Genomic DNA, 67,529 nt, shown 5'->3' with positions numbered 1-67,529 from the left:
CATGAAATTCCCCTGGTACCTTTTATAGGCTTTTTTTGAGTGTGGACAAGGACACAGGGGCCCCATGATCCCCTATTGTCCAGGGGCCCCATGAGTTGTCAGTCCGCCCCTGGTTCGTTCATTCTCCTATCCCCTGCAAACGGGTTACAGATCAGTCCAGTAGGGTTGCCTAGATCCGAAGGTGAGCCTCAAAGAGTATGTGTAGTATAGGAGCCAATGAGCTGATGATTACAGCATATGCTTTACCATTGTGGACATAAGTCGTGATAGATAGTAATTGTGTTAAAATGAGTCCAGCCAGGGCGGCTCTAGCCTAAAGGATTTAGGGGTGATGTGCAGGTGGTAGAAGCATAAGTGGGGGAGCTGAGGTGGCATGCATAGCCAGTAAAGTTTGTGCACATGGGCATGGGCAAAGGTGGGTGTGTCAAAACAAGTGTTTCATCACCTCTTGTACCTTCAGATTTCATATTAGCCCCAATTTCTGCACCTTCATACCACAGCTCAGCCCCATTTCTTGCACCTTCTCACTTCAGTTCCTGCACCTTCCGATCTCAAATGAGCCCCAATTTCTGCACCTTCAGATCCCAGATGAACCCCAATGCATACTGCTTCAGGTTCAATAAGGGCACAGAGTGAAATGGGCGGAAACTGAAGTGGGTGGGCAAGAACCACCCATGTTGCTTTCTACGTAGGTGGGTGGGGCTGAAGCAGACAGGCAGGATCCATCAGTGCTATGTTCTATGTAGGTGGGTGGAGCTGAAGCAGTTGGGCAGAGCTGAAGCATGTGGGATCCACCAGTGCTGCTTTCAATGGAGGTGAGTGGTTGCTGAAGCAGGCAGGCACAGCTGTGGCGAGTTGGCAGAATCCATCAGTACTGCTTTCCATGAAGGTGGGCGGAAGCTGAAGCAGGCAGTTAGAGCTGACATCCCCGCACCAGGGCTTCCTGAAGACACCAAGCGATGAAACATGTAAAGGCTGTCCACACGGTCACCATATCTGGTATAGTACTGACGTCACTTCCATTTCCAGGGGTTGAAACGCATGTCAAGCTCCAGGAGGTGAAGCGGAGGTGCACACATGCCTAGTGAATTGGTGCCAAGATATTGGACACCTTTATATGTAAGAGCATTACTTATAATTCATGCTTTTTCTTGGTTTGATTAAGATTTTTAATAAATATGACACCCTGAAAAATTATTTTTCATGATCAATGGTTTATATTGATGGAAAATGGTTAGGCTTTGTAAAGACACATAGATTGGAGAAAACTGAGTGTGAGCAGTAGTGAAACATCTGGGATACCAAGCGCTTTTTGACCTTTCTTTTAATTAAGTTGGTCATGGATTTGTGGTGAGTGGATTTTGGGGTGGCACAAGAGGGGAAGCACTATAAGAAGTTTTGGAACAGAAAGAAGTGAACTTACCACACTGTGTTGGACTTTGGCACATTATATTCTGCTATATTTTTTCTAATTTATTATCAGTAGCATGTGCTCTTGCAGTCATTTTTACAGGACGACCGCGCCTAGGAAGAGTAGCAACAGTGCTAAACTTTCTGCATTTGTAGACAGTCTGTCTTACCTTGGACACATGAACATCAAGGCTTTTGGAGATACTTTTGTAACCCTTTCCAGCTTCATGCAAGTCAACAATTCTTGATCGTAGGTCTTCTGAGAGCTCTTTTCTGTGAGACATGGTTCACATCAGACAGTGCTTCTTAAAACCAGTAAACCCAAAACAGGTGTGTTTTTTAAGGGCAGGACAGCTGTCAGCAACACATTCAATATCATCACACTGATTGGAGTCAAGGTTGGCTCACTCCTGGCTCCAATTAGCTCTGGGAGAAGTCATTAAGCTAGGGCCTCACATACTTTTTCCTCCCTGCACTGTGAATGTTTATATGTTATGTGCAATTAAACCATGGTAATATCTAATGTTTGTGTAGTATATGTTCAGCAGACTGTGTTCCTCTATTGTGACTTAGATGACGTTCAGAGCACATTTTATGTCCAATTCATGCAAAACTCCATGTAATCCCAAGGGGTTCACATACTTTTTCTTGCAACTGTATGTACTTGGACAGAAAACTGGTCAAAGGAGAATGTCCAAAAGGTGGTGATAGATAACATATCTTCTCAATGATCTGAAGTTGTGAGTGGGGTGCCCTAAGGCTCTGTCCTGGGACCAATTCTGTTGAATTTGTCCATAAACTATATGGAGGTTGGTATAAATAGTTCAATCACAGTCTGTGCTGGTGATGCAAAACTAAGTAGGGCAATAACTTCATAGCAGGAGTAACTTTATAAGAGGCCTCAATAAAATAGAGGGGTGGGCAACTACATGGTAAATGAGGTTAAATATAGGAAAATGTAAAGTGATGCACTTGGGGGCTAAAAATATGAATGCAAATTACACGCTAGGGGGAGAACCTCTGGTGGAATGCAGGATGACATGAAATGGATCTGGCTGTCCTAGTTAATGACAGACTAAGCAATAGCATGCAATGCCAAGCTGCAGCAAGCAAGGCCAGCAGACTATTTGCGTGCATTAAAAAAGGTAATTACTCAAGAGATGAAACTATAATTTTACTGCTTTACAAAACTCCTGTCCAGCCACATATTGAGTATGTTGTCCAGTTTTGGTCACTAGTCCTCAGGAAGAATGTGCTGGAACTGCAGAGAGTCCAAAGAGGGGCAACAAAGCTAATAAAGAGGTTATGAGGAAAGGCTACACACAATAAATGTATTCTCTTTGGAGAAGATATGTTAAAGAGGAGGGTAGATCACAATATACAAATATCTAAATGTTTATTCTAGCATGGGAAGAAAACTATTCGGTCTCAGGCCTCTCAAGAGGATACATGGCCATTCAATGAAGTTGGAAGAGAAGTGTTTTTTTTTTTTTTTTAAACAAAACTTTATTTGAGTTTTTCAATTTACAAACACTCAGCGGATGAAACACTCTAAGGATGCATCATGGCAACAAAGTAACTTATGTAACAGAACTGATAGATTGACCAATATGAGCAATACAATATTTTGCATAGAAAACTGATCAGAAAGATTCACGAAATGTCAGCAGTTAGAACCTCTGAACAGAAACTCTGAAGGCAGATGAGACAAAAGAGGGGGAGCATTGTGAGTCAGTAGAGTGTGTAGGGGATGTGTAATGGTGAGCTATGATATATATCCAAAGATAAGAAGGTCAGGACATATCACAGAACTTTGAATGGGAACTGGGGTGCTTAGAGTATGTCAGTTGTCATGCGTAAGACGTGGATGTTGAAGTAGAAGAGAAGCGTATGAAGAGGAGATAATCAAAAAAAAGAAGGAGTAGAGAAGATAGGTAGATCTATTCAGAAGGAGAAGAAAGTGGAGAAGGAAGCTAGTATGGAGAAAAGATGGAAAAAAAAAAAGAAAGAAGTGGAAAAATGATGTCGGAACGGGCCAGAGGATCCCCTCCCAAGAAGTCGTTTGAGAATATTTGGTAATGAGCCGAGCACTGTGTTTTGAGAGAATAATAGAGCTAGAGGCAACTCCCTGTATCAAAAATTGATATACGTGTTGTAAGTCCTCGCTGATTAAGGGTGGGGGGGAGAAGTTATAAAAGAATGTGCGATGAAGATGAAGTATAAAGAAAATGGTAGAAGAGGTAGATGAAAGGAAATATGGCATGGTTGCCTAGATTGGCTAGAAGTGACGTGAGAGCAGCAACAAACGAGTATTGTAAGTGTTTTAGATATAGTCATGCACACCTTAAATCCTCATAAATCAAAACAATATGTCCGGATTTACTGGATCATGTTTCCAGATTGGGGCATCCCAGAAGAGCCATGAAGGAAAAACTGATGCTCTGTGGTTGGAAAGGATTTTTGAACATAGAGTCTCCATTTTCGATTATATTGATCCTCTCTGTGCTGGAGGGATGAGGTGAGGAAGTGGAGCTGGTCCAGACGAAGAAGTGCATTAAGAGCTGACTTGACATCCGAGATATTTGGAGGACTGTTGGAGACCCATTTTTTCAATATGGCTCTCCTCGCGACCATCAGGCAAGAGGACAGCCATGGTTTCGTGGCTCGGAGAATGGCAAGCTGAAGCGGATGAGCCCCTGTGGAGACCGATTCCAAATTGCCGAAGAGAAGAGGTAAAGGGTCCCTTGGTAGTTGTAGAGAAGTGATGAAGGCGATATAGCTGAGTAGTTGGGACCAAAAAGAAGATATTAGTTGGCAATCCCAAAATCTGTGTTTTAGCGAAGGTTTATAGTGTCCACACAAAGGGCAGGTAGAGACCGAGGGATTCCCACGGACATACAGGCATGGCATATAGGCACGATGCATTAACTTTAATTGTTGCTCTCGCCAGAACTCATTGGAGTTGAAGGCACAGGTATTGTTGAAACCAGTGAGGATTTGATCCATTGAGAGTGTGTTGTCAAAGTCTCTGATCCAAGGAGAAGTAGGAGTGGAGGCCTCTAGAGGGTGCACATAGTGTAGGTTTAATGGTCCATAGATGTGGGATATCTTGTATTTTTGATTTCTAACTAAGATGTCTATGAACGAGGAACGGAAGCGACCAGATTTAACCAATGTTATCTTGTTCACATAATTACAAACTTGCAATATATACAGAAAATGGTGAGGAGGTAGATTGAAAGAAGTTGAAATCTGAGAAAAAGATAAAGGAAAGCCAGAGGTCGTGTCGTATAATTGGCTAACTAGTTTGAGGTCCCGTTCCAACCATAGATCATAAGCTGCGTGTTGTTGAGGGACAGAAAAAGCAGGATTACGATGTATGGGGAGGAAACGGGAAACCCATGGGGATACACCTAATTTACGTCTGATCTCCCTCCATGTGATAAGGGTATCACGGATGAGTGAATTATATTTTAAGTGTGGAGGGAGTGAGTTAGGGTTTGAATGTAAAAGGGCTGCAAGATCGAAAGGATGGGCCATGGCAGATTCCAGTTGCAGATTAGAATAGTTGGAGGATTTGGTCAGCCAATCTATACACACCCGTAAGATGCAGGAGAGATTATATACTCTGATATTTGGAAGACCAATTCCCCCCTCACATCTAGGCAGATATAGCTTATGCAGGGCAATGCGTGACTGACGTCCTTTCCAAATAAATGTAGAGAGCGCTTTGTTTAGTCTAAGTATGTCCGTATGCTTAAGTAGTAGAGGGATGGTCTGAAGAGGGTATAACAATTTCGGGAAGCTCACCATCTTGAAGAGGTGGGCTCTCCCTACAAGTGACAGTGGTAACTCTTTCCATACCTCTAGTTCGCCTATAATTTTTTGAATTGTTGGTGAAAAATTGAGCGAGTAGAGAGAAGAGGCAAGTTTTCCAATTTTGATTCCTAAGTATGTAATATGATAAGGGGCAATTTTGAAATGAGAATTATGAGCCCATGAGGGAGTGCGTGCATGGAATAAGGGAAGGACTTCGCTTTTCGTGAAGTTAATACGAAGACCCGAACAGTGCCTGAAGGCTGTGAAAATATCCTGTATATAGGGCAGGTCATGAGTTGGGTTGGCAGTGAAAATTAAAATGTCATCAGTAAACAAGGCTAAACGTAGATCTTGTTGAGCTATTTGGACTCCGTGCAGCTGTGAGTGGAACAGAAGGAAGCGGGCTAAGGGTTCTAGGGCCAAATTGAAGAGCAGGGGGGATAAGGGGCACCCTTGTCTTGTTCCTTTATGCAGTTTAATAGGGGTAGATGTGTGCCCTGCAGCAACCACCTGTGCTGTAGGAGCTGAGTACATAGCTTGGACTACATGAGTGAAAGGGCCTGAGAAGCCAAATCTATGTAAAACCATCTGCAGCCACTGAAAGTTAACATTATCGAAAGCCTTTTCAGCATCAAGAGAGATTATCGCTAGATCTTGGTGAGGATTAATTTTAGCATGATTTAACACTGCTAGTACTTTGCGGATGTTTGAAGCAGCAGAGCGTCCTTGTATGAAGCCCGCTTGAGAGGGATGAATGATGGAAGGCAAGATAATAGCTAAACGATTTGCGATAATTTTTGATAGAATTTTGGCATCTAAATTTAGAAGGGAGATCGGCCTATAGGAACCTGGGTCAGACGGGTCTTTGTCTTTCTTTGCTATTAATTTTATATGTGCCTGAAAGGCAGACGGAAGATAGGCACTCCCTTCTAGTATAGAGCAGTAAACTGATTGCAGGGTAGGAGAAAGGGTTGTGACCATGAGTTTATAGAACTCAGAAGTGTATCCGTCTGGGCCAGGGGCTTTACCATTAGCCAGAGTTTTTATAGCGGATTGAATATCGGATTGAGATATAGGAGCATTAAGAGATTGGAGTGCTACGGGATCGATTTGAGGAAGAGCAATGCCATCTAGAAAAGACAAAGCCTGTGATTGGTCAATAGGGTCGGGGCCATATAGTTTAGCGTAGAAACTTTCCAATATGGAAACAATTTCTTCAGGGGAGTGTTTCAATATACCCTGAGAGTCCTTGAGGGAGGTGAATTGTGTAGGAGTAAACGGTTTACGGCACAAGCGAGCCAGGAGTTTGCCCGGCTTGTTGCCAAATTTATGATACTGTAAATCAAGATGTGATTGGTGCATGGATTCTTGTGCTGTTGCCCATGTTTCGAATTGGTGTTTTGCCTCTAGCCAAGCTTTCCTCTGTTCATGTGTGTTGGAGTCAGCCAAATTTTTTTGAGTCTGTCGGAGTCGGTTGCTAGCTTCTGTGTATTTTAGAGCGACCTTTTTCTTATATGCAGATGTAAAGGCGATGATTTTACCACGTAAAACCACCTTTCCCGTTTCCCAAAATAGGTTAGGATTGGATAAGTGAGCTGCATTGGTGATCTGGAAGTCTGCCCAAGTATCTTGGAGTTGACGTAACACCTCCTGGTTATTTGCTAAGAAGGAAGGAAAGCGCCACGTTTTGTAAGATTGTGTGTTGTTAAGATAGTTGAGGGTTATGGATATGGGAGAATGGTCCGAAATAACTATGTCATGTATATCTGAGGAAGATGCGTATTGCAAAGCAATAGAATTGCAAAAAAAATAGTCTATTCTGGAAAGCGAATGGTGTACCGGAGAAAAGAAGGTGAATTCCTTCCCATCTGGGTGGGCTAAACGCCAAATGTCTGTTAATTGCATTGCTTCCGCAAATGTAGACAGTTGTGTGAGCATTGATTGGGACTCTGAAAGTGGGCGATGATTGTGTTCTAGTGATTTTGACTTATCTTCAAAGGCATTCATAAGTGAATTGAAGTCCCCTCCGACTACTAAAGGTAGGTGGATGTAGGCGGACAGCTTTGAGGACAGGTCCTGAAAAAACTGTTTTGACGGTGAGTTTGGAGCATAAATATTGGTGAGGACCAGTGATTGAGAGCCTACTTTGAGGTGTACCGCTAGGAATCTGCCTGCCTCATCAGTGTTAACCGAGATTATGTCAGGTGCGAGCTTTTTGTGTATCAGAATGAGCACACCCACTTTATTATTGAGTGAGGGAGAACCTATAACGTGCCCTACCCAAAGTTTTTTCATACGAACAAAGTCAGATTGGCCTAAGTGTGTTTCTTGGAGTAGTGCTATATCTGCTCTAAGTCGGCGGAGATGGCGGAGAATAGCCATGCGTTTATGAGGTGATCTTAAGCCCTTGACATTCCAAGAATAAATACGTATCATTAGGTCACGTGATAGGAGGTGAGTACAAAGGTAGTGGACTTACAGTTTTGTAGGGTGGAGCCAGCTATCCCCCCATTACCGCCCAATCTCTGATGAAGTATGGTCGACTCCCAAGGAAGGGGTGATTCTCCAGAAAAATGTAAGAAAAAAGAACAGAAGAAAGGAGAGAGAGAGTGGAACATGGTGGCCCAACTGGGGCCTATCAGAAGAGCAAAACAAGCAAAAAACCTTAACAGTGTATTGGACTTCACATAAATCTGCATGCTGTCCCTGTACTGCGACCAACGTAACCGGGAAATAACAGAGTAATGATCTGCAGCAGTGGCTCATTGGAGTTGTTGAGAGGGCAGGGGAGCATGGCCCCCATGCCTAAATGGCATCGCCAAAGGGAAAAGAGGCTCAACAAATCGAATGACCAGAGCGGAACCGTGGTCGAGGCAAGGCACAGAGAAGAGATGACACAGTAAGTACAAGTATATGCTATCAAGCAGAATGAGAGGAAAGTACCACAGGATCAACTAAGTTATTGCTTTCTAACAGCTGGTATAGCTATCTGTGGACTGAAGATGATAGCTAAAGGCACAAGAAACTTTTAGTCAGTTATATGAGGCAGGTGGTCCAATTCGTGGAGTAAACCGTATAGCGCCTGAGAGAGTGCACCAGCTCAGGATTGGCGAGATTTAGAGGGAGCAAAGTTAGTACGTGGGCGTTTCGGTGGATCCTTGCGAGGGCTTCGCTGATCTCTAGGGCCAGAGGTGCGAGGGTGAGGAGACGTCGCACCATCCGTAGCCATCAAAGAATCTTGTAAATATTGAGCGGCTTCTTCAGGGTGGACGAAAGACTTTGTATCGGCAGAAGGTGTAGTAAAGCGGAGAGTAGCCGGATAAGCCAGGGTGAATTTGTAGCCCCTTTGGTGGAGCGTGGCACATATTTCCTGAAAGGCCTTACGTTTGCGGGATACTTCTTGTGAGTAATCGGCAAATAGGAGTAATTTGTGACCGCCTACTTGTAGGGATCGAGAATTGCGGAAAGAATTAAGAATAGACACTCGATCAGCATAGTTGAGATACTTGACTATCACCGATCGCGGTGTACGGCGGTCATTCGAAGGCGGCCCCAGGCGATGAGCTCTCTCGATCTGACACAAAGTGGTTAGACCTAGAGCTGAGGGTATACGTGTGGAGCATAATTCTGGAAGCACCCCGGTTGTAAATGATTCTGGAAGGCCCACTATGCGCAGATTATTTCTGCGTGAGCGATTTTCTAAATCATCCAACTTGTCTAGGATGGATTGGTGCGTACGATTGGTTTGAAGCGCACCTGAGCGCAGCGAGTGAACATCGTCCTCCAAATCTGACAGACGCTGTTCCACTTCAGTTAAACGTTTACTATGATCACCTATGTCTTTTCTGATCTGTTCAATGCCTGTGGCTACTGCATGATCCACGGCTTGTGTGATTGTGGGCAGCAGAATGGCAGCGACTGCTTGTGCAATTTTGTCATACATTTCTGTGGAACTACAGGTGCCAGGAGTAGAGGTCAGGGCTGGTATAATTATATCAGTGTGTGCAGGGAGGGTGTGTACATCTGCACCAGCGTTTATAACAGCCTCTGTGCCTGTGTCCATTGAATTAACATGGGCGGCGGCCATCTTGGCTGCAGGAGGGGGAGAGCCGCATCCCTCTCCCCTCGTGGTGGGACCTGAGCTCTGAGGAGTCGGCAGGAGGAATCGCTCCATGCCGGAGGGACTGAGGATAATGCGGGGGGGCCAGTGGGGAGCTCCTGAAGCCGCTGACAGATGTCCCCTGTGCAGAATGCTGGCTTTGTATGCGGGGATCCCGGGAGCCGCGGGTCTCACCTCCTCACAGCATCAGCGCCGGAACCGGAAGCCCCGAGAAGTGGTTTAACCTTAAACTGCATAGGGCTTTTTTTACTGTTAGAGAGGTAAGGATGTGGAACTTCCTTCTATAATCAGTGGAGTCGGTGGGAAGTGTTGATAATTTAAAACAAATTTAGATGAGCATCCACCAGCCCAGGTGGATAATGGCACTGCATACCACATACCACAAAATACATCTAATGTATACAGTGTATATTTTTAATTAACTTATTATTTCATGAATTGGTGTTTGTAACTGCCTGGATTTCAGTTTTACGCTCCAGCTTGGAGATGTTAAATACAGATATTAGTGGAAGTGCTGACAGGAATTCTCCTCATGAAAACCTTTGAGTGAGTAGGAACTCATCCAGTGCTCAAGAGGTCCTGTCCTGTTTGGGTGATACCAGTCAGCAGGGATGACATGGAGATCAAATCAGTCTCATCAACCAATATTTAAAAATGTGATGGAATGTGTTATGTGCTGGTCTTAGTAACACACTACAAGAGTGCATCAGTTCACAAGCTCCTATAGGAGGATTCCCTGGTAGGTAATCTATATAAGTTGAGTTTTGGTCTATAAAACAGCAATATTCTAGCATTGTAAAGTGGTGGGTGGTTGGATTCCTCCTTTTTGGCCAAACTCTCCTCTACATTGAATCTGTTATATCTTTATTGTGTGCACTTTAGTCAGGTTGTGATGACCAATGAACACCAGATACAATGTAGCTAGGGTGTAAGACATATATGACCAGTGGATACGATCAAATGCTTTCTCAGCATTTATAGAGAACATTAATGAGGGCTTGCAAGTTGACTTAGCATGATAGATAGCGTTGATCATTCTTCTTGTAGCACCAGATTCCTGTCTGCCAATGGTAAAACACGATTGGTCTGTCTTGACCAATAGAGGGAATATATGTGTGAGGAGATGTAGAATTAGTTTGGCATACATTTTTACATTTACATTTAACAATGAAATGGGAATAAAAATGTGCGCTTAAAGCATTTCTTCAGGGAATGAGGAGGATGAAGCTGCCACATCAAAGAGATGCTTTAAATATTGTTTCAAGAGGTGTGGAAATGCTTTATATTATTATTATTATTATACAGGATTTATATAGCGCCAACAGTTTGCTCAGCGCATTACAATATAACGGAAGACAATACAGTAACAATACAGTTCAATACAAGAGGGAAAGGAGGGCCCTGCTCCTTGGAGCTTAGAATCTAGGAGGGAGGGGCTAGTGGTACAAAAGGTAGTAACTATGGGGGATGGACTGGTAGGAGGAGTAGAAGATTCCATTATTAGCTGAGGGCAGGATAGGCTTCCCTGAAGAGATAGGTTTTCAGAGATCACCTAAAAGTGAGCAGAGTAGGCAATAGTCTGATAAATTGGGGTAGAGAGTTCCAGAGGATGGGGGAAGCTCTGGAAAAGTCCTGGAGACGAGCATGGGAGGAGGAGACAAGGAAGCTAGAGAGCAGGAGGTCTTGCGAGGAGCGGAGAGTACAGTTTGGGTGATATTTAGAGACAAGATCGTTGATGTAATTTGGGGCAGAGTTATAAATGGCTTTATAAGTTATTAATGTTTTGAATTTTTTCCGTTGGGCAACGGGAAGCCAGTGGAGGGATTGGCAGAGAGGGGTGGCAGATACAGAATGGTTAGTAAGGTGGATAAGTGTGGCAGCAGCATTCATGATAGACTGAAGAGGGGATAGCCTGCGATGAGGTCAGCCAATGAAGAGGGAGTTACAATAGTCAAGGCGAGATATAACCAGGAAGTGAATAAGTTGCTTAGTGGTTTCCGAGGTTAGGAACGGGTGTATCTTGAAGATGTTGCAGAGATGAAGTCTACAAGATTTGGACAGTGATTGGATTTGGGGCTGAAAGGACAGATGGGAGTCTAGGATTACACCTAGTACCCTGGCATGAGGGGAGGGACTGATGATTGTGTTATTGATCTTGATGGAGAAGTCAGTGGAGGGGGCACGGGCTGGGGGGAATACTAAGAGCTCAGTTTTGGAAAGATTGAGTTTGAGGATGTGGAGTGATATCTCTTCGACCTCTCCACGGCTTTCCACACAGTCGACCACCCCCTCCTCCTCAAAAAACTACACTCCCTCAGCCTCAGAGATTCTGCTCTCTCCTGGCTCTCATCCTACCTATCACAACGCTCCTTCAGAGTTACCTATAATGCTACCACCTCCCCCTCAGTCCCCCTCTCTGTTGGGGTCACTCAAGGCTCCATCCTCGGACCCCTTCTCTTCTCCATCTACACCTCCTCCCTTGGCCAAATGATACACTCTCACAGCTTCAACTACCACCTCTATGCCGATGATACACAAATCTATCTCTCAACCCCTCGCCTCCCCCCCTCAGTCTCCTCCCGAATCACAAACCTACTAAACGACATATCAGACTGGATGTCGCTCCACTTCCTTAAACTGAACCTCTCCAAAACTGAGCTCCTAGTCTTCCCCCCAGCCCGCACACCTCCCCCCATTGACTTCTCCATCACGTCCAACAATGCCACTATCAGGCCCGCCCCGCAGGCCAGAGTACTTGGTGTCATTCTGGACTCCAACCTATCCTTCCAGCTCCAAGTCCAATCACTAACTAACTCATGCAGACTCCACCTCTGCAACATTGCCAAAATCCGCACGTTCCTAACCCCAGAAACCACTAAACAGCTCATCCACTCCCTCATCATATCACAACTCGATTACTGCAACTCCCTCCTCACTGGCCTGCTTCGGCACACACTATCCCCGCTTCAGTTGATCCTGAATACGGCTGCCAGACTCATTCACCTTTCCAACCGCTCTGTTTCCGTCACCCCCCTCTGCCAATCCCTCCACTGCCTTCTGATTGCACAACGGATCAAATTCAAAATCCTAACACTAACGTACAAAGCTGTTCACCACACTGCCCCGAACTACATCACCGACCTATCCAAGTACCACCCAACACGCACACTCCGCTCTTCACAAGACCTCCTTCTCTCTAGTTCCCTGGTCTCCTCCTCCCATGCCCGCCTCCAGGACTTCTCCAGGGTGTCACCCATCCTCTGGAACTCCCTGCCCCAACCCATCAGACTATCACCTATTCTCCTCTCCACCCTGAAAACCCACCTCTCCAGGGAAGCCTACCCCACCCCCTGCTAATTGCCGATCTCCTCCACTCTTCCTACCACTCCATCCCCCACAGCTATCTCTTCCTGTACCACTATCCCCTCCCTCCTAGATTGTAAGCTCGAAAGAGCAGGGCCCTCGAACCCCTCATGTATCACATTGTATTGTTATTGTACTGTTGCATATTCTGTCTCCCTTTGTAATGTACAGCGCTGAGCGAACTGTTGGTGATTTATAAATACTGTATAATAATAATAATAATCCATGCCGATATGTCGCTTAGAAGGTTAGTAATGCGAGAGGAGACTGAAGGGGTGAGGTGAGGGGTAAAAAGATTTGTGTGTCATTATTATTATTATACAGGTTTTATATAGCACCAACGGTTTGCTCAGCGCTTTACATTATAGTGGGAGACAATACAGTAACAATACAGTTTAATACAGGAGGGAGTTGAGGGCCCTGCTTCTTGCAGCTTACAATCTAGGAGGGATGGGTGAGTGGTAGAATAGGTAAAACTGTGGGGGATGGAGTGGCTGGAAGCGTAGAGGACACCAGTATTAGCAGAGGGCGGGATAGGCTTCCCTGAAGAGATAGGTTTTCAGTGATCGCCTAAAGGTAAGTAGAGTAGGTGATAGTCTGATAGATTGGGGTAGGGAGTTCCAGAGGATGGGTGACGCCCTAGAGAAGTCTTGTAGACAAGCATGGGAGGAGGAGATAAGGGAGCTAGAGAGCAGGAGGTCTTGCGAGGAGCGGAGTGTACGGTTTGTGTGATATTTAGAGATAAGATCGGATATGTAAATTGGGGCAGTGTTGTGGATGATCAAAAATATTTTTCAAAAAAGAATCCTCCCCCGTCTAGTGATATAAACCCTACTCACTGAGTAATGCAATCAACAATAATTAATCCAAATCATCAGTGAATTATCCCATATGTGCTCTATTTAACAGTGTCCAATTAAATTCCAAGAATTATAAGAAAAGTGAAAAATTAATACAATGTCACACTCAAAGTCACTCTTTGTATTGTTTGAAGATCCTCACAAGTCAGCTCCCACTCAGATCCAGAGAGCAGAATCTCAAAAGCGTTGTAAGATATAATCTAGTCTCCTTGTCTCCACTCTCCAATCTCATCCCCTCCTGGTATCATCAGCCAGTTCCATGGTCACTCAGATCCATCCAGGATATAAGGGACAATGATAGTGTAAATCCGCAAAATATCTTTAAAATATACTTTAATATATCAGCTTACATGTATACGACAATCGCATTTCGCGTTTCGTCACATCCGGGACTTAATCTTAAGGGATAAGCACGTCGGACCATCGCTCCTTGTTATAGTCCATTCAGTCAATTAACGAAGCGCCGGTCGCCATTTTAAAAAAGGGAAACAAGCCCATACTTCTCCGCTTTATGCCATACCGCTTATATGAGTATATTAAATAATGTATGGGCTTATTACAGTATCGCAAATTCTGTAACTATATAGATCTCACACCCCCCCAGGCAATCTAATATTTCTCATACCAAATATGCATGCCATATTCTATAAAAAAATTTTCATATTATAAAACCAATTTTTACATACCAATTACATAGACCAGTATCTAATAACACTCCTTTATATAACAAATAAGATGAAATACTCCAGAATTAGAACTATATGGTATATAAAACCTGAATCATATAGGATAAGATTTTCCAAGATTAAAAACTAACTTTAAAATACCAACACTGGATCCATTAACTATTGCACCTCCATATGTATATACTGCACCTCCATATACATACATATGCATAAACCTAATAATATTCTTAATCTTTAACCCTATACCTCTTTTATTCAATACATGAAAAATATATAGTTCAATATAGGTAACCTCATAAATATATGTGACCGTTAGCTTACATCCCTACCCTTACCTATATCCTTCCTTTTATATCTGTATAATATTTAAAATTATTAAAAAATATATATAAAATTACCGATATTCTCAAAAATTAGAAATAAAACAGTTCAAATGTAGCTCAACATTTAATCCTCTAGGTTTGAGAGTCCGTAATTGAAAAATCCAAAATGTTTCATTTTGTGATAGAAGCTTGATTTTATCACCCCCCTCCAATGGGTATCTACAGAGTCGATGCCACAAAATTTCAGGGCTTCCGGATTACACTCATGGACATCCCTGAAATGTCTAGATAGACAGTGGTCTTTTTTACCCTTCTTTATATTGGTGACATGCTCTCTAAGTCTAAGTACAGAAAAATAGCCAATCAGCTAACTTAACACCGGCTAATTCCCCAATAAAAAGTAACTTACCTGTGAAAGATAAGGGAATGGGGGAGAAAAATATAAACGCCAATCACAATCCCCAAAGGGGACAATACAATTCCCCTTGGAGGAGTAAAGGGAAGGGGAATGGAGGCCCTAGAAATTTTCAGAGTAATCAGTTCCAGATCCCGATTCAGAATAGATTCCAACCATTAAGTGGTTGGGATAACTCCCAAATATATGGTGATAACCCTAGGAGAGGAAGAAATTTTTTTCCACGGGGATACAGGGGGAGACCACCAGGACCATTCCCCAGAGCCCCATTTTATCAACAGGGCTGGGGAAGAGGAGCACTGGGAGACCACCCATATCCAAACCAATACAGTGGAGAAATGGAAGGGTTCTTTCCCCTAGGGGAAGATCAACAAACAAACCCAGAGGGCCACCAGTAGCCGGATGACCAGGAGTTGGTTAACACTCAAATGCGCATTACCATTGCGCTTTCTGGTTAGTGCAATCTAAACTCATTTCTGTGGGAAGAATATGGTCACAGAACTCACTTATTGTGTCACCTTTTTACCTTGAAATTGGTTTACATCATACACCGCAAGAACACTCTTGTTGAAGATTTTGATTGATTTATTCATTCATGTATCATCATTATTATCCCTGGACTTTTAGGATAATTTCTTAAATCTATTTTCAATATTAAGTGGTGTTCATGTTACCATTCACTATATGCATTTTCATTATATGCACCGTATGAGGATTTGCATGCAATATTATATTTACTAGCGCTGCATGGTTGTTCGTTACATTTTAGTTTGAGGCTCCTGGTGTTTGCATTTCATGCAAGTCGCGTTTTGGTTATTTATCCAGCGCTCGTATCTATTCTGTTTTCATTTATACCCGCTACTGCATGCTAGACAATCTTCAATCAAACGCCCCTGCAAACCATCTCTCCACATCTGATCCCCACTCCCTGCACCTTTAAAAACCTTCTCTATTCCACCTTTTCATATTCCTCTCCTGTGTCCCCAAAACCACACTTCTTTGTCCCTCTGCTCCACCCAAAAACGTGTACATCTCACCCTCACTGCTCCCATCTCCCTACTACTGCTCTCATCACCTCCTGCTGATACTCCATTCTCCTGCCAACCCTAACACCAGGACTGGAAGGCATGTGCTCTCGTAAACATCTAGCTCACATGCCACCTTCCTCACCCTCCTTCTCCTCCCAACCTCTGGGGATAGCTCCCCGAACCCTGGTCCTCCATTATTTCCCCCACACACAAGACATCCTCTTTCTTCCGGGAATCACCGCAATCCCCTCAATCAATTACCTGTCCCCTTGCTCCCCAAAACCACCCTCCCATTTTTATGTGCACTATGGAACGCCCTCTTGGTTTGCAATAAGCTCACCTCTATCTACGAGCTCTTCATCTCCCGCTTCCTTAACCTTCTTGCACTCACCGAAACCTGGCTCCAAGCAGCAGACTCTGCCTCCCCCGCAGCACTCTCCTATGGAGGCCTCATCTTGACCCACTCACTCAGGCCCAGTGGTCTAAAGGAGGCGGGGTTGGTCTACTTCTGTCACCACTGAGCACCTTCCAAGTCCTCCCTAACCCTCCCTCTCTATCCTTCTCTTCTTTTGAGACCCACTGCATCCGGCTATTCTCTCCGATCTCCCTGAGGATTGCGGTGATCTACTGGCCTCCTGGACCCGTGTCCCGCTTTCTTGATGACTTTGCTGCCTGGCTACCCTACTTTCTTTCCTCTGACCTACCCACTATCATCCTCGGAGACTTCAACATCCCTATTAATGTCAATAACACGGCTACATCCCAACTCCTCCACATAACCTCTACTTTTGAACTAGCACAGTGTATACAGCCCTCCACTCACTCCGACGGGAACACCTTAGATCTTGTCTTCTCTCACCACTGTACTCCCTATAACCTCACAAACACCCCCTTTCCCCTCTCTGATCACAATCTCATCACCTTCACAGTCTCCTCGTCCTCTAACACCTATCCCACCAAACAGCAGACAATTACCAGCAGAAATCTCCGAAACCTAAACCCGGCTCCCTTCTACTCTGCAACTGACCAACTCTAGGACAGCATCAACCCCCTGTCCTGCCCCGACCTGGCCACTGCTGTCTACAACAACTCGCTCTCATTCGCTCTACACTCGCTTGCTCCCCTAACAACACGGAGCATCCAGCCCCGACCTCTACAACATTGGCAGACTGACCACACCCGGAATCTCAACACAGTTGCGCGCTTGATCGATTATGGCGTAAAACCAAATCCCACCAAGCGTTCACCCATTATAAATCTGCCTTCCTAATATACACTTCCTCCCTTCACGCTGCCAAACAAACCTACTTTGTCACTCTCATCAATACCTTCTCTTCGAGTCCTCATCGGCTTTTCTCTACCTTCAACTCTCTACTTTCTCCGCCCCCACCTCCACCCAGCACCTCACTCACTGCCCACGAGATTGCAAACCACTTCCAAAACAAGATTGATGCAATTCGTAGGGACATTGCCACTACACAGACACCCACCCCACTTAGCATTCCTCATTCCATACCTCCCTCAACACTCTCCTCCTTTGACCTCCCTACCACCGAAGAGGTCCTCAAGGTCTTCTCAGAAGCCCGCCTCACCACCTGCCCCCTGGACCCTGTCCCCTCACAACTCCTTCAGTCATCCTCCTCTTCCATCCTATTCTCCCTCACTCACATCTTCAATCTTTCCCTCTCTACAGGTGCCTTCCCCTCCCCTCTAAAGCACGCGCACATAACTCCCATACTTAAAAAACCCTCCCTAGACCCCACCAACCTAAACAACCTAAGATCCATCTTCCTGCTGCCATTTACTTCTAAACTCCTAGAACGCTTAGTCTACAATCGTCTGAGCTCCCACCTCACTGACAACAACCTTCTCGACCCTTTACAGTGTGGCTTTCAGCCTCTACACTCTACTGAAACTGCCCTACTAAAACTCTCTAATGACCTACTAACTGCAAAAACCAACGGCCACTATTCAATACTCCTACTACTCGACCTCTCCGCGACTTTGATAACGTGCCATCGCACGAAACGCGTTAGGGGGTGATCTATACCCTGTGACTTCACACTGCATGGCCCCTGTGGACGGCCGGCGGCCATTTTGGAATTCCCTGCTACCAGCTGCTCACTATACATGTGAGTAGTTTCTTTCAGCTATATGTCTATTTTTTCCCTTGTGGATAATAAAGTACTACACTATTAGTATCTCCTGTTGTTTTGGTTCGTTACTTCCGAGCCCCCCCCCTCCTTTAAGGATTATTGGGATGATCTGGTGGCCACATCAGGATTGGTTAGACTCCCCCCGGTGGTGAAACGACTGCACGTCCTCTGCTATCTGGAGACCCTGAGGTTGTGATGTTTGCCCAGCTGATGCAGGCCAGATGACCTCTCTCTGTGATCCAGTTCCAGTACCAGTAGCCGGATGACCAGGAGTTGGTTAACACTCAAATGTGCATTACCATTGCGCTTTCTGGTTAGTGCAATCTACACTCATTTCTGTGGGAAGAATATGGTCACAGAAGTCACTTATTGTGTCACCTTTTTACCTTGAAATTGGTTTACATCATACACCGCAAGAACACTCTTGTTGAAGATTTTGATTGATTTATTCATTCATGTATCATCATTATTATCCCTGGACTTTTAGGATAATTTCTTAAATCTATTTTCAATATTAAGTTGTGTTCATGTTACCATTCACTATATGCACTTTCATTATATGCACCGTATGAGGATTTGCATGCAATATTATGTTTACTAGCGCTGCATGGTTGTTCGTTACATTTTAGCATGCAGTAGTGTTTCTTGTTGTAGTATCTTCCTGCAGCTAGAGTTCTTCTCCTCTGGGTTAAGCTGGGCTGGGGTCAGTGTGAGTGGAGTCTGCGTGGTCAGTTCTGGAGCGCTGCGTGGATATTTCTTGAGGGAGGACGTACGTGCTTTTGTGGAGATTTGCTTGGAGTTTAGTGGCTAGCTTGATGAAGAGTTACTAGGCAGGGTTCAAGATCCAGGTGGAAGTTCCAGAGTATAAGATGAGGGGTGACTAGAGGAAGAGAGGGATGGGTGACAGCTGTAGAATTTATGTCCCTTGAAGCCGATGGAGAGAAGCTGATGCGAGAGGAGCAGGGGAGCCGTATACCGGCCTGGCCTCTGATATGAGGTTAAGTGAGTTGACTCAGATGAGGCCTTGTTGGTAGGATTCCAGGTGGTGTCACTGAGGTCCAGGCTGTGTCACTGTAGGCCGCAGTAGGCCTCAGAAGGTCGAGTTTGTCAGCCATTGGGGGGGCACACCAGGCCACGGGTGACCACGGTGACACGGTCATGGGTGTCCGCAGGGAAGACCGTCGGGGTGGAGATGGAGATGGATGGAGATGGAGATGGTTTGCTCGGGTGCAGGGGTGGGGATGGAGGTGGATGGAGATGGAGATGGCTTACCCAGATGCAGGGGATGCTGTGGAGAGCCTCCAGTGCCCTTCTGGGATTTCTGCTGCCCGGGTGGAGACCTGGGCACCTGAGCCTCAGGCTATGCGGCCGTGCAGTGGTGTCCACGGGTGATGCGGCCGTACCAGGCCGGGGAGTCGATCGAGAGATGGTGGTGCCGTGTGGGGCCCTGTTGGGGGCAACAGCTGCCTGATCCTGCCGAGCTGCCCGAAGTGTCCCTTGAAGCCGGTGGAGAGGGCCAGGGAGCCTGCTGGGGTGTCTGCTTGCTGACCGCCTGCTTAGCCTGTGTCCCATACAACCTGCTGCTGAGCCTGCCTGCTGAAACTGCGCCCAAAGCTGGGCTGCCTGAAGTGGCCCCAGGGGCTGATGGAGAGGGCCTGGGACCACAGGCAGTCCACTCTGGGAGCGGGTTAGTCAGCGGGGGTCGTGGGGTGGAGCGGTGGTATCCCAATCCAGCGGCGTCACAAACTGGCTGGATTTTACGTGAGGCTGCGGCTTCATGGGCTGCAGTAGGCCGTAATTCTCGGAGCTCCAGAATTGGCCCCAAATTTGCACCCCTCCCTGGGTGCTCATCAGGGGCCGTAGGGTCTCTGGGGCCCCTGTGGAGTCCGCTGCCACCGGATAGCAGTGGATGGGCACTGGGGTGGCGGAGCTCCTTGCCCAAGGGACTGCTCTGGTTGCCATCTTTAGAATATAGCATCTCAGCATAGAGATGGTACTTAAGGCCATGAGAGTTTATCAAGTGACCAAGGGAGGAGGTATAGAAGGAGAAGAGAAGGGGTCCAAGGACAGAACCTTGAGGGACCCCTACAGAAAGAGGGAGTGAAGAGGAGGAGGCAACGTTATAGGTAATGCTGAAGGAGCGCTGCGATAGGTAGGAGGAGAACTAGCAGGGAGCAGAGTCTCTGAGCCCAAGAGAGTGGAGTTTTTTGAGGAGGAGGGGATGGTCAACCGTTTCAAAAACCACAGAGAGGTCAAGTAGTAAGAGTATGGAGTAGTGGCCATTGGTTTTAGCTGTTAGTAGATCAATAGTGAGTTTTAGTAGGGCACTTTCAGTGGAGTGGAGTGAGCGAAAGCCAGACTGTAAAGGGTCAAGAAGGTTGTTGTCGGTAAGGTGGGAGCTCAGGCGATTCTAGGAGTTTAGAGGTAAATGGCAGCAGGGAGATGGGTCTTAATTTGTTCATGTTGGTGGGGTCCAGGGAGGGCTTTTTAAGTATGGGAGTAATGTGCGCATGCTTTAGAGGGGAGGGGAAGGCACCAATAGAGAGAGAAAGATTGAAGATGTGAGTGAGGGAGCATAGGATGGAAGAAGAGGGTGACCGTAGTAGTTGTGAGGGGACAGGATTCAGGTGGCAGGTAGTGAAACAGGCTTCTGAGGAAACCTTAGTGACCTCTTCGGTAGTAGCAAGGTCAAAAGAGGAAAGTGTTAAGAGAGGTTTAGTATAAGGTATGCTAAGTGGGATGGGTGTCTGTGCAAAAACAAGATTGATACCTATACGAATTGCATCAATCTTGTTTTTGAAATGATTAGCAATCTTGTGAGCAGTGAGTGAGGTACTGGGTGGAGGTGGAGAAAGAGAGTTAAAAGTAGGGAAGAGACGATGAGGACTGGATGACAAGGTATTAATAAGAGTGACAAAGTAGGCTTATTTGGCAGCATGGAGGGAGGAATTGTATGTTAAGAAAGCAGATTTATATAGGGTGAATGCTTGCTGGGATTTGGTTTTACGCCACAACTGCTCCAGCACACGACTATGTCGTTTAAGATTTCTGGTGTCGTCAGTCTGCAAAGGTTGTAACGGTCGGGGCCTGATGCTTCGTGTTGTTAGAGGAGCAAGTGAGTCTAATGTGGATGAAAGTGAACTGTTGTAGACAGCAGTGGCCAGGTCAGGGCAGGACAGGTGAGAGATTCTGTCATAGTTGGTCAGTTGCAGAGTGGAAAGGAGCAGGGTTGAAGTTGTGAAGGTTTCTGCGGGTAATTGTTTGCTGCTTGGAGGGATAGGTGTTTGAAGACGATGAGATTGTGATCAGAGAGAGGAAAGGGGGTGTTTGTGAGGTTGCAGGGAGTGCAAAGATGGGAGAAAACAAGGTCTAATGTATTCCCATCAGAGTGAGTAGAGGACTGTATACATTATGATAATGCAAAAGATGAGGTTAGGTTGAAGAGTTGGGATGTAGCCTGGTTGTTGACATTAAAAGGGGTGTAAAAATCTCCGAGAATGATAGTGGGTAGTTCAGAGGAGAGAAAGTAGGGTAGCCAGGTGGAGAAATCATCAAGAAAGCGGGACACTGGTCCAGGGGATTGAAGCAAACCAACTCCACCACCTTCCAACCACTGGGTCTGGGTGAGTGGGTCCAGAGGAGGCCTCCATAGGAAAGTGCTGAGGGAGGACTTGTTTTTCTGGCTTTTCTGGTTTTGAAATCCATGGCTTCCTATCAAATTGGGTATAGGGGTTTAGGTTTAGAACCAGAGACCTGAGGCAAATGATTAGAATGCTTCTTGGAGGTAAAAGGAGGAGAAGGCTTTTGTACCATTAATTTAGCCTTTTTCTTGAGAGCTATAGGAAAGTATTCTTACTTACAGTCACTTTCTGAATTTAATATCGATCAAGCCCACAATTTGAAGGTCTGAAACACTCCACATCTACAACCACAGAGCAAACTAAGCCTTAAATAAGGTTATTATCCATAGCATCTGTCAACTCCAGCACACATCAACAGGGACCATCAGGATCTTGTTGAGATAGCAAACTGTAGGATCCACAGCCTGCATACGCCACTTTTTTGTAAATGTGCACATGGGGTATACTATACCATACAGCCATGTGAGGGCTATGTGTACCCACAGAAGCATGCACAGGTGTTACAAGCATCCCAAGACAGGCATTTCCATTGATGTCAATTGCTAAACAGTGGCTGTATGGACACAGTAGCTGTTTCCAAACATGACATCTGTGTGGGTGTGGGTGCAGGTGTGTGTCTCTGAATGCAGACAGTATGAGTTTACAGACATGCGTCCACACGGATGTCATATGCTGTTGTGTTCCAACTGACATCAATGGGATTGCCTGCACAAGGATGCAGAGAACACCTTTGCGTCCTTGTTGCATATGGTATAGTACGCCCCATGTGAACAAGGCCAAACTTGCTTTCCATAATGCATTGTTGAGCAAATTGCTTTGGTGGGGCAAACACCTTCGGAGAGGGAGCCCATTCTGCATACAACACTTCTGTAAATGAGAATGAATAGAGAATTGTGGGAGATGAGACTGGTGCCAGAATCCTAAACTGGTGACCTGTTCAGCAGGTGGTTCCAGGAGCAGCAACTTTAAGTTGGTCTGAACTACACCCACCAGGAAACTTAAAAATGGCCTTGATTAAACATCACTCCCAGGCTCTTGGGTTCCTCAGAGGAAGATAGGTCAACATCCACAAACTTCTGAGAACCTGTTTCCTCTTCCCCATCTAGCAGATCCTTAGGTGGTTCTTCCTTCATCAGGAGAGAAAGGAAAGAGTTTCCATTTAGGATCCATTTAGGATCCAAACCAGAAAGGACACCAGAAGCTGGTGTTGATGACCAGCAATAGGCAATTAAACCTCTTCTCCAGACACAAAATAGCCTAAGGAAGGTGCACAGAATGGGTTTGAAATACCACATACGTAGAGGGAATCAGAATCACCCAGAATCAATTGACCCACAGGAGGAGGGGATTCTGCCAGGGAAGCTATGACTAGGGGCCTACCTACTAGAGAGAGGAATTGGGTAACTGTACCCCCCAGTTCCCCCACATATCTGAATGAATTGAGACATGGCTTGTTTCAATCAGAGTCCTATAGTATAGTGTCACTATCAGAGTCCGCTCTGATAGTGACACTATAGTTCACAGATAGCTGAGAGGAAAAAGGGTTAACAACACTCACCAAAATGTACCACTGCCTCAATGATAGAATAATAGCCTTGGGAGAATATAAAAATATTACTGCACTTAATCCAGCAAACTGTCCACCTGGCTCTGGTAGCACTACTGAACCGAATTTGCTTCTTCCCCAGCCATTACAAGGAGAGGGTCTCAGGATGGCGGCAGCAAGACAGCTCCACCCTTTCCTTTTCCCCAATGATGCAATGCACAGGCACATGTGCACCTTTCCTGTAGTAGTCAATGTGGGTGAGGGTGGAAAAACGCACTCTACATGGTTATATGACGCCAACACCCTGGCCCATCCCCATTGAACTACACAGTGGTATAATGCTTAGGCAGGTTTTAGAACAGCATTTCAGCCCAGATGTGAAAAAAATAAAGGAGCCAAAGAAGGAATTGGTGGATGTAAGCTGTTCACCTTGTTCTGGGTTCCGTACATGACTGTGCGTGATTGATTGTTTTTTTTTTAACTATAACTATGCAAAACTAGGATCAGTTCATTTTTTTAATCCAAAATTTCTGCTCACTGTTAGAAATCAAATTTATGATTCGGCACTTATATCGATGGCAAGCTTGCAAAATATTTGGTTTTTATGATTAATCATAATTAATATTAAAATGTGTGAATTTTCGCTTTAAACCGATGATATTTAATTCTTCCGTAAAATAGCTGAGATATTAGCTATAGCTGAGACAGTAAAATAAGACAGGAGTTAGCTGAGACCAGCTAAACCAGCTGAAGACTATATTTAGGCATAGCTGGTTAAAAGTCTCTGGTAGAGAAATGTCAAAGGTATTAGGAATACTCATTATAGACTTACTATTACATTATGTATTTTAATAGTAGCTGTGTGTATTTAGTATATGTTTCTAATATTGATGCATATATAGATTAGTGATTATACATTGATATGTTGTAAAGATATGCTCTTAAGGTAAATATGAATAGCTGAGGTTACATCATTAGCTTATAGTATTATGTATATCAGCATCTGTACCTATCCATCAAACATCATATATATAGCATCCCCTTCCTTTTATGAAACTGCTTTGCTAAGCAGTAATAATTTCCATAAAAGGTATTAAGATAACTAACTATGACGTACATTTGCCTCATAAAAGACCATGAGACAACGGACACGAGAAGACACTCTCACACACTAACATTGACACTTTGACACACACGCACACACATGTATGAGAAGCTGGAACAGGTGCTTACTGAAGACAAGATCATCACTTCCGTCTATTTCCGGTTTCTTCCCTAAGTCTCGTGAAGGACAAGAAGAAGATGGACGTTGCACATGGTCAGACAGTTATGACAATAATAGTGACTTTTTCTTTAAACTTCTGCTTGTTATTTCTACAGTAGTTTTATCTACATGGAACTGTTCATGATACACTTTACATTGTTATTTTAAACCATTGTGTGATAGAATAAAATCACACTTCATTTTTTATTTCAACGGCTCTTCATTCATAATCGCCTCAAGACACTAAAAGTATTATATGTGTCTAAAATCCAACATTCACTTTTTGATAATATTTTACATGTTACATGGGAAATCTTGTTAGATTAATGCAAACAACTTCATTATGTTTCTGATACTAATTAGGCCATCTGAAGCACCTGTAACAGCTGTGGTCCACTGGGAAGACTTGCTTTGATGGTAAAAGTTTCTAAATCTAAAATGTGAGTGGAGGCACAGCTTTATGAAACCTATAAAAGCCTAACTGAATTCAAGAGAAAGCAATACAACAAGAGTAGCACTGTCATCCACAGGGCCTCTATGAATTACATTTTTCAATTTATAGTATTTAAATTAAATACAACATTTTAGGAAATGTTGATTTTGCAAGACATAAATCCAAGTCATGAGTTCTTCTCCCAAGAATGTCTCTGTAATGATTACTAACTTTGTTCTGGTGGGACTTATTGAGATTGAATCATTTCGATATTTATGTGCCTCTTTTGCACTTGCACTGTTTTCGGTCACATTGTTTATGACTTCTATGATTGTCCATGTAACCTGGACAGAGAAAAGATTGCATGAGCCTATGTACATCTTAATATGTGTCTTGGTTGTGAATGTGATGTTCGGGAATGCGTCATATTTCCCCAAGCTGGCCATTGACTTGTTGTCTGGATGTTCATCCATCTCATACACAGGATGTCTCTGTCAATCTTTCTGTCTACAGCTTTATTCATGGGTTGAAATGAGTACTTTTACAGCAATGGCATATGATCGATATCTGGCTGTAGGCCACCCACTGAGATACCACACTCTGATGACCAACTACACAATTAAAAAAATATCACTTGCCATATATTTTTTCAATGGGCTGGAAATAACAGTGAGTGTATTGTTGACATTAAGGCTAACTTTTTGTGGGGTAAATATTAACAATGTCTTTTGTGAGATTGTGTCTATACAACCGCTTGCTTGTAATGATATAACAATTAACGTCATGTATGGAACGACTTTGGTCTTGTTCAATTTGATTGGCTGCTTACTTCTAATAGCATACTCTTACATAAGAACAGTAGTCATCTGTCTGAAACTCTCTGCAGAATCCTCTCTGAAAGCCATGCATACATTGGTGACTCACATATTGGCCTTCTCCATTTATATTGTCAACCTCTTGTTCATTATTTTCAGGTACAGTCTAAATAGTTCTGTATCAACCAAACTTGATATTATCATACCTTTGATCGGTACCAGCATAGCTACTTCTGTAAATCCTCTGATCTATGGAATAAGGACCAAAGCTCTTAGAGAAAAAATTGTATGCAAACTGCATAAAATGATTGGCAAAATATAATAAAAATCAGTTATTTTTTCCAGAAACAGTTTTGCCATTGTAGAGATTATTTTTCAATTTTTTTTTATTTAGTAAAATTTATTATAAATACAATGTGTGTATATATATATATATATATATATATATATATATATATATATATATATATATAAAACCTTTATTTCAAACCATTAACTTTTCTAAATTCCCTTTTTACCTTTTGGAGATTCTGTAAAAATCAGAGGCCTGTCGGAGTGTTCCGGTTAATATTCTTTATACAACCCCTCCATGGACTGGGGGGGGGGGGGGTGGTTGCAGTCTGGGGAGGGGGTGTTGGGGCTGCAGCTTGTCACCTTGGGGGGTGAGGGTACAGTCTGTCATCTCATGGAGATCTGGGTCTGGCCAGTGCTCTATGAGATCCTGTCCCCAGGCTCTGCTCTCCTCCCTTCCCTTCTCCTCCTTCATGACCGCAGAGAGGGAAGGAAGTAGTGGTGCTAGGAGAAGGGGAGTGGGCACCCTCTGGTCTCTTGTGGTTGGAGGGTGGCAGTGAAGATTGTGCTCTCGAACTTAAGCACTAAGAGAAATGTGAAACACTTTAACCTTTTTTCTCCCCCATTGTGACTACTTTGTGTTTTTATGCTGCTTTGTTCATAAATGGTTAATAAAGATGGGCTACAGTGCTTGCAGTGTGGTCATCTGGACTTTTCTTCTTTCATTACATGCCCAGGTGTTTGAACTGGGCTTGCACCCGCTCAGGGTGTGTGTGAGGTGTGTATGCAAGTGAACTGACCTGGAGCAGCACTCTGTTATTTACATTTATGTCATTATGTGTTACTGATGTAATGTCAATAATAAGGATTGGGGGGTCTGGTCTTGAAGGGTGTTAAATAACATAATTCCTGTGCATGGTCTGCCCAATTACTTTTCCAGTACTGTGAAAGGCTGCTCTCCCATTCTCACTCCTTCTCCAATGTTTATAAACTTTTGCACTCCCGAAAATTGCATACCCGAGGGATGTTTATTATGATATAGAAGAAAATCCCTAAAACGATTTGTTTTTTTAAAACTTTTCATTATATTGTGCATATGCTCTTGTATTATCTTATGGAGGAGTCTCTTCACTTTAGCCGCATATTGCAGGCCACCTGGGCACTCCAATACATAAACTACACTCTCAGAATTGCAAGATACAAAGTCTTTCTTTTCATACTGTCTTCCAATGGTTCTTGCTTTAAATAGACTCCTAATTCTTATATTCTCCTTGATTTTTCTGCATGCATAACATGGAACAGGAATAGAAACCTTTTCCATTAAACCATGTATAGCTCTTTTTAACTATATTTCTCACTATTTCATCTATTCATATAGGTGCCTGTTTGTAGGTTCCTTGGGCAACAATGGACTTAGATGTTTGTCTACACCTAAGATAGACCAATGTCTTTTGATTATTTGCTCTACCTTCTTGTATTGTATACTGTAGTACTGGAGCCATACTATGCTTGTCCTCTTCTTATTCAATCATGTCTTCCACCAATTTATCCCTTTTCATGGTTTTCACTTCCTTTCTTTCTTTTCCTTGGCTTAATATAAAAACACTTAATTTTAAGAGAGCAAATTTTCCAAGGCTGAGAGCTGCGCTACCAGAGTTAAACTGGGAGGGAAAATTGTGAAGAACACAGTACAGAAATGGAAATGCTTAAAATCAACTGTATGCAAACACAGTGCAAAAAATATTCTCATGGGCAGTATGTTTGAAAGGCTAACAATAAAACCTATGTGGCATGTCCAAAGTTAAAAAAGCTAAAATAAAAAGAAAGAAACACTTCATAATATAAAAATGAAGGAACACTATCATCATTTAAATTTTATTATGATCATGATTATTATTACTATTGTTATTATTATTATTTTTATTATACAGGATTTATATAGCCCCAACAGTTTACACAGCGTTTTACAACATAAGGACATAGAGTAAAATTACAATACAAATGAATACTGGAGGATTCAGATGGCCCTGCTCGTTAGAGCTTACAATGTAAGAGGGAGGCTCGAGATACACAAAAGGTAATAACTGTGAGAGATGGGCTGATGGACAAAATACATGTACAGTTGTTCGGTGGGGGCAGGATAGGCCTCTTTGAAGAGATGAGTTTTCAGGGATAGTCTAAAAGTTGACAGAGATGAAGATAGTCAGACACATTGGGTTAGGGAGTTCCAGAGGATGGGAGCTGCTCTGGTGAAATCCTGGAGACGAGTATGGGAGGAGGTGACAAGGGAGCTAGAGAGCAGGAACTCTTGGGAGGAATGAAGAGAACAATTTGGTTGTTATTTTGAGACAAGCTTAGTGATATAACAAGGGGCTGAGATACAGATAAGTTGTTGTGAGTATCTTGAATTTTATTTGTTGAGCAGGAGCCAGTGAAGGGACTGGCAAAGAGGGGTGGCAGACACTGAACGGTTGGTAAGGTTGATGAGTCTGGCAGCAGCATTCATAATGGACTGGAGGGGGATAGCCTATGCAAGGGTAAGCCAGTGAGGAGGGAGTTGCAGTATCCAAGTCAGGAGATAACCAGTGAGTTAGCAGCTTTGTGGTGTCATTGGCTAGGAAGGAACGTATCTTGGAGATGTTGAGGAGCTTGAGGTGGCAAGCTTTGGACAGTGGTTGGATGTGAGGCTGAAAGGATAGTTCAGAGTCCAAGATTACACCTAGCACCATGGAATGTGAGGACGTGTTGATAGTTGAGCCATTGATTGTGACAGAAACGTCAGTGGAAGGGGGCACGTAGGGGAAGAAATATCAGTCTTGGATAAATTAATTTTCAGGAAGTGGTGTGACATCCAGGCTGAAATGTCTGTTAGTAGATTAGTGATGCATGAGGAGACTGATGGAGTGAGCTGAGAGATAGATTTGGGTGTCATCCACATAAAAATGGAATTAAAAGCCATGGGAGGCAATCCATTGACACAGAGAGGAGGTGTAAATTGAGAATAGGGGGAGTCCCTGAACAGAACCTTGGGGAACACCAACGGGGAAAGGAAGAGGGAAAGAGTAAGTAGAATTGTAAGTGACCCTGAAGGTGTGGTGGAATAGGTCGGATGAGAACCAATAAAGAGCACAGTCACTGAGACCAAAAGAGTGAAGTTTTGTGAGGAAGTAGTCCACTGTCAAAGACAGCAAATAGGTCCAGGAGTAGGAGTACAGAATAGTGTCCATTGGTTTTAGCTGTTAGTAGATAATTTGTAAGTTTGAGGAGAGCAGTTTCCATGGATTGCTGAGAGCAAAATCCAGACTGAAGGGGATTAAGAAAGTTATTCTCAGTGAGGTTTTTGCTCAGCTGGTTTGCTCAGCTGGCATTCAAGGAGTTTGGAGGAAAAGGGGGAAAGTAGATGGGTTGTAGGTTGTTAAGATTGATGGGGTCTAGTGAAGGCTTTTTAAGAATAGGGTTGACTAGTGCATGTTTTAGAATTGGAGAAGATGCCGTAAGAGAGGGGGAGATTGAAGATCATCTATAGTAGCGGGGTTGAATGCGGGAAGTAGTGATTGTCCCTGTGGATGTGGAGTGTTAAGTAAGGGAGGTATTTGCACGTCGGATACCTCCTCATGAATTGTATCAATTTTCATTTTTAAGTGATTGGCGATCTCCTGGGCAGTGAGTGAGTTAGAAAGGGGAGGCAGTAGAGGATGAACAAGAGAGTTGAAGGTAGATAAGAGTTAATGGTGTTAAATAGAGTCATGAAAATAGGTCTGCTTCGCATTGTGGAGGCAGGAATAGTATTTCTGGAGGGCAGATTTATATTGGTTGAAGTCTTTCTGAAATTTAGTCTTACTTCGCAGATGCTCAAGAGTGCGGCTATGCTTTTTGAGACCTCTGGTGTCATCTGTTTGCCAAGGTTGTAGGGGTCGGGGCTAACTGTTTTTGTAGTGATGGGGGTGAACTTGTCTAGGGAGGATGACAATGAACTATTGTAGACAGAAGTGGCTAGATCTGGGCAGGACAGGGGTGATATTTTGTCAAAGAGGTGGTCAGTAACAGAGTAGAGAAGAGAAGGGTTAAGGTGGCTAAGGTTTATATGGGTAATTGTTAGGTGGTTGGAGGGAGAGGAGGTGGGATACAGGGAGAGTGTGAAGATAATAAGGTGGTGATCAGAGTGCGGGAGAGGGCTGTTGGAGAGGTTGCACAAAGTGCATAAATAGGAGAATACAAGGTCAAGGGTGTTGTCATTATAGTGAGTAGAAGCCTGTATCCATTGCTTCAGGCCAAAAGAGGAGGCTAGATTAAGAAGTTTAGAAGTGGCAGGAGTGTTAGCATTAAAAGGGATGTTGAAGCCACCGAGGATGATTGAGGGGAATTCATAAGAAAGAAGGGTAGCCAGGCAGAGAAGTCATCAAGGACAGTAGATACTGGTCCAGGGGGCCTGTAGATCACAGCAATTCCTAGAGAAAAAGGAGATAATAGACATATACAATGTGCCTCAAAAGAGGAGAGTGTCAGAGAGGGAGGTGGGTGAAGTACCTGAAAGGTGCTCTGTGGGACAAGGAGGATTCCTACTCCACCTCTCTTCTTTCCACTGGGTCTGGGAGAGTGAGTCCAGAGAAGGCCACCATGGGAAAGAGAAGCAGAGGAAGAAGTCAGAATCATGAACCCAAGTTTCGGTAATGGCAAGTAGGTTAAAGGAATTTGTGATAAAGAGGTCATAGAGGGAGGTGAGTTTGTTAGATACAAAGTGGGTGTTCCAGAGAACACAGCACAGGAAAAGGGGAGCCTGGCTTTGGGAAGAAGAGGAATGGAGACTAAGCTCTGTTGTAAGAGGGTGCAGGATGATGGGAGCATTGGGATCACTTAATGGATGGACGCCCAGGGTTTGGGGATATATCTCCAGAGGTTAGGATAAGCAGAAGGGTGAGGGAAGTAATACGGGAGTGAGATGAGGGGACATGCATCAGCGTCCTGAAGGAGTTGGTGATTGCAGTAATTGGGAGAAGACAGAAGGGAGGGTGATGTATTTAAACTGTGGGGTGAAGAAGAGGGATGAAGGAAAGAGACTTTAAGGAGAGCAGAAACAACTGCCAGAAGGAGTGGTAGAAAGTGCATGGTACAGAGTAGGAGAGAGAGAGAGCTTTTCAATGTAGTTTGCTATGTACTGTATGCTCGCTTCATGCAATCACTGAAGTGCAGAGTCTGAAGTGCAAATCACTTGCATAAAGAGTCACTTCTACACAGGGGCGGACTGACAACTCATGGGGCCCCCAAGCAATAGGGGTTCATGGGGCCCCTGTGTCCTCGCCCAAACTCAAAAAAGCCTATGAAAAAGGTACCAGGGGCATCTCATGGGGCCCCCTACTGACCCTGGGCCCTCGGGCAGTGCCCGAGTTTCCAAATGGTCAGTCTGCCCCTGCTTCTACAAAGAATCACTAAATTAAAAAACCCCTGCAATGTTCCCCCCAGCAAAGTGCTTCCCCATAAAGGTGCTCTAGATTTATACTATTAAGGGGGGGGGGGGTTAGTTGTTAAATTAATTAATCGTGAGCTAATATAAATGTTACAAAGAGTATAACAAAATATATAAAAGGGACATCAAAGCTGCAAAAATTGAAACTGAATGACAGATTGCAAAAAAGAGAACAAACATCCCACAATTCTTCATATATACTATTAGTAAAAAAGTCAGGTCTTAGCATGTATGCTCTTTAAAAGATAGTTTTGAGTGGGTGACTGGGGACAAAGAGAAGGCAAACTTATTAAATACCTTCTTCAGCTCTGTGCATACAAAGGAAAATGGAGACGCTCAAGTCATTAATGAGGATAGTACTAACACCGAAAATGATCCACAGTGGCTCAGAATTAACATGGTCCAGAAGCATTTAGGCAAAATAATGGTGAATAAAGCACCTGGACCAGACGGCATACTGTACACCCATGTGTCCTCAAAGAAGTGAGCTCTGTCATTTCAAAGCCATTGTTACTAATTTTAGGGACTCTTTAATGACTGCAACAACCAAAGGTAAAGAGATATCCCATGAAGGAAGTTTCAAATGGGACCATTCAGCTTAACCACTTTCCCTCCTGAGGATTTACCCCCTTCCTGACCAGGTCTCTTTTTGCTATACAGCGCTGCACTACTTCAACTGGTAATTGCGCAGTCATGCAATATTGTACCCAAATGAAATTTATGTACTTTTTTCACACAAATAGAGCTTTCTTTTGGTGGTATTTGATCACCTGTGCACTTTTTATTTTTCATGCTATACAAAAAAAGCCCAAAAATTTTGAAAAAAAAAAACAAAATTTTCTCATTTCTGTTTTAAAAAATATCCAAAAACTCAAATTCTGTCATGAATTTAGGCCAAAATGTATTTTGCTACATGTTTTTGGTAAACAAAATACAAATAAGTTTATATTGATTGCTTTGTGTGAAAGTTATAGCATCTACAAACTATGGTATAATTAATGGAATTTACACAGCTTTTACTTTCTGACTTCTGACATTTCTTGAGGTGCTAACATACTAGGACAGTACAAACACCCCCAAATTACCCTTTTTCAGAAAGAAGACACCCTAAGCTATATGCTGAGAGGCATACTGAGTCCATAGAAGATTTATTTTTTTCCACAAGTCTTTGGAAAATGACTAAAACATTTTTTTTTACACAAAGTTGTCATTTAAATTATATATTGCTCACACAAGCCATGAGAATATGTGGAATTACACCCTAAAATACTTTCTGCTACTTCTACCGAGTATGGGGATACCACATGTGAGACTTTTTGGGAGCCTAGCCACATACAGGAGCCAGAAATCCAATGACCGCTTTGAAAGCCTGAAGGTGCGTAACTTCCTTATTTCACTTCCTCACTACCTATCACAGTTTCGGAGGCCCTGAAATGCCAGGATAGCAACAAACCAGGGGCGGGCTGACCATTCAAGCACTCAGGCACTGCCCGAGGGCCCAGGGTCAGTAGGGGGCCCCATAAAATTCCCCTGGTACCTTTTCTAGGCTTTTTTGGGTGTGTTTTGAGTGTGGGCAAGGACACAGGGGCCCCATGATCCCCAATTGCCCGGGGGCCCCATGAGTTGTCAGTCCGCCCCTGCACCAAACCCCCCAAATTACATGCATGGTGCAACTGCTGTTTACATACTGGCACACACAGGGTCAAGGCTTGCTTACACAGGCACACGCGCACATGTGGGGGCGAAAGTGCTTTTTAAATTATTTTGATTTGTTTAATTATTTTTACACTGTCCCTTTCAATTTTTATTTTTTATAATCACTTTTAATGCTATCACAGGCAATGCAAAGATCCCCTATAACTTCAGTGGGCATTGTCATATATTCGTTTTTGAGAAATCTAGGGTCTATCAGACTCTAGATATCTCCTCTGCCCTTACATTATCTAATCTCACCAAGATCGGTGTGAAGTGATGAAATGCTCGTAGCTTCCAATTTCATAGACTATAGAGATGATTGGCACCATCCCGGTTTCCAATCAGTTCTATTATCAGCTGTCAGAAACACCAGCTGCATTCTCAGGTTCCCCCAATGGCACAGAACTGCTTGAGAAGGCAGTGGAAGGCAGCGGGTGAGGGGAAGAATCGTCTCCTGCTGCTTATAAAAGCAATCCTGCAGCTAATTAGCCACTAGGATTGCTTTTACGTGAAAGCCAATCACCAGCTGAAAAAAATGATACCAGGATGATGCCTATAGCTGCAGGCATCATCCTGGTATAACCACTCAAAGTCCAGTGATGTACCAGTACGTTGCTGGTTCTTGTTGGTTGTATATGCTATGTTCCTTTTTTTTATGTAGCCTGTGGGCTGAATGAAAATAAGAGAAGAAATCTCTGCCAGAAAAAGTGTGTGGTATGCCCACCATTAGAATATACTGCCCTGAATCAGAATAAACAAGTCAGTGCTGCAGCTGAATGACATTCCTGCAAAGAAAACAGCAATGGTTAACAATAAAACAGTAACTCAATAAAACAACTTTTTTATTCAAATATGTGTCAAAAAATAATATAAAATATATATGCTGAAGCATAGGGGCCATATGCTATGTTCTTTATTTAGCCTGTGGGCTGAATGAAAAAAGAGAAGAAATCTCCGCCAGAAATTGTGGGGTATGCCCTACATTAGAATAAACCTCCCTGCATCCACCCACTTCTAATGATAGGCACACATGAAATGTGCCAAAAAATATTTTAAAATATATGCCAAAGCATAGGGGTCATCCACCCACTGGCCACCCCAGGCCCCCATGCTTAGGAATATATGCTCTTTTTTTAACTGCGGATGAAAAATCTCATCTAACAGCACTGTCCACACTGATTTATGTATATACTGAAAGCAAGTTCCTGTTGCTGTAAGAATAAACAGTCGGTGCTGTAGCTGAATGACATTCCTGCAAAGAAAACAGCAATGGTTAACAATAAAACAGTAGAATCATTACAGTAGAACAGTAACAACAACGACAAAAAAAATAAACTATAACTATTTTTGTTTTTTTACATTTTTTATTGTTTTTGGGACTTTAACTTTTTATTTTTTGTTTTTTTTAAATAGGTTTTTTTTAACTTTAACTTTTTAAAACAGATTTTAGGGTCTCTCTAAAATGTGATATCCAGTTTCCTGACAACCTAACATCTTTTGAGACCCTGTGTATATATGTGCCCTATACTAATACTCCACTAGTGTATGGTAGCGACGGAAGCAATCCTTGAAGCAGAGACCAGGTTGGTCAGGACAGGAGGGACCAAAAAATCGAGTGTCGCATCTTATTCTGTGTCTGCTACAGAAACAGCATCTTCTTTGGGGTTTCCTTTGGGTTGGGGTACCAGAGAGGACATCTGGAAAATGCCTCTCATACAGCCGGCTGACTACATCTGTATTTGAAGATTGGGCCACGGTACCTTCTGGATACAAAAGGGCCGTAATGATCTCTTCCTGGAATTTTAGGAAGGATCCACTTTGTCCAGTTGCTTTGTAAATTACAAAAGCGTTATATAAGTCGGGTATTTACAAGCCGTTGGTGAAAGCCCCAGCGATTAGGTTGCACGGTGTCACACGAGCCAATTCCAAGATTGTACAAATGTCTAAATAGTGGCACGTTTGTATACAAATTGTCCACGTATAAGTGGTGCCCCTTATGGAACAAACTGGTCGCTGGTCATCTCCTGTACTGTGTCCGCAGTCTCTGGTCATCTCCTGTACTGTGTTCGCTGTCTCTGGTCATCTCCTGTGCTGTGTCCGCAGTCTCTGGTCATTCCCTGTACTGTGTCCGCAGTCTCAGGTCATCTCCTGTACTATGTCCGCAGTCTCTGGTCATCTCCTGTACTATGTCCGCAAGTCTCTGGTCATCTCCTGTACTGTGTCTGCAGTCCATTGGTTCAGAATATTTTTTTTCTTGTTTTTCACCTCTAAAACCTAGGTGCGTCTTATGGTCCGGTGCGTCTTATGGAGCGAAAAATACGGTAAATTGCTTTGGCCTACAATCAAATTGTACAAATCTTCTGTGAAAAACAGCTCCATAAAATCAAGGGGAGTAGTTAAATTTGCTGTTTCCACCTGAATTCTGGGTTGGGCAGTGAATGGGGGAAGTACTGCTGCTGCAGAATCTGTGGGCTGTCAATCAGGATTTGCAAGCACATACAGAAGGACTCTAGGGGCTCTACGGGCCTGGGTGCAAATTCTTGGTGGCTGCGGGACATTACTTTTGCTTACCACCACACCAGTTTGTACTGCACTTATGGGACTCACCACATCACCAAGTGATACTGCAGTGCTGGTATAAAAACTCTGCTGCATATGAGACAAGTCTTCAGCTTCATGGGGTTGGGTACACCCGATCTTAACAGGGAACTCTTCTCCATCGTCTGAGCTACCTGTCAGGGTACCGCTGCTTTCTACAGGTTCGTATTCTGGGGCAGATTGTGTCAGGGAGTCTTCCCCTTCACTCTCACCTGCTCAGAATCCTGTAGGCCTCTTCACTAGACTACCGTTTGTTGGACATTTTTGGCTCTAAATTTACAGGTACCTAGTGCGACTTACAGGAAAAAGAGCACCTGGCTGTCAGGAACTGCTTGAACCACTAAAAAAAAAATTTACCGGCAAGTGCTAATAGAGATCAGGCCTGATTCTGTGAACACTGCGGTTTTGTGTGCAATGTATTACAGGTGACATTAATCACAAATTATACTGACACTGCACTTCTTGTTAGGGGTGGGGGAGGGGGAGTGTTGGGACTAAACACTAGTGCTGGCAGTGAACAGGGATGATCCTGCTAACACTGTGTTTTTGGGGACACCAATACTAAGGGGCACTGGTATAGTTTTGTTTGTGATCAATATATTGATCCGTACAAACACTATACTAGTAATGACGGTGATCAGCGACCTGCTTACCACTGGAGATTCCCATCTGACCTCTCAGCAACACACATGGGGCAATCAGCTCTCCTGAGATTCCCGGAAGATATCACACCATTTTGCGAGACCCTGGATATCCTAATAGTAGAAATACCCAACTGGTCCGGTGAATCCCACCTCCAATCTCAGACAGATGAAGACCCAATGGAGGCCCAATCCGCTGGACACCCTGGAGGAGCAAGGCGAAGCAGACCATCTTACCGCACCTCATCCTCTCCTGTACAATGAAGGCTCATCATTGGCGACAGTCTACCAGCCTCACCAGCTCATCGCAAGGCACGTCAGGAATGACATTTCTCCATCCCCCCTTCTCCCCACACCCGTGCATCGCCATTCCCCCATTCTATGGGTACTTTCACACCTGACCTAATATATCTCGAGATTTTCCTCTAAACCCTGGTTCCATTTCACTTTCAATGGAAAACCTTCTGTCCACCCTGGGATAAGATGCTAGGGTATGTGTATCGCATTAGATTGTTCTAACTCTCATGTATACTATCTGTTCATTATATGTTTACACCAATTTTGAATGTAGATACTGAGATTACATTAGCTCTTGCTCTCTGCGGGCTGCATGGTAACGGTGCTAATAGAGCTGCAGTTCATAATCTTGCTGGCTCTGAAGTTTGTTTGGTTGGTCAGTAATGGCCTACTGCATTATACTGGTATCCTCGGCTGAGACCAGAGTTTTTATTTGTTTGAGATCCAGGAATATAGGCTGTTCAATTCCCTCGACATAAGCCTGAGTCACTGAATCTCAACGCATTTTGCAATTGATGTCCTTAGACAGGGAATCTTATGCGACTGAGAACTTGTGCCTGAAATACTACGGTTTATTAAGGCCCTCTTGAATTGCCTGTTGGGAACATATTCTATGGTCCATGAGCTATTCCAGAACAAGCCTTTTCACTCTTATTTAATATTTATATTGCAGTTCTGTGGTGTTGTTATTGTGTGACCATGCCATACCTAGATACATATCTTACCCATAGTGTCTCCTCATGAGCTTCTTAACTACATATGAGCTCATAGGAACCTCTCACTGAGTATCATTATTATTATTATTATACAGTATTTATATAGCGCCAAAGGGTATGCTCTGCGCTGTACAGTAGCAGGGGGACATAACATGAGACAAAACAGGGGTTCGAGGGCCCTGCTCTTTCAAGCTTACAATCTAGGAGGGAGGGGAGGGTGGCACAGGAGGAGATGGCTGTGGGGGATGGAGTGATGGAGTGGTGGGTGGAGTGGAGGAGGTTAATTATTAGGTGAGGTCGGGTGTTAGGTGAGGTTGGGGTAGGCTTCCCTGAAGAGTAGGGTTTTCAGGGTGCGCCTGAAGGTGAGGAGGGTAGGTGACAGTCTGATGGATTGGGGTAGGGAGTTCCAGAGGATAGGGGAAGTCCTAGAGAAGTCCTTCAATCGGGCATGGGAGGAGGAGACCAGGGAGCTAGAGAGCAGGAGGTCCTGTGAGGAGCGGAGGGCACGGGTAGGGTAGTATCTGAGTATCAGGTCAGTTATGTAGTTCGGGGCGGCATTGTGAGTGGCCTTGTAGGTCAGGGTTAGCAGCTTGAACTTGATGCGTTGGGCAATCGGGAGCCAATGAAGGGATTGGCAGAGGGGGGAGGCAGATGTGGAGCACTTGGTGAGGTGGATGAGTCTGGCCGCAGAGTTTAGGATCGACTGGAGTGGGGATATCGTTCGTTTGGGTAGGCCAGTGAGAAGGGAGGGTATCATGCTCTCCTCCACGTTCATGATCGTACCCAGATTTATACATGAACACTTGAGATACTATATGCAATGCACTAATACCCTCTTCCCTTCCCGCCACCATCCTCTATACATCATCTCCCTCTCCCCTCATATTTTGGCTACCTTCACATTCTTCCCAATATCGGGTGTGATTACCTTAGAAATACAGGTTCCAAGTCATTTTCAAACGCAAACCTACTAACTGCCCTTGGACAAGGTGTTAAGTTATGTCTAAGCCATAGGATTTCTCTAAATGCTATGCATACTACCGGTTCGCTCTATGGTTGTTCCAGTTTCCTATATGTGTATTTAGATTATTATGGACCACGGTCTCAACAGGCCACAGATTCACGATGCCTCTTCAGCGGTTTATCACAACCTCGCTTACTCTGGGGTTGACCTGCCTCCGTGGTAGCGGCCTGCTGCACAGTGTAGAACGCTTCGGTTCGGGCCAATATTTCTCTTATAATAGGGTTTCAGGGATGCAGTTTAACCAGATGGTTGGCCCTTGGCCAGCATTCCTGAATATTAAAGCGTTATGTAATTGATATTTCCTTGAAAGGATTCATATAAGGTGAATATCTTCAGTCTGAACTGACACAGTATAAGGAGACCTTTTTGCATTGTCTTCTTTGATCGCACTGTATGGCTCATGGGCAACTACAGAACAAAACCTACTACTAATATATACTGCTTATCTTATGATACTATAATATTATAACTGTATAACTATGCCACATCGTGTTACATAGCCCCACCTCGATACCTTTCCAAGACAGTATTACGTACAACCAGACACATAGGAACCATCCTTCAGAACGTAATACCTTCACACTTATTAGTGAGCATCCCTAGTTTTGCACATGAGTATCCACACTATTATAGCTAACACACCTCTACATATAATATCTCCTACCTGTACCCCTTGTTACGATTTGAGCACCTCTCCTCACAAAAATTTGCTGACATCCACCTATCTCCATGTGTCATTGCTACCTTCTATTGGACCTTATCTTATACACACTTTTTGTCTGCAAGATACCTAGTAGATCCTCAACAATCTTCCTGGGACTATCCTGCGACCCCCCCACAGCGGCCGCCTCTGGGTCCGACACATCTCCGACTTGAATTCTACATCCACACACAATACATTAAGTATCTCACCAACACATACAATTCTTAATACAGGACGGCGTAGCTGGACTACTCTGTCCCCGGAGTTTGCTTCATAAGAGAAGTTTTAGGAACACATCCCACCACATGTGTATGGATTTTTACTGTGAACGCCTGATACTTCTCACCTCTGCTATTTCCTGATTTCTTGACTCTTCCTCTCTATCTTTTTCACTATTTCTACGTCCCCCCCCCTTTTTTTTTCTCTTTACTTATACTCATCTGCTGTAATTATAGACTCTGAGCAGTACTTTTTCTCCCATGCAAAGCAATGTCTACTAAATACAAATCTGTATGAGCCCACCATACACTTTCTGTGGCATCTCTGAATGCAAGAGGCCTAAATATACCTGAGAAACGCTCATATCTCCTGATTTACATGAAAAGCCTGCGAGCAGACGTGCTCTTCATCCAAGAAACTCATTTTCGTGCTGATCATATCCCTAAATTTTCCAATGCCAATTACCCAACAGTCTACCATTCAGTTAACACAGAGGTAAAAGCAAAAAGTGTGTCCATTTTGATCTCCAAAACATTCCCGCTTACAATTACTGAATCTCTTGGGGATCCGGAGGGAAGGTTCCTCTTCATTAAAGGCACCCTCTATAACAAACTGCTTACTGTAGCCAACATTTACAGCCCCAATACGGCACAAGTGAGCTTTTTCCGTAAAATCTCCAAAATGCTCGCTACATTCCAATGGGCTATCTTGATTTTTGGGGGCAATTTCAATGTAGCACTAAATCCATTGAAAGACACTTCGACATGCTTTTCATCGAAACCCTTTCGAGCACTTAAACATATTAAAATTGAACTGAATGACCTTCTTCTCCATGATATATGGCGTACCTTACACCCCTCTGACAAAGACTACACTTTTTTCTCCACACCTCACAAACGTCAATCCAGAATCGACTATCTTTTTCTTTCACAAAAAGACTTACACACATTGAAATCAGCCTCTATTGAACCAATCATTCTTTCTGACCACTACCTGATCATGATGACCTTACATCTTCCCGATGCCCCATTTACATCCAAACCATGGAGTTTAGATCCCTTTCTCCTTGCGGACTCATTTGTTACCCTCCAAATTCATGAATCTCTGACCAATTATTTTAAGGAAAATGCGTCCCCGGAAACGACTCCTTTCATACAATGGGAAGCACACAAATGTGTGATACGTGGGCTCCTGCTTTCCATCACTGCCTCTCGAAAACGCATAGCTCAGACATCTTTTACTTCTATACTTCAAAAAGTACGTAAACTGGAATGCTCACATAAATGCTTTAAGGCTGTAAACTCTGCGACCAAACTTGATCAGGCACACAAACAACTTCGAGACATAGTGGAAAAGAAAACCAAATGTAATTTTACTTTAACTCAGAAACTCTTATGAACATGGAAATAAGAGCGGCAAGTTTTTAGCCAGGGCCTTGCAATCTAAAAAAGCGGCACTCACCATTCATCAACTTAACTCCAAACAAGGTCACTTACTTAAAACATCTGTGGATATTGCAGACGAATTTAAGAAATATTAAGCTACCCTTTGCAACCTACCCTTACCACCAAAACCGACAAGGGGACACCACGTAAGGTCATTATCCAGATTTTTCTTGCCCAATATCTTCCTAAATCCATTTCCCAATCACAAGATGGAGCTTTGACATTGACAGAACTACAACAGGTCATTACACAATTGAAACCGGGTAAAAGCCCGGGCCCAGATGGACTTATAAACACATATTACATATCCTTCATAGATGTCCTAGCACACCCATTCATAAAGGCCTTAAATTCTGAAGCCCATATCACGCTTATACCAAAAGAAAACAAAGACCAGACATCTCCAGCGAACTATCGTCCAATCTCCCTACTGAACGTTGATTTAAAATACTGGCCAATCGTTTACTACGCATCATAGACCCCATTATTTCCATTGATTAGGTGGGGATCATACCCGGTAGAGAGGCTAGAGACAATACGATCAGGGCAATAAATGTACATCATTGGTTGACACAGAAGAAACAATCTGGCTTCTTCCTCTCTCTAGACGCTGAGAAGGCCTTCGGCGGATTGACATGGGACTACATGGAGGCCGTTCTGACTGGCCTTGGGCTTTCTCCACGTCTCTTGAACTTTATCATGTCTTTATATACAACACCAAAAGCTAAAGTGAGCGTCAATGGCCTCCTTTCAGACGCTTTTTCGATAAGCAATGGGACCAGACAGGGATGTCCATTATCCCCCCTACTATTCATTCTTACGTTGGAACCTTTTTTGAACTGCATTAAACAGAATGACAACATCAAAGGGATTTTAATCAATGGCAAAATTGACAAAATAGCGGCCTTTGCTGACAACATCTTACTTTTCCTGACAGACCCACATAATATGTTACCTAACCTACTACACGATTTCAAATTATTTCAGTATTTGGCCAATTTTAAAATAAACTTCAATAAATCCCAAGCCCTTGATGTTTCCCTAACCCAAGATACGGTCAGACAGACGAAAACAAATTTTCCTTTTGCATGGCAGTCCGAGGCCATCACTTACTTAAGAATTCAATTACCGACTCACCTTACAGAACTCTATGCCAAAAGCTTTTTACCCATCCTAAGTAGCATCACCAAAGATCTACAGACATGGGACAAACCATTTTTCTCTTGGTTTGGCAGAGCAGCTATCCTCAAGATGAACGTGCTTCCTAGACACCTGTACTTGATGCAAACGATTCCAATCAAACTGCCTAATTCCTTCTTTAAGTCTTATAAAACATTATGTAACTCATTTCTAACTCCTAAATTGTAAGCTCGAAAGAGCAGGGCCCTCGAACCTCTCGTGTATTGTAATGTTACTGTCATGTCTCATGTTCTGTCCCACTTGCTACTGTACAGCGCTGAGCATAACCATTGGCGCTATATAAATACTGTATAATAATAATAATAATGGTATAATAAATGCCCCAGAATCGGCTTTGACCAACTTACAATGCCTAAGACAAGCGGTGGTATTGGACTACCTGATATCACCCGCTACTGCAGAGCCTGTCACATGGCAAGAATAGTAGATTAGTCTACACACCGCAACCATAAGTCTTGGGTTAATTTGGAAGCTGCTTTTTTGGGGACCCCGCTCGCCACCTCTCCTTGGCTGAAAAATTCCCACATTCTGTCTGAGTTCAGGAAATACCTTCTTATAGGCCCCTCTATCGTTTTATCATCAGATAAGTCAGAAAACAGCACTATCAAAATGAACCCAGACTTCCCCCCTGGTATGTCCCATGCCTTTCTCACCGGGCCTAACCCCACAGACAATTTGAATTTGCATCACCTTTTCAAAGACGAGACGTTCTTATCCAGAGACCTCCTTCTGAACAAATGGCCAACCCTGACGCCGTGGATGTGCAGACAACTCCACCACTTTATACATACTTCCTCACATCTAAAAGATTATACTAGACCACTCACCCCATTTGAAAAACTTTGCTCAACAGACTCTCCCCAGAGACATGTTATATCTAAGCTTTACACTTGTCTAGAAAATACCATTGACCTTCCATCTAGGAAAGCTTGCAAGACCTGGAGCTCAGACTTACAACTCCGACTATCGCCAGAAGACTGGGATCACATTTATGAACATATACACAAAGGTTCCATATGTGTCTCCACACAAGAAAACAACTTTAAACTATAACTATAAACTTCAAATTCCTCCTCTCCATCCACAATTACAGTTGTGTCCAAAATTATTCAACCCCCAATGCTGTAAAGGGGTTTAGGGACTATAGTGTACATTTGGAATTGTATTCAGAATCAAATCCTACAAGGACGTTGTAACTACCCAAATGCAACTAAAATGACATCAATTGTTTATGTAATACAGTAGTAAATGGTTCTTATGTGGTTTCTTCATTGCCACAATTATTCAACCCCTTAAAGACTACCACTCTGAAGAACAGAGGTTCATACAGGTGCTTTCCATCAGGTATTGAAAACACCTGTGGATGTCACCGAGCAGCAATCAAGCATAATAAGCACCAATTAGGCAGCTTTAAAATGACTGTGATACTCAGCTCCTTCTAGACATTTACTGGTGTGGTTACAAACATGGTGAAGGCAAGAGAATGGTCCAGGAAGACAAGAGAAGAGGTGATTTCTCTTCACAGGAAGGGCAATGGCTATAAGAAGATTGCAAAGATGTTAAACATACCAAGAGACACCTTAGGAAGCATCATTCGCAAATTCAAGGCAAAGGGCACTGTTGAAACGCTACCTGGTCGTGGCAGAAAGAAGATGCTGACTTCGACTGCTGTGCGCTACCTGAAGCGTAGAGTGGAGAGAAGTCCCCGTGTGACTGCTGAGGAACTGAGAAAAGATTTGTCAGATGTGGGTACAGAAGTTTCAGCCCAGACAATAAGACGCACACTGCGTAATGAAGGCCTCCGTGCCAGAACTCCCAGGCGTACCCCCTTGCTGTCTCCAAAGAATAAGAAGAGTCGACTGCAGTATGCCAAAAGCCATGTGGACAAACCACAAAAGTTGTGGGATAGTGTTCTGTGGACTGATGAAACAAAATTAGAACTGTTTGGGCCCATGGATCAACGCTATGTTTGGAGGAGGAAGAACAAGGCCTATGATGAAAAGAACACCTTGCCTACTGTGAAGCATGGTGGAGGGTCAATCATGCTTTGGGGCTGTTTTGCTTCTGCAGGTACAGGGAAGCTTCAGCGTGTGCAAGGTACCATGAATTCTCTTCAGTACCAGGAGATATTGGATGGAAACGTGATGCAGTCCGTCACACACCTGAGGCTTGGGAGACGTTGGACCTTTCAACAGGACAATGATCCCAAGCATACCTCCAAGTCCACTAGAGCATGGTTGCAGAGGAAAGGCTGGAACATTTTGGAGTGGCCATCGCAGTCACCAGACTTAAATCCGATTGAGAACCTCTGGTGGGACTTAAAGAAAGCAGTTGCAGTGCGCAAGCCTAAGAATGTGACTGAACTGGAGGCCTTTGCCCATGAAGAATGGGCGAAGATACCCGTAGATCGCTGCAAGACACTTGTGTCAAGCTATGCTTCACGTTTAAAAGCTGTTATAACTGTAAAAGGATGCTGTACTAAGTACTAAGATTGAATGTCACTTGGGGGTTGAATAAAACTGATAATGCTGTGAGCACAGAAAAGACATTTGTGGTTATTTCATTATAACTGTTATGTTATATTTGTCTGACCTACAAGTGCCTCTTTAATGTAAATGTAAGCAAGATGACTGAATGATCAAAAGCAATGTCAAACTGGCCAAAACACTCAATTTCAGTGGGGGTTGAATAATTTTGGACACAACTGTATAGGCTCAGGAGGCCTTGACCTTCGATCAGAAAAGGGATCTGGTACTGCAAGTTTTAGTAATGACACATGGAAAACTGGGTGAACTTTAAGGGATTCCGGTAATGCTAATACGTAAGAAACATCATTCATGTTACGTCTTACTGGAAATGGTCCCACAAACTTAGGTGCCAGCTTCCTTGAAGGACACTCCAAATTCAGGTTGGTTGTGGTGAGCCAAACCTGATCTCCTGGGTGCAGGATCAGTTCTTCCTTGTCCTCCGGGGCTTTTGTGACAGTCTCCTGTAACAATTTGTTATTAGTAGAAAAAAAACCTTAGTATGTCTTGAGCAGCAGGGACAGAAGTTTCCAGCACAAGATCAGGTAGGAAGGTAGGGTGAAACCCATAATTTGCAAAAAATGGGGATTGTTTGGTGGCCGCATGATTGGAGTTATTGTATGCAAATTCCGCCAATAGCAGAGTGATACCCAATCATCTTGGACAAAAGAAGTGTAACACCAGATGTACTGCTCCAGGGTCTGATTAGTCCATTCAGTTTGTCCATTGGTTTGTGGGTGATAGGCTGAAGAAAAAGATAATTCGATTTTCAAAGTTTCACATAGTGCCTTCCAGAATCTTGATGTGAACTGCACCCCTCGATCTCAAACAATGTTTACAGGAATCCCATGAAGCCTGACAATTTCTTTAATAAAGACCCGAGCAGTTTCAAAAGCGGAGGGTGTATTTTTCAGGGGCAAAAAATGGGCCATCTTAGATAATTGATCTACTACCACAAAGATGGTGGTAAATCCTTCTGACGGTGGGAGTTCAACTATAAAATCCATTGATATCATCTTCCATGGTCTGTCAGGTACAGGAAGAGGTCTGAGCAATCCCCAGGCTTTATTTCAGGTACTCTTATTTCGGGTACAGATGGTGCATGCGTTTACATAAGCCTTGCAATCCTTTCCGATATCCAGCCACCAGAATGTGCGTTGTGCCAGCTCTATTGTTTTGGCGACCCCACAGTGACTCCCTAAAGAATGGTCATGGCAATATCCAAGGACAAGGGTCTGCATTTCCTTGGGTACCACAATTTGCTCACCTTTCCATAGCAGTCCATCCTTGCTTTGTACTGTAACTCCGGGTGGGCTGGATGCTCCTGCCGAAGCCTGCTGTAATTGGGATAATAGACTTGTCTGCAGTAACAGGAAATTCCCTGCTGGCAAAATGGTGCCTGGTGTCAGGGACCATTGCAACGCATGGGTCTGCACATGCGTAGGTGTCTGTCAAGACATGCAGGCATCAGGGCACTAGGACCCAGGAGCACCCGTCGCCTATGACGGTGCTGGGCAGGCACTAGGACCTAGGCTGCACCTGTCAGGTGCAGGGCGGGCTACTTAAATCAGCCCTGCACAGACACAAGTTGCCGTATGGTCTGATCTGGTTCCTGTGTTCCCGTTGTTTGAGATTCGTTGCTGACCTGCTTGGACCTGACCTCTGCTGACTTCTCCTGCTCTGACCCCTGGCTAAGTTTGACCTCTCTTTTGGATATCCCTACCTGATCTGAACTACTGGTACCGACCGCAGCGAGTGACCTGACTATTCTTCTGCCTGCTGCCTTGTACCACGCTGACCCCTCTGTTACCGACCTGGCCCGTTTTGACCACGCTATTGCTCAGCCATCCATCTGACCCGCACGGATTAGCTGCTACTCTCCAGACCTGTCTGCCTCTTCACGTCAGGCTCTCTACCTGTCATTACCTCCGGTGATTCCTCTACCTCAGGTGGGTGTACTCAGGGGCCGCGACCTGGTCACTGTCCGCTCCAAGCCCATCCCCACCATCAGGGGCTCTGGTGAACAAGCGGACTGGGGCTTAGACTCCGCGCCCTGGGGAATCCTGTCCTGGGGACTGCTAGAGTACACCAGGTGGTCCATAACACCTGGTATTGGGGTATCTTTTGGATCCTCGAACATGAGTGAGGGCTTGGTGTTCTTGGATCCATGCCTATAGGTGATGTGAAAGGTAAATCTTGAGAAGAATAATGCCCATCGGGCCTGACGTGGTTTAAGGTGTCTAGCAGTCCTTAGGTACTCAAGATTCTTGTGGTCGGTATAAATTAAAATCGGGTGTGTGGCCCCCTCTAGCAGGTATCTCCATTCCTCCAGAGCTACTTTAATTGCCAGAAGCTCCCAATCCCTACATCATAGTTCTTTTCAGCTGGAGAGAGCTTCCTTGAGAAAAATGCTACTGGATGCATTGATTCCTTGAGTCCTTTCCGTTGGGAAAGGACTGCCCCAACTGCATTTTCTGAAGTGTCTACCTCTAGAATATAAGGCAGTGTGGAGTCTGGATGGCTCAAAATAGGGGCGGCTGTAAATAGTTCCTTCAGGGCTTCGAAGGCGACCTGTGCTTCCGGAGTCCAGTGGAAGCGGACTCCTAGTCTGGTGAGCTGGGTAATGGGTGAGATGAGGGCTGAGAAGTTTTTAATGAATTCCCGGTAGAAATTGGCGAAGCCTACAAATCGTTGGATGCCTTTTTTATCTGAAGGGACTGACCAGTCCAAGATAGCTGAGACTTTCTGCAGGTCCATTTTAATTCCATCTGTGGAAATGATCTGCCCAAGAAATGGTATACTCTGTTGCTCGAATTTGCATTTCTTGGCCTTGGCGTAAAGTCCGTGCTGACAAAGTCGTCCCAAGACATTTTTTTCATGCTCTCGATGGATCTCCAAGGTTGAGGAAAATATTAGAATGTCATCTAGATAGACTGTGACAAAGATGTCAAGGTAATCTCTGAAGATATCATTGATAAAAAGTTGGAAGGTGGCAGGTGCGTTGCACAATCCGAAGGGCATGTCCAAATACTCGAAATGGCCAAATCGAGTACAAAAAGCAGTCTTCCATTCATCCCCCTCCCGGATACGGACCAAGTTATAGGCTCCTCTTAGATCTAGTTTTGTAAAGATGACTGCAGTTTTAAGTCTTTGGAAGAGTTCAGGAACCAAGGGAAGGGGGTAACGATTCTTTACCGTAATTTTGTTTAGTTCCCGATAATCCACACAAGGCCTTAGGGAGTTGTCCTTCTTTTCCACAAAGAATATTCCCGCTCCTGCTGGAGATGTGGAAGGGCGAATGAACCCCTTTTGAAAGTTTTCTTCAATATATTCCTTTAATACCCCTAATTCCCGTTCAGAGAGGGGAAAAATGCGCCCAAAGGATATTTCAGATCGATCGGGCAATTGTAAGGTCAGTGAGGAGGAAGGTTATCTGCTCCTCACTTGCTAAAGACATCCAGGTATCCATGGTAGGCTTGTGGGACCATTTGGGCAAGTTTGGTATCTGAGTCTATGCAAAGTAGTGTAGAGGTAGATGGAGGTGCTATGCACAGGCAGTGTTTCTTGCAATATGGGGATGAAAACTGGATTTTCTCGGTCTTCCAATCAATTGTGGGTTATGAGCCTGTAGCCATGGTAGGCCCAAGATGACGGGAAACAAGGGAGAGGCAATCACGTCTAGGGGTAATAGTTCCTGATGGTGAGTAGTGATGGTAGTCAGTAGTGGCGGGATCTCTTTATTTACCAGCCCAGCTTTTATGCAGGACCTATCAGCTAAAAATATATTAAGTCCTTGTTCCTTTAGCTGCAGAGTGATGTGTTGCTGGACTGCAAAGGATAGGTCGATAAGGCAGCTACAGGCCCCAGAATCAATAATGGCGGTCACTGACACCGTTCTTCCGGGAAGCTGGAAGGAAATAGGAGCAGCCATATGAGTTGAGCTGGCAGGTAATGATGAGTGGGTAGTTGAAGACAAGGAGATGCACTTACGCAGCTTGGCAGGGCAGAAACGCACATAATGGCCGGGTTCTCCACAGTACAGGCAGAGATTGTTTACTCAACGGCGTTGGTGTGTCTCAGGAGTTAGCAATGGAAGAATCAGACCAAGCTGCATAGGTTTGGGTGTGTCTGATGTCCCAGGATCAGAATTTCTGTGTGATATACTGGGCTGAACTGGAATTGTGGGTAGCATCCATGTAGGCCTGAGAACTTGGGTGGACCTCTCTAACCTGCGTTCACGTAGGCGACACTCAATCCGAATGGATAGAGTGATTAAGTCCTCCAGTAAATTGGATATGCCAACTCAGGCAAGTTCGTCCTTGAGGGCCTCAGTAAGACCCAGGCGGAACTGATGACGCAGAGCAGCATCATTCCAATTAGTGTCTGAACTCCAACGTCTAAAGTCTGTGACATAGTCCTCGGCCGCTCGGCAATCCTGTTGGAGTGCATGTAAGGCTGCTTCTGCTGTGGCGGTCCGCTGTGGATCGTCATACAGCTGGGCCATTGAATCAAAGAAAGTTGTCATAGTACTCAGGTGTGTGCTTACTTTCCAGCAGATGATGGGCCCAAGTTTGTGGCTCACCTTGGAGCAGAGAGATAATGAACCCCACTTTAACATTTTCCGTGGAGAAAGTTCTTGGCTGGAGGTTGAAGTAGAGCTGACATCCATTGCGGAACGCTTTAAACTTGTTTCGGTCTAAAGCAAACCGCTCAGGAGTGGGTACACGGGGTTCAGGAGGCAGCATTATGACAACAATATTAGTGAGAGGTTCTCACTAGTGAGAGGAGTCCCGGCTGTGGCTGGGACAGAGTTAGCTGCAGACACAGGAGCAGGTGTAACCAGCGTCTGCATGCGTTCCTCCAGGTGCACATATCCTTCCTGCAGAGTTTTGACTGCTTGGGTCAGTGCTGCCAGATGCTGACATATTTCATCCAGAGGCGAAGGTCCTCTTCCAGGCTCATACATGGCCGTATGGTACTATCATGTACCTGGATAGTGAGCCTGACGTGCAGAGGCAGGCTTCCCGTACAACTCCGGCTCAAGGACTGCTGATAGTGAGACAGCGGTCGCAGGGGCACGGTGTGGGTATGAGTGCCTGTGATCAGTCCGGTAATAGCAGGTGAGCTGATGAGTTGCAGGCCAGGAGCAGTGTTCTGATGTAGCTGTGCCGGATGGATATTCGAGCGCAGCGTGCCGAGGATGCAGGGTCAGATGAGCCGGGTTCGATATCAGTCAGGCAGATTAGGCTTACAGCAGCAGCAGGAAGAGTAGTCAGGTCACAGGCCAGGGCAGTAAGGGAGGATCAATCAGACAGGAGCAGAGATAGGAGAATAATCCAAAGACAAGCCAGAGGTCAGGGCAGGAAGCAATCAAGCGAAGATCAGGAACAGGCTGGTTCAGTATCAGGAGACAATCACAGGAATCAGGGAACACGAGCAAGGAAAAGACCATACGGCAATGGGGCAACTACTGCAGCCAGTTTAAATAGCCCTTTTCGCGCCAGCATTAGTGACAGCGCGCACCCACATGTGCGAGTGCGCATGCGCATTCCCTGACACTCAGAATCCTGACCAATTAATATCGATCAAGCCCACAATTTGAGGGTCTGAAACACTCCACATCTGCAACCAAAGAGCAAACTAAGCCTTAAATAAGGTTATTATCCATAGCATCTTTCAACTCCGGCACCTCATCAACAGGGACCATCAGGATCTTGTTGAGATAGCAAACTGTAGGATCCACAGGCTGCATGTGCCACTTTTTTGTAAATGTGCATATGGGGTGCACTATACCATACAGCCTTGTGAGGGCTATGTTTACCCACATATGCATGCACAGGTGTTACAAGCATCCCAAGACAGGCATTTCCATTGATGTCAATTGCTAAACAGTGGCTGTATGGACACGGTAGCTGTGTCCATACATGACATCTGTGTGGGTGTGGGTGCAAGTGTGTGTCTCTGAATGCAGACAGTATGAGTTTACAGAGTGTTCCAATTGACATCAATGGGATTGCCTTCACAAGGATGCAGAGAACACCTTTGCATCCCTGTGGCATATGGTATAGTACGCCCCATGTGAACAAGGCCAAACTCGCTTTCCATAATGCATTGTTGAGCAAATTGCTTTGGTGGGGCAAACACCTTTGGAGAGGGAGCCCATTCTGCATATACGTGTTGTCTCATCTCCCACAATTCTTTATTCATTCTCATTTACAAGAAGTGTTTTCTTGTAAATGAGAATGAATAGAGAATTGTGGGAGATGAGACTGGTGCCAGAATCCTAAACTGGTGACCTTTTCATCAGGTGGTTCCAGGAGCAGCAACTTCAAGTTGGTCTGAACTACCCCCACCAGGAAACCTAAAAATGGCCTTTGAGTCAACATCACTCCCAGGCCCTTGGGTTCCTCAGAGGAAGATAGGTCAACATCCACAATCTTCTGAGAACCTATTTCTTCTTCCCCATCTAGCAGATCCTTAGGTGGTTCTTCCTTCATCATGAGGAAAAGGAAAGAGTATACATTTAGAACCCAAGCAGTGCAAACCAGAAAGGACACCAGAAAGCTGGTGTGGGAGACCAGCATTAGGCAATTAAACGTCTTCTCCAGACACAAAGCAGTCTAAGGAAGGTGCACAGAATGGGTTTGAAATACCACAGAAGTAGAGGGAATCAGAATCACCCAGAATAAATTGACCCATAGGAGGAGGAGATTCTGCCAGGGAAGCTATGACTAGAGGCCTTCCTACTAGAGAGAGGAATTGAGTAACTGTACCCCCCCAATTCCCCCACCTATCTGAATGAATTGAGACAAGGCTTGTTTCAATCAGAGTCCTATAGTATAGTGTCACTATCAGAGTCCTCTCTGATAGTGACACTATAGTGCACAGATAGCTGAGAGGAAAAAGGGTTAACACCCACCAAAATGTACCACTGCCTCAATGATAGAATAATAGCCTTGGGAGAACATAAAAAGATTACTGCACTTAATCCAGCAAACTGTCCACCTGGCACTGGTAACACTACTGAACCGAATGTGCTTCTTCCCCAGCCATTACAAGGAGAGGGTCTCAGGATGGCGGCAGCAGGACAGCTCCACCCTTTCCTTTTCCCCAATGATGCAATGCACAGGCACATGTGCACCTTTCCTGTAGTAGTCAAGGTGGGTGAGGGTGGAAAAACACACTCCACGTGGTTATATGACGCCAACACCCTGGCCCATCCCCATTGAACTACACAGTGGTGTAATGTTTAGGCCAGTTTAGAACGGCATTGCAGCCCAGATGTAAAAAAAAATAAAGGAGCTAAAGAAGGCAGACAAATAGGGCATGAGAAGGCAAACAGGCCCAGGCTTCTGCTCTGGATACCAGTATCACCACCCTGTGGACTACCACTGTGGACATGTGTCTCACCCTGCTGGTACAGCAGGCAATGTAAAATCAAGTCCTATCCGCACAGTGTCCAGTGCCAAATAGCAATATTACAGGTCACTTCCACGTTTCCATAGCATGTTCTGGGTACCATTCCTCTTGACTGCAGGCTGTAGGAGAAGATCTAGATATAGCTAGTTTCCTGTTCCTGATGGGTAGAATGAAAAAAAAAAACAGCTAAGAAAGAACAAAAAATAAAAGTAAAATGTGCAGAGAATGGACCAACATGACCATCACCTAAGACACTAGCAAAAAAGTGAGGCTATGCCTAGCTGGGAAAGGTTTTGCCTGGTATGGAATTTTTTTTTTTGCCAGTGTACAGTCATCTGAAGATGGCATCATAACCCTACTGCGATGGAAGAAGTCCTGTGCAAACAAAGCAAAAACTATTTTTCAAAGAATCAGAATGGGGTACTGCTACTGTATTTAAGTTCATTTTAATGTAGAAGTTAAAAAAAACGATTACATCTACAAAATATGTGATGCCAGAATCAAATGTTGCTGGAAATAGTACTGTACAGTGGTGGATGTAGGCTGTTCACCTTGTTCTGGGTTCCCTACATGACTGTGCGTGATTGATTGTTTTTTTTAACCATAACTATGCAAAACTAAGATCAGTTCATTTTTTTAATCCCAAATTTATGTTCACTTTTTGATAATATTTTACATGTTACATGGGAAATCTTGTTAGATTAACGCAAACAACTTCATTATGTTTCTGATACTAATTAGGCCATCTGAAGCACCTGTAACAGCTGTGGTCCACTGGGAAGACTTGCAGTGATAGTAAACGTTTCTAAATCTAAAATGTGAGCGAAGGCACAGCTTTATGAAACCTATAAAAGCCCAACTGAATTCAAGAGAAAGCAATACAACAAGAGTAGCACTGTCATCCACAGGGCCTCTATGAATTACATTTTTCAATTTATAGTATTTAAATTAAATACAACATTTTAGGAAATGTTGATTTTGCAAGACATAAATCCAAGTCATGAGTTCTTCTCCTAGGAATATCTCTGTAACGATTACCAACTTTGTTCTGGTGGGACTTATTGAGATTGAATCATTTCGATATTTATGTGCCTTTTTTGCTCTTGCACTATTTTTGGTCACATTGTTTATGACTTCTATGATTGTCTATGTAACCTGGACAGAGAAAAGATTGCATGAGCCTATGTACATCTTAATATGTGTCTTGGTTGTGAATGTGATGTTCGGGAACGCAACATATTTCCCCAAGCTGGCCATTGACTTGTTGTCTGGATGCTCATCCATCTCATTCACAGGATGTCTCTGTCAATCTTTCTGTCTACAGCTTTATTCATGGGTTGAAATGTGTACTTTTACAGCAATGGCATATGATCGATATCTGGCTGTAGGCCACCCACTGAGATACCACACTCTGATGACCAACAACACAATTAAAAAAATATCACTTGCCATATATTTTTTCAATGCGCTGGAAATAACAGTGAGTGTATTGTTGACATTAAGGCTAACTTTTTGTGGGGTAAATATCAACAATGTCTTTTGTGAAACTGTATCTATACAACCGCTTGCTTGTAATGATATAACAATTAACGTCATGTATGGAACGACTGTGAGCTTGTTAACTTTGATTGGCTGCTTGCTTCTAATAGCATACTCTTACATAAAGACAGTTGTCATCTGCCTGAAACTCTCTGCAGAATCCTCTCTGAAAGCCATGCATACATTGGTGACTCACATATTGGCCTTCTCCATTTATATTGTCAACCTCTTGTTCATTATTTTCAGGTACAGTCTAAATAGTTCTGCATCAACCAAGCTTGATATTATCATACCTTTGATCGGTACCAGCATAGCTACTTCTGTAAATCCTCTGATCTATGGAATAAGGACCAAAGCTCTTAGAGAAAAAATTCTATCCAAACTGCATAAAATGATTGGCAAAATAATATAATAAAAATCAGTTTTTTTTTTCCAGCAACAGTTTTACCATTGTAGAGATTATGTTTATATTTTTTTTTTTTTATTAAAATTTATTATAAATACAATGTGTATATATATATATATATATATATATATATATATAACCTTTATTTCAAACCATTTACTTTTCTAAATTCCCTTTTTACCTTTTGAAGATTCTGTAAAAAACAGAGGCCTGTAAGAGTGTTCCTGTTAATGTTCTTTATACAACCCCTTAATGGACTGGGGGCGGGGGGATGGTTGCAGCCTGGGGAGGGGTGTTGGGGTTGCAGCTTGCCACCTTGGGGGGGGTGGGGGTGCAGTCTGTCATCTCATGGGGATCTGGGTCTGGCCAGTTCTCTATGAGATCCTGTCTCCAGGCTCTGCTCTCCTCCCTTCCCTTCTCCTCCTTCATGACCGCAGAGAGGGAAGGAAGTAGTGGTGCTAGGAGAAGGGGAGTGGGCACCCTCTGGTCTCTTGTGGTTGGAGGGTGGCAGTGAAGATTGTGCTCTTGAACTTAATCACTAAGAGGAATGTGAAACACTTTAACCTTTTTTCTCCCCATTGTGACTACTTTGTGTTTTTATGCTGCTTTGTTCATAAATGGTTAATAAAGATGGGCTACAGTGCTTGCAGTGTGGTCATCTGGACTTTTCTTCTTTCATTACATGCCCAGGTGTTTGAACTGGGCTTGCACCCACTCAGGGTGTGTGTGAGGTGTGTATGCAAGTGAACTGACCTGGAGCAGCACTCTGTTATTTACATTTACAGTATGTCATTATGTGTTACTGATGATAAGTTTAATGTCAATAATAAGGATTGAAAGTTTATAAACTTTTGCACTCCCAAAAATTGCATACTCGAGGGATCTTTATTATGATATAGAAGGAAATCCTTAGAATGATTTGTTTTTTTAAAACTTTACATTATATTTTGCATATGCTCTTGTATTATCTTATGGAGGAGTCTCTTCACTCTAGCCGCATATTGCAGGCCACCTGGGCATTCCAATACGTAAACTACACTCTCAGAATTGCAAGATACAAAGTCTTTATTTTCATACTGTCTTCCAATGGTTCTTGCTTTAAATAGACTCCTAATTCTTATATTCCCCTTGATTTTTCTGCATGCATAACATGGAACAGGAATAGAAACCTTTTCCATTAAACCATGTATAGCTCTTTTTAACTATATTTCTCACTATTTCATCTCTTCATACAGATGCCTGTTTGTAGGTTCCTTGGGCAACATTGGACTTAGATGTTTGTCTGCCACTAAGATAGACCAATGTCTTTTGATTATTTGCTCTATCTTCGTGTATTGTATACTGTAGTACTGGGGCCATACTATGCTTGTCCTCTTCTTATTCAATCATGTCTTCCACCAATTTATCCCTTTTCATGTTTTTCACTTCCTTTCTTTCTTTTCCTTGGCTTAATATAAAAACATTTAATTTTAAGAGAGTAAATTTTCCAAGGCTGAGGGCTGCTCTACCAGAGTTAAACTGGGAGGGAAAATTGTGAAGTACACAGTACAGAAATGGAAATGCTTAAAATCAACTGTATGCAAACACAGTGCAAAAAATATCCTCATGGGCAGTATGTTTGAAAGGCTAACAATAAAACCTATGTGGCATGTCCAAAGTTAAAAATAGCTATAAATAAAAAGAAAAAACACTTAATAATATAAAAATGAAGGAACACTATCATCATTTAAATGTTATTATGATCATGATTATTATTACTATTATTATTATTTTTATTATACAGGATTTATATAGCCCCAACAGTTTACGCAGCACTTTACAACATAAGGACATACAGTACAATTACAATACAAATGAATACTGGAGGATTCAGAGGACCCTGCTCATTAGAGCTTCCAATGTAAGAGGGAGGGTCGAGAGACACAAAAGGTAATAACTGTGGGGGATGGGCTGATGGACAAAATACATGTACAGTTGTTAGGTGGGGGCAGTATAGGTCTCTCTGAAGAGATGAGTTTTCAGGGATCGTCAAAAAGTTGACAGAAATGAAGATAGTCAGACACATTGGTTTAGGGAGTTCCAGAGGATGGGAGCGGCTCTGGAGAAATCTTGGAGACGAGTATGGGAGGAGGTGACAAGGGAGCTAGAGAGCAGGAACTCTTGGGAGGAATGAAGAGAACAATTTGGTTGGTATTTTGAGACAAATTAGTGATATAACTAGGGGATGAGATACAGATAAGTTGTTGTAAGTATCTTGAATTTAATTTGTTGAGTGAGCAGGAGAGGCGTGGCAGACACTGAACGGTTGGTAAGGTTGATGAGACTGGCAGCAGCATTCATGTTGGACTGGAGGGAGATAGCCTATGCCAAGGTAACCAGGGAATGAGTTAGTAGCTTTGTGGTGTCATTGGTTAGGAAGGGGCGTATCTTGGAGATGTTGCGGAGGTTGAGGTGGCAAGCTTTGGACAGTGATTGGATGTGAGGCAGAAAGGATAGTTCAGAGTCCAAGATTACACCTAGCACCCTGCCATGTGAGCACATGTTGATAGTTGAGCCATTGATTTTGACAGAGAAGTCAGTGGAAGGGCCACGTAGGGGAAGAAATATCAGTTTTGGATAAATTACTTTTCAGGAAGTGGTGTGACATCCAGGCTGAAATGTCTGTTAGTAGATTAGTGATGCATGAGGAGACTGATGGAGTGAGCTGAGAGATAGAGAGATAGATTTGGGTGTCATTCACATAGAAATGGTATTAAAAGCCATGGAAGGCAATCAATTGACCCAGAGAGGAGGTAAAAATTGAGACTAGGGGGAGTCCCTGAACAGAACCTTTGGGGAACACCAACGGGGAAAGGAAGAGGGAAAGAGTAAGTAGAATTGTAAGTGACCCTGAAGGTGCGGTGGGATAGGTAGGATGAGAACCAATGAAGAGCACAGTCACTGAGACTAAGGTTTCTATGGGTAACTGTTAGGTGGTTGCAGAGAGAGGAGGTGGGATACAGGGAGAGTGTGACGCTAATGAGGTGGTGATCAGAGAGCGGGAAAGGGTTTTTGGAGAGGTTTCACGGAGTGCATAGATAGGAGAACACAAGGTCAAGGGTGTTGCCATTGGAGTGAGTAGAAGCCTGTACCCATTGCTTCAGGACAAAAGAGGAGGCTAGATTAAGAAGTTTAGAAGTGGCAGGAGTGTTAGCATTAAAAGGGATGTTGAAGCCACCGAGGATAATTGAGGGGATTTCATAAGAGAGAAAAAAGGGTAGCCAGGTAGAGAAGTCATCAAGGAAGGTAGATACCGGTCCAGGGGGCCTGTAGATCACAGCAATTCTTAGAGAAAAAAGAGAGAAAAGACATATACAATGTGCCTCAAAAGAGGAGAGTGTCAGAGAGGGAGGTGGGTGAAGTACCTGATAGGTGCTCTGTGGGGCAAGGAGGATTCCTACTCCACCTCCTTTCTTTCCACTGGGTCTGGGAGAGTGAGTCCAGAGAAGGCCACCATGGGAAAGGGAAGCAGAGGAAGAAGTCAGAATCATGACCCCAAGTTTCAGTAATGGCAAGTAGGTTAAAGGAATTTGTGATAAAGACGTCATGGAGGGAGGTGAGTTTGTTAGATACAAAGTGGGTGTTCCAGAGAACACAGCACAGGAAAAGGGGAGGCTGGCTTTGGGAAGAAGAGGAATGGAGACTAAGCTCTGTTGTAAGAGGGTGCAGGATGATGGGAGCATTGGGCACACTTAATGGATGGAGGCCCAGGGTTTGGGGATATATCTCCAGAGGTTAGGATAAGCAGAAGGGTGAGGGAAGTAATATGAGAGTGAGATGAGGGGACATGCCTCAGCGTCCTGAAGGAGTTGGTGATTGCAGTAATAGAGAGAAGACAGAAGGGAGGGTGATGTATTTAAACTGTGGGTTAGAGAAGAGGGATGAAGGAAAGAGACTTTAAGGAGAGCAGAAACAACTGCCAGAAGGAGTGGTAGAAAGTGCATGGTACAGAGTAGGAGAGAGAGAGAGAGCTTTTCAGTTTGCTATGTATGCTCACTTCGTGCAATCACTGAAGTGAAGAATCTGATGTGAAAATCACTTGTATAAAGAATCACTAAATGAAAGAACCCCAGCAAGTTCACCCCGAGCAAAGTGCTTCCCCGAAAAAAGGTGCTCTAGATTTATACTATAAAGGTGGGGGTGGTTAGTTGTTAATTAATTAGTCATGAGCTAATATAAATGTTACAAAGAGTATAACAAAATATATAAAAGGGAAATCAAAGCTGCAAAAATTGAAACTGAATGACAGATTGCAAAAGAGAGAACAAACCTCCCACAATTCTTCATATATACCAATAGTAAAAAGTCAGGTCTTAGCATGTATGCTCTTTAAAAGATAATTTTGAGTGGGTGACTGGGGACAAAGAGAAGGCAAACTTATTAAATACCTTCTTCAGCTCTGTGCATGCAAAGGAAAATGGAGGAGCTCAAGTCGTTACCACCTCCCGTCCAGCCGCTGTCTATAAATGGCCGGACGGTGGCAGTGCAGGGTCGGGTGGCCGTCTATAAATGGCCTCCCTGCCCCCTGCTTGTGCACACTCCCTGGGAGCATGCAGCACAGCGATCCGGTGCCCGCTGTGTCCTCCGGACACAGTGGAACACCGATCGTCATACGGGACCTCTGTGCGAGGCCCCGATCATGTGATCACTGATTGGCCAATCAGTGATCACATGAACAGTAGTAAGCAAGATATCACTTCTGACATCATTGCTTACTATGTGTGAAATCTGTGAATGATCACAGAGGTCACATGGTACAAGGCTATTCACAACAGCCTTGTACCATGTGACAAACTGTGTTCAATCACAGCTCTCACTGTATTTCTCAATGGCTGCAAGAATGCAGCCAGAGAGGAGAAATGATTGCTTTTACAGTTTATGGGTGTAAAAGCAATGTCTAAAAAAAAAAATATTTTTTTTCATCACCCCCCACAAGTAGTACAGTGTCACCATGGTGACACTGTACTTCTAGGGTGACAGTATGTAAAAAAAAACATAAATAATAAACATAAAAAAATTAAATAAAAATGTAAAAAAACATTTTTTTTATTATAATGTTTTGGTTAGAAACTAATTTGGGTTATTTTGTTTCTAAAAAGATAACTGAATACCTTTTGGCCAAGATTTATGATGAAATATTATTTATTTGCAAAATTGTATAAGAAAAACATTTTTTTCTAAATTTTTGGACTTTTTCATTTATATAGCAAAAAAATAAAAATCCCGGCGGTGAATAAATACCACCAAAATAAAGTTTTATTTGTTTCAAAAAATGCAATTAAATTCATATGTGTACAGTGTTGCATATCCGCGCAATTGTCATTCAAAGTGTGAATGCGCTGAAAGCTGAAAATTGGCCTGGACAGGGGTAAAAGTGTCCGGACTGGAAGTGGTTAATGAGGATAGTCCTGACACCGAAAATGATCCACAGTGGCTCAAAGTTAACATGGTCCAGAAGCATTTAGGTAAAATAATGGTGAATAAAAGCGCCTGGACCAGACGGCATACTGTACACCCATGTGTCCTCAAAGAAGTGAGCTCTGTCATTTCAAAGCCATTGTTACTAATTTTAGGGACTCTTTAATGACTGCAACAACCAAAGGTAAAGAGATACCCCTGGAAGGAAGTTTCAAATGGGACCATTCAGCTTAACCACTTTCCCTCCTGAGGATTTACCCCCTTCCTGACCAGATCTCTTTTTGCTATACAGCGCTGCACTATTTCAACTGGTAATTGCGCGGTCATGCAATATTGTACCCACATCTTTTCACACAAATAGAGCTTTCTTTTGTTGGTATTTGATCACCTGTGCGCTATTTATTTTTTGCACTATAAACAAAAAAAAAGACCAACATATAAAAAAAAAATTTTTTTTACTTTCGGCTATAAAAAATATATAGTATACTCAAAGTTAGTTATAAATTTAGACCAAAATGTATTCTGCTACATGTTTTGGTAAAACAAAACCCAATAAGTGGATATTTATGGCTTTGTGTGAATGTTATAGCATCTACAAACTATGGTAAAGATACTGCAATTTAAGCCATTTTTTGCTATACAGCACTGCACTAGTCTAACTAACAATTGTGCAGTCATGCAATACTGTACATAAATGAAATGTATGTCCTTTTTTCACACAAATAGAGCTTTCTTTTGGTGGTATCTGATCCCCTGTGCACTTTTTATTTTTCATACTGTACAAAAAAAGCCAAAACAATTTGGAAAAAAACAATATTTTCTCATTTCTGTCTTAAAAAAAAATCCAAAAAACTCAAATTTCATCATACATTTAGGCCAAAATGTATTCTGCTGCAAGTGTATATTGATTGCTTTGTGTGAAAGTTATAGCATCTACAAACTATGGTATAGATAATGGAATTTACACAGCTTTTACTTTCTGACTTCTGACTCACATTTCTTGAGGTGCTAAAGTACCAGGACAGTACAAACACCCCCAAATTACTCCTTTTCAGAAAGAAGACACCCTAAGCAATATACTGAGAGGCATTCTGAGTCCATGAAAGATTTATTTTTTTTGTCCACAAGTCTTTTGAAAATGACTAAAACATTTTTTTTTTTTACACAAAGTTGTCATTTAAATGATATATTGTTCACACAAGCCATGGGGATATGTGGAATTACACCCCAAAATACATTCTGCTACTTCTACAGAGTATGGGGATACAACATGTGTGAGATTATTTCAGAGTCTAGCCACATACAGGAGCCTGAAATCCAATGACCACTTTGAAAGCCTGAAGGTGCGTAACTTCCTCATTTCACTTCCTCACTACCTAACACAGCCTCACTACCTAACACAGTTTAGGAGGCCCTGACATGCCAGGATAGCACCAACCCCCCCCAAATTACATGCATGGGGCAACTGCTGTTTACATATTGGCACACACAGGGTCAAGGCTCGGGTACGCAGGCATGCGCGCGCATGTGGGGGCGAGAGTGATTTTTAAGTTATTTTGATTCATTTAAATATTTTTACATTGTCCCTTTCATTTTTTATTTTTTGTAATCGCTTTTAATGCTAACACAAGGAATGCAAAGATCCCCTATAACTTCAATGGGCATTGTCATATATTCCATTTTGAGAAATCTGAGGTCTATCAGACTCTAGATATCTCCTCTGCCCTTACATTATCTAATCTCACCAATATCAGTGTGATCAGATGCTTTCCCAATTTACACATGGCGCTGTTTATATCCTGCGAAACTGAAGTGATGAAATGCTCTTAGCTTCTAATTTCTTAGACTATAGAGATGATTGGCACCATTCAGGTCTCCAATCAGTTCTATTATCAGCTGGCAGAAACACCGGCTGCATTCTCAGGTTCCCCCAATGGCACGGAACTGCCTGAGAAGGCCGTGAAAGGCAGTGGGGGAAGGGAATTATTGTCTCCCGCTGCTTATAAAAGCAATCCTGCAGCTAATTAGCTGAATGAAAATAAGAGAAGAAATCTCTGCCAGAAATTGTGTGGTATGCCCTCCATTAGAATATACCTCCCTGCATCCACCTACTTCTAATGGTGGGCACACATGAAATGTGACAAAAAAATATTATAAAATATATTTCCGAAGCATAGGGGCCATCCACCCACTGGCCACCCTAAGCCCCCATGCTTCGGTATATGTGCTCTTGTTTTAACTGCGGATGAAAAATATCATCTAACGGTGCTACCCACACTGATTTATGTACTGTATATACTGAAAGCAAGTTCCTGTTGCTGTCAGAATAAACAAGTCGATGCTGCAGCTGAATGACATTCCTGCAAAGAAAACAGCATTGGTTAACAATAAAACAGCAACAATAAAACAGTAGAATCATAACAGTAGAACAGTACCAAACACCGACAACAAAAAAAAACTATAACTATTTTTGGTTTTTTTTAATTTTTAATTTTTTTTGGACTTGATCTTTAAATTTTTTTGCTTTTTTTACATATTTTTTTTTTAACTTTAACTTTTTAAAACAGATTGTAGGGTCTCTCTAAAATGTGATAGCCAGCTTCCTAACTACCTAACATCTTTTGGACTGTCGCATCTGCGTGAATGGAAGACAGAACAAAAACATTCCATTTGTCCTTCCACTTCATTGTGAGCAATTCATTAATCCTCAAGCAGGCTTTCTCCCCCTTTCTAACTCGGGTATTTACAAGCCAGTGGTAGAAGCCCCAGCGATTAGGTTGCATGGTGCCACATGAGCCAATTCCAAGATTGTACAAATGTCTAAATAGTGGCACGATTGTATACAAATTGTCCACGTATAAGTGGTGCCCCTTATGGAACAAACACGACACCAAGTCCCAAACTATGTTGCCACTACTTCCCATGTAGTCTGGGTAGTCGGGGAGGGCTCTACTTCGCTGTCTCTTCCCTCATAAACACTAACTTTTTACATATAGCCTGTGGCCCTCTCATATATCTTATACAATTTGACCCCATACTGTATCTGGCACACTTGCTGGGGATGTACTGTTTGAATGCAAGGCGGCCAGTAAACATCCACGCAGATGTTTTGATGGCACGTATACACATCTGCAAATTTATCAGTGAGGTAGATTATGAGGGGCTGAATTTTGTAGAGCCTGTCATGCTCAGGGTCACCCCGAGGATGACAGAGTGTGCTATCACTAAAATGCATAAAGCGCATTATCGTCTCATATCTATCTGGTCATGGCAGCAGAGAACACGAGCATATAATGAATCGGGTCTGTAGACCAATACGACCACAACTCATTCTTTTTAGTAATGCCCATGTTGAGGGTTAGGCCTCCCAAAAAAAGTAAATTCGGAAACCGTAATGGGTTTCCATGCGAATGGTCTGGCAAGGTTTGAATTTGGGTTTGCGGCAACATATTGTTCAGCATATAAATTGCTTTGGCCTACAATCAAATTGTGCAAATCTTCTGTGAAAAACAGCTCCATAAAATCAAGGGGAGTAGTTAAATTTGCTGTTTCCACCTGAATTCTGGGTTGGGCAGTGAATGGGGGAAGTACTGGTGCTGCAGAATCTGTGGGCTGCCAATCAGGATTTTCAAGCACATCCGGAAGGACTCTATGGGCTCTACGGGCCTGTGTGCAAATTCTTGGTGGCTGCGGGGCACTACTTGTGCTCGCCACCACACCAGCTTGTACTGAACTTATGGGACTCACCATGTCACCAAGTGATACTGCAGTGCTGGTATAAAAAAGACCAGGATGTACTAGGTCGCTGGTGCTCGCCAGTTCACCAAAAGGTAGTGCGGCACTAGTACTGGAACTGTGCTGCATATGAGACAAGTCATGCGAACCTAGTACTTTAGATTCATGGGGTCTGGTACGCCTGATCTTAACAGGGACCTCTTCTCCATCATCCGAGCTACCTGTCAGGGTACCGCTGCTGTCTACGGGTTCGTATTCTGAGGCGGATTGTGTCAGGGAGTCTTTCCCTTCGCTCTCACCTGACATGCTTAGAATCCTGTAGGCCTCTTCACTAGAGTACCGTTCGTTGGACATTTTTGGCTCTAAATTTAAAGGTATCTAGTGCGACTCACAGGAAAAAGAGCACCTGGCTGTCAGCGACTGCTTGAACTGCTAAAAAAAAAATTACCGACAAGTGCTAATAGAGATCAGGCCTGATTCTGTGAACACTGCGGTTTTGTGTGCAATGTATTAAAGGTGACAGTGATCAGAAATTATACTGACACTGCATTTCTTGTTAGGGGTGGGGGAGGGGGGGTGTTGGGGCTAAACACTAGTGCTGGCAGTGAACAGGGATGATCCTGCTAACACTGTGTTTTTGGGGACACCAATACTAAGGGGCACTGGTATAGTTTTGTTTGTGATCAATATATCAATATATTGATCTGTGCAAACACTATACTAGTGAAGACGGTGATCAGCAACCTATAGCGTGAGTGCAGTATTGTGCAGGCAAACTAACGCTAGCTGACCCTAGCCGGGAAGGACGCTAACTGACCCTGACGCTATCTGACATCGTTAGTGGCAGTAATACAGAGATCAGTGAAAAATGCTGTACACTGACACTGTACTAATGGCACTGGCAGGGAGCAATCAAAGGGTTAAATGTGGCAATCAAGGGGTTAAAACGTCTCTATCTAACATATGTGGGTGCAGTGTGCTGCTTTTACTCACATGCGATGTCTTTCTTCTCTCTCTGGAACAAAATGGTTTTAGGGAGAGAAGAACCAGCTAGATCCTGTGCCTGTATTTACAAATACAGGTACATCTCCATTCGCTGTAGGAGATCAGGAGTCCTGGCCAAAATCACTGGCCAAGACCTGCTGCCATACACCTCCTACAATGAATGACAGTGGGGGTCAGCGGGGGGGGGCGTCTAAACCCCGAAAAGCAGTACATTGTGAGTGAGTTGGCGGGAAGTAGTTAATACACAATGGCTTTATTGAAAAATAATAACAAATTAATGTATGTGCAAAAGTGAGCTAAAACCACTAACCGCCACCAAACTAAATTAAAAAGACAACGTTGTCTTGTCCCCCAAACAGCTGCTCACTCGGCCACATTCATACATTAAGGGTGGCAAGGTGTATTATAGAGTTTGATAGAGCAACTAGAGGTCTCAGGATAATAAGGTAAATAGTAGATATCATCCAGAGTGGTTATATAAAGGTGTATCATTTAGACCGTATCCTGGATATATGAATTGCTGATGTATGGATCATGCGGACCACATCATGATTGATAGGCATATGAGGTAATGCAGTCACAGATAATGCCTAAATGTATAGCCCATCTTAATATTGTTGTTAAACTGAAAGTTTGATGGAGAAAACAGCAATCTGGATTCAGAATGGTATTAAAATATTTACAGTGTGCAATAGATTACCACAGTAGAATCGCCTCAGTGACCTCCCATATAATACATAATAGGGCTGAAACACCACCAATATAGGCAAGTCATTGCTAACTGCATACCCAGCCTTCAGAGACAAGTGTGTTCCTCATCCATGTCGGCAGTCCTTTGCAATATTGCAATAATATCGCTACTCGCCAGGTGGTGTCATATATGGCCATTCCCGCTGGTACAATGTCCACATCAAATAGCAGTATGGATGGTCCGTGGTAGCATATGAGGCTTGGATGGCTTGTTAGCCCATGAGTAGAATGGTGGTCAAGTTGAAACATCCACTGTGCGTGGTGACGTCAGGTACATAGCATACATGAGGGTGTGCAGTTCTATATGTTTCACCCAATGTGCTTGGGCTTCTTCAGGGATCAGCGGCTGTTTCACCTCAACCACCATCAGTTAGTAGTGCTGAAAAGTAGAGGGAATAAAGCATATTGAAATTAAGAAATAGGTGAACCCAGGAGTATCTAAGGGCTTTTGGATGCCAAACAAAGGGGAAGTTCAACTTAAGGATGCGTACTGTCTCTGTGGATAAGAGAATAGTAAATTGGATATAAAGCTTAAGTTATTTTTTTCTTTTTTTTTATTAAAATAACAAACATGTCATACTTTCCTGCTCTGTGCAATAGTTTTGCACAAAGCAACCCCAATTGTCCTCTTCTCAGGTCCCCTGCATGTGCTCTTTGCCCCTTCCCCCTGCTAAGTGCCCCCAGAGCAAGCTGCTTGCTCTGGGGCACTTGTGTCTGCTCTCTCGAGCCAGCCTTGTATGTCCATAAGATAAAAAAGACATGGCTCAGCCCCATCCCCAGTTCTCTCCTCACTGGCTGTGATTGACAGCATCAGAAGCTGTTTGAATTCAACTTGGGACTGTTTGAATTCAACTGGATGCCCTTTGGCATCATCAATGCCCCCAGTACTTCCAACGCCTGATGAAAAGATGTCTGGGAGATTTCAACTTCAAGACTGTACTGGTCTATATTGATAATATCATCATCTTCTCTAAGACATTTGAGAACCATGTCAAGCATTGGCTGGCACAGTACGGACTGAAACTGAAGCCTAGTAAGTGTCACATGATGAGACAGAAAATACAAGGCATGTGATTGAATCTGGGGGCATGTCCCCAGACCCAGCCAAGGTACAGGCTGTCCAAGGTTGGCACCCACCGAGGACTGTTACAGAGCTGTACTCTTTGCTAGGGTTGGTACTACTGGCGATTTATTCCCAAGTTTGCTCAGGTAACTGCACTGCTAACCCAAGTGCTGAGTGGGCACAGCACCCAAAATAGTGGGTTCTTGCCTTTCATATAAGCCCTCTGGCAGGATGTGCAGTAAAAGGCTTTTAAGGCCTTAAAACAAACACTGAGCTTAGCCAGCTGCTAGCCTATGCATATCATACCAAGCTCTTCCAGGTCTACATGGATGGGAGCCTGCAGGGCCTGGAGGCTGTCCTAGCCCAAGTACAGGATGGCCAGAAGCGGGTGATAGCCTATGCCAGTCACAGCCTATGGTTTACTGAGAAGAATCTTCATAACTACAGTTCTTTTAAGCTGGAACTTCTTGCTCTGGCCTGGGATGTTTCTGAGAAGTTAGTGGAGTACCTTACGGGAGTAGAGATGGAGGTCTGCATGGAACAATCACTTGGCCTATTTGGAAACAGCCAAGCTGGGGGCACTGGAATAGAGATGGGCCACCGCCTAGCACCAATTCAACATTAAAATATACTACTCACCCGGAAAACTCAATGGGCATGCGGATGCTCTTTCCCATTTCCCAGTGGAACCTCCCAGCGTAGATGTGGATGCCAGTCAAGCAGTCATAGAGGTTGCTCCTGTTTTGCCTGTGTCAGTGGCCTCCCGTGCCATTGAAAAATGTTATCCTGAGTCAAGATCCAAGGCAGCTGAACTTCTATGAGTGGGAGAAATGGGCCCTAATCCAACAAAAATATCCAGAACTTATCTAACTGCAGCACTTCCTTTCTTTCAAATATAGACCTTCCTCAAGGGATTATCAGAGTCTATCCCCCATGGCATTGGCAATCCTGAGACAGTGGGACCAGCTAGAGTTACGAGATAGAGTGCTTTACTTACCGGTGAGCCCGCATCGCCTCTGAGTAATGAGATATTCTTCAGGTTGTAGTCCCCAAGTCTCATATTATGGAGGTTTGCCAACTGCTTCAGACTGCAGGTAGATATTTTGGGGGTGTACCATTTTGGGGGTGTACCAGATGGAGGCACTAGTTTGGAGATATTTCTTTTTCCCCCAGCTGCCTCATGGGGTACATAAATCCTGACAAGAGAGGAAGAGTTCTACCATCTTTTTAGGTCCCTGCCTCCAGGTTTTCGTGTGCTTCTGCTGTGTGGCTAGTGTAGGGAGAGAGACCCCGCTTGCCAGGGAAAGTAACTAGTGGAGGAAGGTTCCTGATGAGGAGGAAAAGATTGTGGGCTCACTATCCTGGAAAAGAACTTTCCTCTTGGGATCAGACTTGCCAGGCCATGCTTCACCCTCTGAAACAGACATTGTCGGCACTTCTCCTACACATGTGCCTAAA

At 43.6% G+C, this 67,529-nt stretch overlaps 2 protein-coding genes across 2 annotated transcripts; both read left to right on the top strand.

The window, feature by feature from the left end:
* The first annotated feature begins 25,253 nt into the window (after window positions 1-25,253).
* LOC149438368 (olfactory receptor 51E1-like) lies at window positions 25,254-26,203 on the top strand. The gene has a single exon (XM_089659868.1). It carries the CDS (start codon window positions 25,254-25,256, stop codon window positions 26,199-26,201), a length of 948 nt encoding a protein of 315 aa, XP_089515994.1. The 3' UTR covers window positions 26,202-26,203.
* Window positions 26,204-53,021: 26,818 nt separating this feature from the next.
* Window positions 53,022-54,067, top strand: LOC149438367 (olfactory receptor 51E1-like). The gene has a single exon (XM_089659915.1). The coding sequence runs from the start codon at window positions 53,117-53,119 to the stop codon at window positions 54,065-54,067; it is 951 nt and encodes a 316-aa protein (XP_089516041.1). The 5' UTR covers window positions 53,022-53,116.
* The last annotated feature ends 13,462 nt before the right edge of the window (window positions 54,068-67,529 follow it).

This window comes from Staurois parvus, unplaced genomic scaffold (genome assembly GCF_062004578.1).
Source record: "Staurois parvus isolate SC_StPar_1 unplaced genomic scaffold, SC_StPar_1.0 ptg001192l, whole genome shotgun sequence".
Taxonomy (NCBI): domain Eukaryota; kingdom Metazoa; phylum Chordata; class Amphibia; order Anura; family Ranidae; genus Staurois; species Staurois parvus.
Note: the sequence above shows the minus strand (reverse complement) of the source record. Positions and strands in the feature narration are given on the sequence as shown.

What these genes read in the sequence shown, in the direction of transcription:
- LOC149438367 (XM_089659915.1), top strand. Translation starts at nt 53,117, where the DNA reads ATGAGTTCTTCTCCTAGGAATATCTCTGTAACGATTACCAACTTTGTT.
- LOC149438368 (XM_089659868.1), top strand. Translation starts at nt 25,254, where the DNA reads ATGAGTTCTTCTCCCAAGAATGTCTCTGTAATGATTACTAACTTTGTT.